The following is a 60,948-nucleotide window of genomic DNA, read 5'->3' on the forward strand; positions in this document are numbered from 1 at the left end:
TCTGTGTTGCTGTTAATAATCAATTAATAACACACATACAATATATAACTAGGGCTGCAACTAACAATTATGTGGACAGTCAGTTAATCTGTAGATTGTTTTCTTGATTAGCAGCTTGGTCCCAAAAAGCCCAAGATGACGCCCTCGAATGTCTCGTTTTGTCCACAACCCAAAGACATTCAGTTTAAGGTCAGAGAGGAGAGGAGAAACCAGAAAATATCCACATTTAACAAACTGAATCTGAGAATTTGCACTTTTTTTCTTATTAAATGACCCCAACAATCAAACGATTGTCATTAAAGTTGGCGATTAATCTAGCAGTTTACAACGAATCGATTAATCGTTGCAGCTCTAGATGTATAACGTTAGCACTGGAACAAACCTTTGCCTCATAGAGCAATGGCCCATGGAAGCACAGGACTCTTTCACCTGCGAAGAGAAGAGCAAACGTGAGGACTGAGAGGACAAAATACACAAAATGACCACATTATATTTTAAGGTAATAACCCATTAAGACTGATGTGAAGGTCCTTTGCTAGATTCTGAACTAAGAGAATTTGGACTGACAGTTTCAGCGACTCTTTTGTGTGTCTGTGACTGGCTAACAGAGCTTTAGCTCATACATAGCATAAATAACAAGCTAGCTAGCTGTTAGCCCAGCGCTAACGTTTGTTTTGCGCCTTTAGCTTAATTTAAGGTCTTGAAATGCAATAAACGTTAGATGTGGGTATGTTTAAAATTTATTCTCCAAATATTTGGACAGTAATAAAGGCTCTGTATAACCCCCTGGAGACCACTATTGTCGAGCTAGAGCAGCAGCATCAACAACAACAAACCCGCCCCCTTCCACACCGGATTCATCGGTGCTATTTTTCTGTACCGACCTTCTTGAAATTTAGGTTTAGGGTCCTGTTTTGGCGCCATTCACAGACTCAGCTGGTCGGATCTCTGAATGATCAAATTCGTGCATTGCCAGAGTCCATTTCTTCCAGGCACAAACACCTCCGACATTGGAGCCAAAGCGAAGGAGAAGCCGAGAATGGCCCGCCTGCTGCTGGGTCACCTGACCGCCGCTCAGAGCCGTGGTGCGTTGACGTACTACCCCTGAAACTCGTAAAAAGCCAGCACAGTCTGGTCGGACTTAGCCGGGAGTATTCCCAGCACACTTTGTTTTGTAGCATTCAGGGACGATTTGCAAGACGTATCGTTATTTGGCAAAAAAAATAAATAAACATAAAAAATAAAAAAATGAAAAAAATTTATTTTATTCCGAGTGCAATTTGAACTTTAAATTAGATTGTAACTTACCGTTATTTAAATAAATTAGATTTACTCTGTTGTATGTTATTTTTGCTTGCCTATACTGTTTTTTTTTTTGTAGAGAGGACCCCATGGTTTGCATATCAGCAACACTTGTATGTTATTGTATGATGCTGCTTCTAATGTTCTTGGCCTACTTATATGTCTTAATGTTATATGTATGTATGCATGCTGTAAGAAACCCATTACAACTTTACAGTCATCCAGCCTTGACATTTTATCACTTTTGAAAGTTGTTTAGTGGTGCAATTGTAAGAATTGGACACCTTGGACTTAGTCACTATTGAGTTACTATTGTCTGTTGAAGTGTAAAGTGGTATTATGAGACACGACGAGTTAACTGATAGCAAGCTAACTTCAGTAGATATCTCTGCAACACAATACACGTCTTTGACATAATGTCAAAACAGTTACTTCTTCACATTCTATTGATAAATATAGTTATTTTTTAAATGTTTTGAACTAAAACTCTTACATTTTGCTCCGAAACCATGCTCTCCATGATTTAGTTAATACCACAGCACACAAATCCACTGATTTTGACAATTCCACTGAGAAAAATTCAGGTGTAATGTGCCAAAAAGTTGGGTGAGCATTCCTATGGAGGCCCAGTTCTCATGTTAAATCAAGCTCTTAGTAAAAGCAATGAATTAGCAACACCACTGGTATGAGAAACCTTTCCATGCATGAATCATAACCCTTAATACGTCTTGGCAAAAAGAAAAGTGGTTTCAATATGAAGTTGAGCGTGAGCGTCAGATCACCTTCTTCCAAAGGTTTCTAAAGTTCACAATAACATTTTATCTTGAGTAAACTTAGCTATGTTGCTGGGCCGCGGACTGGAAAAAGATGACATATTTGTGGAATCACTACAGTGTTTCTCAGCCTTTTCTGGCCTGTGACCATGATTTTTTTAGTCCTTAAATTTCTCACGAACTCTGAACTTAGCGAGTTGCCACATTGTCATGTGAATTTGATCATAACATTCTTTTGTGTCAATCATAATCATTTTTCAGTTTTTCTGATAAGCTCATCTGCAGGTCAGCAAAGCAGACACCACATGTTGTCTCAAGCTGGTGCTTGACAATCTATAGAATAAGATCCAAGTGCTCATGTCATTTCTCTTGTTTCCCATGTTTTGCCATTTTTAGACAAAGGAGTAAAGACAAGCAGGGATGACTCGGAGTACAAAGATGTGTAATCAGAGTGAAGACCACTGCATTAAAGGGCTCAGTCTCCTGTGATGGGCTGTCTTTGTGCAAGACACTGAAAACCTCATTAAGTCCCTGCACGCTGCAACTGTCCACTAACGTCCCCACAGTCAGCGTCATAATGAATTACCCTTTCAAGACCACAAAACATCTTTTCAACCCTTGTTCCTGCAGAGGTCGAGTTAAAATGGGAAATACACAGTTCATGGAATTACCCCACATTATCCAGAATTATCCGGATTATTGATGAGGGACTGCATGAGAAAGGGAGAAAGTATCTCTAAACAATGTCAAAAAGGCTCAAGCGAAGCAGGAGGAATATCTTCAGGACACTTCATGAACTGGCACAGCTGTCAAATAAAGCATCTGAGAAAGCCGTGACCCTTTGTTGTTGACATGAAAAGTGTTTTCCTGCATCTCCATTAGTTATGGCTTAAGTCTGTTTTTGACAATGCTGTAGATAACGTAGTCTACAGATTCAGTTCAATTTTTGCACTGTTCCAACATTTTACCGCAGCTTGATGAGCCACATACTCACTCATTCATTGTGACAGAGATGGAGAGTGTGAAGATGTTTCGGGGATGAGACAGCTCTCCTGAATAAGCAGAATTCCTGCTTAACAGAACAGACTGAAGTTTCACACACATGCCACACAATAACAGAAAGGAACACATTCGTCAGAGCCTGGTGCTGCAAGCACAGCACTGTTAATACTGAAAGCTATTTTAAATGCAGGACTTTTACTTGTAATGCAGTAATGGCTATACAATATGCAGCATAATCATGGGTCTCAGAGGCTGTGAGTTTTTTTGTCATTTATTGTCCAGTTAACTAATGTCAGTGCATTCCTATCTCAACAATAACAAATAAATGGTGGCGAACAAGACTAAGTTGTCGTAAATGAAAACAGGAACAAACAGGAAGTGTTTTAACACTGTTGGCATGTCTGAGAGTTCTTGTTTTTGTCTTTAGTCACGTTGCTTGTCTTTTTTTTTTGTGGCTCAGGTTTATTACAGCAATAACAGTGCAGTTCAATTGGAGAGCAAAATGGAAATAAACAATCATGATGTGCCATGCAAGAGCAGTTCTATTTACACGAGCGTATAACTGGTGGGAATGACTGGGGTTGATTATTATGATTATGATTGCAGTAATGGTCTCAATCCTTGCTTTCTCCTCTCTTTTATTTTCTCTGTGCGAAGCAGAGACTGGTTGTCCTGAGAGGAGACCTGATTCAGGCTTTTTGCAACCTTTCACCATGTCAAGGTGTTGACAACAGCCTAAGCTGCGCATTGTCCAGCCCTGCAACCAGTGGTGGATGAGGTAAGATCCTTTACTTTAGTAAATGTATCAAGACAACAATCTTAAAATACTCCAGTATCAGTAAAGGTACCCATTTGCTAGAGAAATAGCTCCTCTGACAGATATATTGTAAAACATGACATTATCGTATTGTTTATTTTGGTGCATTAATGTGTAAGTAGTGTTTTACCGCTGTAGCTGGTTGAGGTGGAGCTATTTTTTCCCCATATACGTAACTAAAGTCACAGTTTAAAAAAAAAAAAAAAAAATCCTCCACGTCTGTCCTAACCTCACCTGAAGAAGAGCAAGTCATAACACAAGTGAAGAGCTGATCCTGGCTCAGTGGTAGAAAATGCACATTTATCATCAACAGCAACTTTTTTGACTTTTCTCTCATCTTTGATTTGTGATTGTTAGATAATTTTACCTTGTTGGGCCACAAACAGTTATAATAAATAAATAAATAAATAACACCTGAAAGGTTTATCTTTGTTTGAACTGCTAACAACTCACAGACATCTGAAACACGGGCCCCATTCTGCTTTTAAAGGTGCTACAAGCAAAAGAGTTGGCATTTGTATCTTCTTTTATTATATTGTATGTGTCAAATCGTATTTTGAAAAGTAATTAGCTGCAAGATAAATAAATATAAGGGAGTAAAAGCACATTTTCCTCTGAACTGTTGGCAGTTTAAGGATGAAGTAGCAGAAAACGGAAATTCTCGAGTACCCCAAAATTTGCTTTCCATCAAAAGTAGGTGTAATTAAAAGCAGTTAATCATAAGCTTTTTTATAAGTAAAATCTGAAAAGTAAGTAACTATAGCTGTCAAAGAAGGTGGCAAAGTAAGCTGCACATTTTCCCTGTGAGTGTATGTATGCGAAGTATAAATTCGCAGAAAATGATATTACTAAAATACGTGTCGTCGTTAAAGTAACTCAGATAAAGTACAGGTACCTCAAAATTGTACTGACGTGAATACTATACATTTCACTACTGTCTGCTTATATGAGACCAGTGAAGGTAAACAGGTTCTTTCATGATGGTACAACTAATGCTGGTCCACAGTTCAGTCTTTCATGCACACAGCTGCCCACTACACTATGGTGTGTGTGTGTGTGTGTGTGTGTGTGTGTGGTGAGGCCCCAGATTTCAGCTCACATGAGTGCTCCACTTCGTGCCTTGAATCTTAAAACCCTAAATCAAATCAGTGCAGTCTTCGCTAGAAATAACTGTAAGTACAACCAAACTGATCGATGGTTCTTTTAAACGCTTCTGGAAATAAACTCGGTCTCATTCCGTTCAATCCAATCCACCACTGCGCCCAGTGCCCATCCTGTAACACAAAAACAGAGCCTAGTTTCTGATATGAATGTGTTCACACGACCCCCAGGTGTGTGTGTGCGCGCCGCAGCTCGCACACTTTTCAGTGAGGCTTTTGCGCACGTGGATGTAAAAGCGCAGTGCTCGTGCCTGAAGTCAGTTTCCTCTGATGAGTGATGCTGCGCAGCACACGGTGCTGAATATGAAAATCCATTTTAAAGTCGATGTCATCCGCGTGCTGGTGACGGTGTGCACGTTAGCCTCCGCGCGCAGGTCAGTGACACCTGCAGCAGACAGATACCTCTGTTCCAGCCTTCACTGCTCAACCTCCGATCACCTGCTCAGCAGTTTGACTCAAATCAGGTATTAATTATGAGGAAAAATAACTCATGTGACAACTTGAGTACATTTTTATTAGCACACTTAATGATTACAGTTTTTTTTAATACATCAATCATATTTCACACATTTTGTTGTGTTTTGTGTCCAGACTCCTGATGTCGGCACGCTGTAGTCAATAACAATAATAACTCATATTCAGGACCTGAGGTCTTGTTGATTGTCTTATGAACACACTTATCATACACTGTTTACATTGTTAGCTAAGACATTCACAGAAGCGCTCTGCTCCACCTGTCCGGCTGTGACACGGGCACACTAATGGGTGGTTAATTGGCATGCGCTTTTACGCACGCAGTCACTTAGACTGTAACCTAGAGATGAGTCACTAATGATTACTTAACATGCAAAGCCACGATGGTCACAAGCGTGATAACTTTGCACAAAATGAGCAATTTCTGTGCGTCTACTAGCCGAGCTACAGCGGTTTCTCTATAGAAATGAGCCACTTTACGCCAGCGTTTAAAGACAAGACGCGCGAATGAAAGTCACATTTTCCATAAGCAGAGTCCAGTAATAGTCTAGACATATCCTGCACGTCCTCGTTGCTTTCTGGCAGGTCTCCCCTCTCACTGCATGCCCGCTTTGCCGTGCGCACTCGGCGCGTCTTGGTTACCGCTTGTCGACACGTTTCGCGCTCGGTCACATCGTCCCCAAAGCTCCAAGACCACTATCCTCTGCGTATCAGATCTCGTAGTTTGTTTCTGAACTCCTTCCTCATGAGGCAGTAGATAATCGGGTTCAGGCAGCTGTTGGTGTGCGCCAGACAGACGGTCAGTGGGAACACGTACGTGTGCACGATGTAGTACGATTTGTCCCAGTTCGCAGCGTTCAGTTTGACCAGTACACTCCACAGGGTGATGGCGTGGTTTGGCATCCAGCACAGAAAGAAGGACAACACGACGATGGTGACTGATTTTGTAACCTGGGATCTTCGTTTGGGGTTGCTTGTTTTCATACTCCGAATGCGGATGAAACGCAGCAGCATGATGTAGCTGATGGACACGATGGACATAGGCAGTACGAAACCTACGAGTATTTTCTGTATGTGATAAACTGCCAACCAGTACTGTCCACCGGGAAACTTCAGCAAACACAGTTTTTCTCCGGTTACATTGCTCACAGTTGAGAAAATCGACGTCGGCGCAGTCGCCAGAGTCGCCAGTGTCCAAATAACTACGCAGATCAGTTTGGTGGAGCAGGACTTGTGCGCGGTTCTGTTCTTCAGAGCCGAGGCCACTGACCAGTAGCGGGTCACACTCATGGCGGTGAGGAAAAAGACGCTGGCGTACATGTTCATCACGGTGACCGAGAGGATGATTTTGCACATGGCGTCTCCAAACGGCCAGCTGAAGTCCAGCGCGGTGTCCACGGCCCAGAAGGGCAGCGTGAGCACGAACTGAAGGTCCGTCACTGCCAAGTTGAGCACGAAGAAGTTCACTCTGGACTTCTTCCTCTCATGCTTGACCCTGATGAAGAAGAGGACCAGCAGGTTGCCCACCAGACCCGCAGCGCAGACCACAGAATAAACGAGGCAGATGAGGAATCTCAGAACCGGGCTCCCGTCAGCTGTCACGTCGATGTCTTCCAGGTTGCTGAAACTGTCCATGTCCGTCAGGGACCTGTTCAAACAAACGCTTTCATTTTCTTCATTCATAATTTCAGCAGCTTCAAGATGAACGGTCTATATCTGAGCTGGATAACATGTCCAAATAGAGTTGGATCGTGGAGTGCCACACTGGTGATAAGGGCATGATAAACCCCAACTCCTCCGTCTGAATCCACCCCACCCTCCTGCCATGTCCCCTCCTCTCTCCTCCGAGACGCATAAACACCCATTACCACTGCTCAAACAGCACGAGAGGAAGCGAAGCCGAGGTGCTTGTTGGCCAATTTTAGCTTTGAAGGGTCCATCAGTCTTGTGCGTAAAGGAGGCTCCTCGGACCGCGAGGCTTCCTCATCACATTTAATAGAAGGGATAAACAATTAATTAATTATTTTAGATGAAAATGCTAAGTAAAGCTTGTGTCACAGCCAGGAAGGTACCGGAATTGACAAAGCGTGCGTAATTGGTTTTGTGCCATCACAGCGACGGATGAGTGGCCCAAAACGTCTCTCTCTGCTGCCACCCAGTGTTCATTGTCAGTGTAACAGGCTGGTTAAATGTCCCTCCACAATAAATCCTCTATAATAAGTGAAAACACACACAGATAACAGAATGCATTTTATTACATCTAAACTTTTCTACATAAACAGGTAACATTCAATAAGTAAACAATTTCTTCCAATGCAGGTAATAAATATTTTTTTCCCCCACTTAGTATATTTGTACAAACTGACAAGGGTCTACTGTACACGGTCTTCTCCTTGCCCTCCTTGAAAAGCCTTTTTATGATTTTTCTCGGATTGTGAAACAGAACCTGTGAATGTTTTAAGGCAGTGAGTGCAGATGTCGACTCGAGTCTGACTTTGAGATTATTTCAGTTGTGTAAGACTCTTTATTGGCCACAGTCCTTTTTTTAACAATAGTACAGCTTTCATTTTCTAAAAAATATATAAATTAATTTATTCTCTTGCTCTGAACTGACACACAAAAAGCATACAAACGGACATCAAACACCCACGTTTGGATCTGAACTTTCAGTTGTCAGGTTTCCATACAGACATAATATACACATTGTTGACTTTTCCCTTTTGTCTAAGGTTGAGACATCATGACAACCAAAGAACTGAGCTGCGTTGTCAAGGTTGCCTGTGGAGATTTTGAAATTTAGGGTAACTATTGATGATATTGGCCTTATTCCATTCATCTTATTCTGTGCGGATGCCGGTTCTGGCTGAGCTTCCACACAGAGTTCAAACCAGCAAACACATAAGTTGCTGCAAAAATGCTTTAAATACACTACACACCTGTTCACACCTGTGTGACTGAAACTGGAGGGGGATTGAGATGGAAACAGTCCTGTGCTTCTCCACCTCTGCATGCAATCTGACGTTTTCTAAGCCAATTTGCTGGAGTGAAAAAGAAAACAGCCGAACAATAACTGCTTCTCCCTCAGGGAATTTACAGCTGTGAACCACAGGGTGGAGCTGTGGACGCTTAACAATATGAAACAAGCTGGGGGCGAGGGGGGTCTGGCTTTTCCGTGATCCCATCCAGACCCCCCAGTATGTAGAGCACTTCAACAGAAACACATTCAACGCGGTCTGCTCTCTCACTTCACGTGTGTGACCGTAATCTGCTGCACCGTCTCATGACAAGCGAGGAAAGAAGAAGTCGTTCAAATAAATTAAATTGTGATCAAACGCATCCATTAACTGTGACCTCCTAATCAAGTATCCAAATACTGGTGATTAATATTCAAACTAACATGACGGAAACCAAAGGATCAACATCTCCATCAGCACAGACAGTCAGTGTAACACTTTATATTAGAGGCACGAACACACATGCTGAAGCCGTGTTTAACTAATACATGAGCCATGAAGTGTCACCAGTTGCTGTTTGTTGCTCAGTTGATAAATGATCACGTAACTGTGGGTTTATATAATCGGTCAACATTACAGTTCATCACATACTTTGTGCATTAATTCATGTCACACCAGATTAGCTGGATTCCAGCTACATATCATCACTGTTCTGCGAAAATCATACATCTCCAAAACGTCTGCCTTTCACCAGCCAAGAAAAACACCCTTGTGACCAAGTATTTTTAGCTAATCCAGTGGCTTTTTTAAGTGGTTTATTTAGTTTAAGAAGTAGGATATTTTTCTGCACTCACAAAGGTATCCAGAAAATTCTAAATCACCAAATGTGGATACGTGTTTTTCTTTGGACAGAGATAACAGAAGAGGCATGTTATCAGCCCATGAAGCTGTTCTTATGGAACTCATAGGCATGTTGCTGTGCGGCACAGTGGTCCTCGTGTCACATTTACAAACTGGCAAAGTCTTTTGGACTCAGATCAGTTATTAGGCATATTTTTGTTGCTGTTCAGAGAAGCTGAGTGTAGCAGCAGTGAGAATGGTGCACTCAAACTAAAATCACAGGTGCTAGGTGGCAAAACGGGGTGAATGTTTGTATGTGTCGACCGTTTACGCTGTAATGAAGTGAGAAAAAACACAGCAGCCATGCTCACGGCTCTGTGAGGCCGTACTTTGACTCAAACGTTGAGCTGAACGCTAACGTCAGGGTGCTAACATGCAGGTGTTAAAACAGGTATGGTTTAGCACATCAGCATGCTAATATGTAATTTTTTAGTTGAAGCTGATGGGAATGTGATTACTTTTGCAGATATTAAGCCTTAAGTACTGGACAACTGAAATTCTCACCTGATGGTGACGCTAGAGGGAAAGTCGGAGGATCACCAACGTCAGCAGGATTCATCCTCTGGATGTCATGAATGTCTGTACAAAATTTCATGGTAATCCCTCTGATAGTTGTTGAGTTATTCTGGTCTGGAGCAACCGACCGTGCTGCTAACATGGCTAAAAACTGAGCATGCTAAGTCAGGAATCTTTACCTGAAGTTATTTCTGTTGACTGTTGGGTTGTGCAGCAACACATCAATGTTTCCATCCGACCACCAGTTCGATTAGGTTTCATACTTCTACAAAAATTCTTTTCTATTTTACATTTTTCTATGCAACTGGATTCCAGCTAATTTGGTGGCACACAAATTCACGTATAAAGTAACTGAGATTATCAGTAATTGATGATCCATTAAACGTTAACCAAGCATCATCATCATCAGGAATTCATTATACATACTGAATGAACTCATACATTAAATCATCATGAGTCATGCATTAATTAAGCATGTGTTTTATGCCCTTATTAAAAGTGTATGTCAGCTCCCAAGAAAATACACGTAGGTATTTCCATGGCGAATAACTAAATGGTACCGTTTCGAGAAATAATAGAATAGAAAGTATAATAAAATGCATATTAAATAAAATCACAACAGCTCCTGAGTGACAGTGACTCTCAGACACGCACCCATGGAAATCAAACAATTTGTAAAAATATAATATATAGAAATAAGAATACAAAATAAATAAAATACTGCACAACACAGGAAATACACAAGACTTGTTCCGGCGGTCAGATTGAGAGCCTGGGTTGGTTCCCATGAGAAGAATAGGGAATAAAGTTAAAGATGCCAAGAGAGAGCAAGGGTGGGGAGGAGGGGCGGGGGTCATTTTGGGTTGTCTACGTCTTCCAGTTAGTTGCTGAAGGACAGGACAGGGGACGTCAGGTGATGGGGTTTGCTGTCAGAAGTCATTATCTCATCGTGGTGGGGATAATGAGGCTTTGAAGTGAGCGGACATCTGGAAGTGGAACATTGAGGGGAGACTGATAAGAGGCGAGTCTGGGAAAGTTTCAAGGGCACTCATGCTGTAGGAGGGGTGGGCAGACTGGGCGGGAGGGGTCTACTGTGTGTCACTGGTAATGTGACCGGATGCAAGCAAAGACCAAGAGCGTGTCCACTCTGTTAATTGTACAATACATTCATGAGCAAACTCAGCTGAATGGCGACAACACCGAGGTATTCCGAAACCTCCGCCTCGTGACACTTCCACATCGTACACCGACCGGCTCGTAGGGTTTTTAAGTTACAGACAGGTCATGTATTTTTAAACCTGGCTTTGTGCCCAGTCTAAGTTGGCATGTTGAGACCTCCCTCTTTCACTGTGGCACTAAACTGTCTGCTTTCACTCTTCTATGCTTCTCCACAAGCAGTCTTCCAAAGATAACTCCCTCGATAATCCCTGGACCATCAAGGATATCAGTCGCAGGTCAAGTCTTCCGCAGAGACGGGACAGAGGTTGATGTGCGACCACTGAAGACATTCTTTTGAGTTTGAAAACTCCACCCCAAACACGCTGCGAAGCATGCACGCAAACAGGCACTAATTTGGTCACGTGTCGCGAACGCCTGTCTCTTTAAAAGGATCGACGCTGCTGCAACAGCTTGACTTTCATGGTTATATCTTTTCAAACGGTCGAGCACAAAACGATGAAACCGAGAAGACGAGAGACAAAAGGACAGAGTTTGAGTGTCTGACTAACCGCCAGCTGAAACCGAATAAGTGGACACTTGACTGAAACACTGTGGCACACAGATTCAACTGCACTCTGATTATTGTGATAATTTTCATAGGTACCATGTTATTTTTGGCATTGCGCAAAAATGAAAACAAAAGAAACTATTCCAGCTTAAAACTCTAAATTGGCAAATATAAATAGTCTAAAAGTCTCCATTTTTAAATGCTGTGTGCCAGCAAGGAGTTACAAATCAAGAAGTAAAAATGAAAAACCAGAAATGGCTAATTTCCACCTACACACAGCATTAACCTGAAGGTCAAAGGGAATGCATATATATATATATATATATATGCACATATATATATATATTTCTAACTGTTTAAATATCATACATAACTTAAAAGCGTAATAAAATTATTAGTACATGAATTAACTGTAAATTCAGTGTCTGTCTGAAAAGTTCATTGTTGTCATTGGACAGAGAAATAACATACCGTGAATTTAAAAATGAGCTCGAGCAAGAGAGAGAGAGATAAAAAGGGATTGAAGCTTATATTGAAGAAATGCAAATGGAAAAATTTAAGCAGGATAGAGCTAAAAGAGAAGAAAAAGATAACCACATAGCAACAGGCATATGTATAAGCTTTTGTGAGAAAAAAAAAAAACCCTCAAAAGAACCTCCAGTCGTCCAATTAAAAACAGCGATTGAAGCAGCTCACTAGACTGAAAATGTCCCGATTTAACATACAAAAGTAAAAGAGGAAAATAGATTTTGTTCTCTGTACACGGTGCCACTCCTTGTTTTTGTAAAAAAGAGCCTTCCTCCTTTGTGTTTTTGCTCAGGTAGCGTCTTTACTGTTTGTGCCGGGTTGGTACCAGTATAGTAGTAACGTGGGTTCACATGCTGGACAGGTTTCTTATCTGAAGTCAGTATACCAACACAATGTCCACAGCTGACCCCCTTTAAGTGATGACTCAGTACTGTTCTCAGGTCAGTCTAGTGAAGGGAATTGTCATACTATTAGTGCTCTTCTTGAGGCAGTCCTGTCTTTATGACTCCACAACCGTTCTGAGTTTGATGACTTGGGGCCAATCTAGTTTCTGGAACAAGACTTAAAACCCTGCAGTCAAAGAGTTTGTTACTGGATCGCAGCTGGACCCAAAGTGTAGTCTCGACTCTTCTTGAGTCAGTCCAACGATATAACGTCAGGTATCCCGCCGTAAATAGCTGCCACTGCTGCTTCAGTGCTGCTCCGGCTGGCCACCACCCCGGGGTGCGCGAGAGAGGAGTGTGAGCCCGAGTGTGACGACGAGTGTGTGGAGTGAGTGTCACGGAGGCTGCCGGACGAGACCAGGCTGCTGGTGCTGCCCGAGTTGCTCGCCCCGTTGGTCGGCACGGTCAGCGAAGTGGCCGAGGAGGCTCCGGATTGGTCGAGGAACAGCTGGGAGGAAGAGGAGGAGGAGGTGCTGTAGGGCAGGAAGCGGTTGAGGAGCAGCTCGTGGTCGTCTGAGGCTGAAGCGGCGGCCGCTGCTGCCATTACCATGTTGTAATGCTGAACCGTGGGAAGAATACAAGAGAACAGGAAGTGTTAGCAGGCGTGAGGTCACCTGTGGTCGTATTCACAAAACATCCTGACACCAGAAGTAGCTCCTGACTGGCCGAGTTGAGAGAAACTCCTGAAATCAAGGGTTTTAAGCATAGTTCACAAAGACTTTTAGCACTTAGTAACTCCTAAGTCTGTGAGAAGTAAGCAGGACTCTTACATCAGTCACACTGTGCAGGTAACGAGCCTAACTGTGCCAGAGTTTTGTTAAAAAAAAATACAACATTAATGAACTTTTAAAAGCTTATTATGATAGTGGCAGAGTTAATAACAATCTCCTCAGCTCACTAACAAACTGACACAATCTGCTGTCCCCAGACATAATGGCTGGACATGAAAAGTGTCAGAATGACTCATCAAACCAAACCCAGTGCGATAATTAAATAAATAAATCTGATCTCACGGCTGAGTTACTGGGTAAAACTGAGGCTACATGAGGAATTACTCCATCAAAGCTGGAAAAAATCATTAGCGTCAGCACGAGGACGGTGCTTAACAAGTCAGTATTTTACTTTGTCACATGAACACATTTCTTGATGTTTTTAGAGCCTGTTGTGAGCAGTTTCACGTAGAAACTATATAATTTCTACCAAACTACACCCAACAACTGTATCACTGCGCAGAAGTGTGCATCTACTGACATTGCTAGCTTGCGGAGATGAATTTAAAGCTAAGCTATGCTGCTAGCTAATGTTTCAGCTCAGGCAAGGAGGACGCCATTAATGTTTACATCCCGTGCTGCCTCTCGTGTATGAGTACGTGCATGCTTCCTCCAGCGCGGTGATGCGGTTGTCGGGTGTGGTTTGGTAGAAAGAAAGTAGTTCCTACATGAAACTGCTCACAAGGTCTGTGGATGATCTTGATTTCTGGACCCAGACACTGCCGTTTTTCAAAAAAGTTTTTCTTTTGCACACTGAGCGACACAGGCTGATTAGCATCTAGCTGCATTGTATTCAAGAGAGAGCAGACAGCTCACACCAAAACAGTCTAGATGGATAAAAAGCGCTGTGTATTAATGAATATCTTGTTTCACATTCACTGACACAGACAGGTCATCTGTTGACCAGTCACTGTGGACATACTGTGGAGTCATGTCATTCCACATCAATGGGATCAAACCCAAAAATATACACTTGCTAATCTCTAGTGGTATCCTGCTGTGCTGTTGGTTTTTGTTTGATCTGCTTTGATTTCTGCCTCCGCTCTTTTCCGCTGCTCTGCTTTCGGCATTAGAAAAATGACATCTAAAAAATTCAACAGCGGCATCTTTCCAGAAATCCCGGTTAATGCAGAGAAAACACTGCCTTCAGTCTTCATAGAGGCTCTTCCTGCAGGAGAAAGTAGGTCCAATGAAAACTGTCCACAGCGAGGCCTGTGAACTTAACGAGCGCCGGGGGTGTTGATTCTGGAAATGCAGTTGCTGTTGAATTTTTTAAATGCAATTTTTCAAAACTGTGTCAACCACATATGAAATTCCATTCACCCTCAGCAGAAATCTCCAAACCAAAACTATCTGAGCAGCTACAATTCTGCAACATTCAAGGTAAGTGAGAGTTTTTATTTTCTTTGTTTAAACCATTTAAAATGTTAGTCGAAACAAACGGAGCAGAATGGAGGATGAGGATATCGGAAATCAAGAGATGTCTGTATTCATGTTTGACTACCTCCCAGAATTCAATCCACCAGTGACTGTGGGGCGACAACCACCATTTGACAAATGTCTCGCTCTCGTGTCTCCTTTAAATAGCTCGTAAAGGCAGAAACAGACAGGAAGGATGACCTTTAGCGCTCGCTAGCAGACACTGAAACAGGTACACTGTGTACAAGCAGCTTGTGTGACATTTTACGGGCAATTCCACCACATATCAGGTTTCAAATGTGCTTTTTAAATTCTGAAGTGTCTGGTGGAGCTTTCATCACTGTTCTGGTTACTGTGGAGAGGACGTTTGTAAGCACATATGGAGTCAGAGCCCTTGTATATCTTAAGATGAACTACGGCCACAGGCTCTGAGAGGTGCTTCAGCTGGTACGTTCAGCATCTCCATATAATGAGACACACTGTTGCACATACCTGATGATTGTCGCCTTGAAATAAAGAGAAGAAGTTCAACTCTGGAAAACAAGCACAGGCAAAGTCAATTATCAGCAAAGATCTAAATCCCCGACACAAATACATGTGCATATTATACTGCTACAAAAGTCTAATGGTTTCCTCGACCAGATACATTTCAGAATAAAAAACAGAATTAGATCTTTTTAGAGAAAAACTAAATGAGATTGAGAGTTTTGCCATTAAAGGTGCAGTAAGTGATTCTGGAGAAACACTGTTGATTGCTGACTCTCGTTTCAGGTCATCACATAGCGGCGCTTTGGGCCGATGTTCAGGTCGAGCCACCAGCCTAAAGCGTCGGCGTTTAAAGACCCGGAATGAGACTCAACAATCAACCATCTTTGTCCAGAATTGCTTACTGTACCTTTAAACTTTCCCTGGAGACCTTTTCCACACTGTACACACAATTTATTTATCTGCTTTATGGTGCCATTGTAATGTTTTTTTATGGCTATACAATTAGAGTGAGTTTAAAGTAAATGTAATTACGTTTAAATACATGCATTATTTGCTTACATGTCATGTCACATCAAAGTTTTTGTTTTTAGCAAAGTATTCGCTCCCATCAATGTTCCCAAGCCATCTTGAGTCACGTGCGTGTCATTACCTGACAGGTCGCTGGGGGTGTGGTAGTAGGGTCTATAGTCCTGGATGAGTGGGGGGACAGGAGGGATGTAGCTGGTGTCCACGGCTGGCATGCTGGGAGTACGGCTCACAGGAGAGGCCTGGTGGTGCAGGTTCAACACTCTGAAGGCAGATACAGAGGAAGAGGTTGAGGGATGAAGAAGTAAAAGAGGACAGTGAATTTATTATTAGGCTCTGATTTCATGTCATATTCATCGGGTACGTCACAGGGTGTGCCGTCTCCTCCGCTGACCTCGAAACACAAACCTCTGAACGGTAACAGTCGTAGGATTCATTAAAGTCAAATAACACAGCAGCAGTTTCACATTTTAATTTGACAGAACATGTAGCTGTTAAAGTTTCAGAGAGCTTGGATTCAAATCTTGGGTAGAGTTTCCAAGTGGCAGAGGCTGTTTCTCTCCACTCTGCGTTCCCGTTTCAGCTTGTATTTCAACAATATCCACTGTGCTGTTTAAGGCAGAAATACAGAACCCTCCAGGATAATGTCACAATCATACAGGTTCACGTTAGAACCACCAGTTTGAAATATCTGTCATTTTGGCATGAACGATGGCTATAATACTACAAAACCCATGAGCCTCAGCAGCCGTTGCCATGGAGAAGAATCCAATCAGAGGCACGAATCAGAAAGGTGGCAAATTCAAAAAGCTTCATTGTTGTTCACAAAATGTGTCATAATAGTCGCGGAATTCAACCAAAGTTGACCCCAACATGAAAAGTAAACTAATCTGAGATGCAGATTATAACATCGGTTTCTCTGCAGCACAATTTGTAGCTTGTGACCGCCGTTAGCGGTGTACATGACAGGTGATCGGATGTTTCTGGCTGAAATGCGCTTTGTAGTTACCTTCTCCCACAAAAGTGCACAAGCTTGCACCTTCTGCTTTTTAAAAAAATCACTGAAGCAGATATTTTCTAAGCCTTTAATCTTCTGTTCATGATGCTTATGTGCAGAAAAAAACAGATTCAGTGTTTTTATGTTAGAAATTCACTTATTTCTAGATCTATACTTCCCACTGAACTTTTAAAAAGGACACAAAGCTTTCTCGGTCAGGACTCTTGGCTACCTACTGTGGATGCTGCTGATGTGAAATGTTAAAAGATACTTGTGAGTTCAAGTGCAAAAACTCATGAATCATTTAACATGGAGATACATAACTACCCATGTGAGCAGCTAAAATGAGCCCCGTTTCCACATTTAATGAAAAGCAAACTGTGTGCGGAGATGAATTCACAGTGTTCAAAGTGCGTCTGACCCTTTGTTGATGACGGGCGGCGAGGTCGGGGACATAGAGGGACACGCTCTTTTGGGTGGAGGAGGCAGTGGCGGTGCCGGCGGAGGCGGCGAGTCCTGTCCTTCGTCGTCTGAGGAGCTGTCCAGCGTCAAGTCGATCACCTCCACTTTCTTGCTGTTGCTGCTGTCGCTGCCGCCGTGGCTGGATGACGAGGAGCTCCGCTGGTCTGAGCCTGCAGACGTCCGACATGAACCTGGAGAGCAGCGGTGAAATATTAGTCTGTGTGCTCATGTTTTACAGCACTACAGAATACTGTTAGCATGCTAAAACGCACACATGCACATTTCCTCTGCCCTTGTGTGAGATACACAGTTTGTTACTATGGAGACGGGCAGTTTACTCAGTGCCACTGTGATTGATGCCTTACCAAATTAGAACTGACAATGCATAAACAAAGAGGGGAGAGGATGCATGCACCCGCTCTTCTTACCACGTCTCTTTAATCCTAATTTAATTACTTCCAGTCTTCCCTTACTGCCTTCATGCAGAAGCAACCTTTCTATTTCTAACCTCACCCCATCCCCTATTCAGCCCTCATGACATGTCTCACCATCCAGCCCGTTGTTATAGGAAGCAGAGGAGACCTCCTGCACTTCCTTCTTAGACCTCATCGGGGCCCAGCTGCCATCCTCCTTGAACTGGATCTCATCGCAGTCCATGCAGCTGTTGAGGATCTCCACGAAAAGCCTGAGAACAAACATACACGTCATATGCAAACCCAAAATGTACACAAACCACAGAGAAAATTGTATTTTCTAAACGAAGGTTGATTGGAAAAGACCCTCCACTTTAAAGGAACTCTAAAATAGAAGAAATCTTCACTAAACAGCTAACATCAACACCAGAATGTAAAGGTCTCTCTACATAAAACACTTCTGTGAGTTCAAGACCAACAGTTTCTGCTGTCCTCCCCAAGGAAGCAAGCTACAAACTTTTCAGGAAGTAGATTTTCAATCCTTCAAAAGGCTGGACATGATGAGATTTAAACAGGTTGTGTCAGCGCTTCTGTGAAGGTCTAGATTTTCAGATGAGTGTAGATAAATCAGAGTGTATCAGTTACAGACAGGTGCAGTATTTCCTTTCAGAACACAGTCTGAACTCTGTGGAGACACTCAGGAGTAAATGTGCATTTGCTGCGATGTGTCATTATGTGAAAAAGCTTTTAAAATATTTCCTTAATCAGTGCTAAAAGCGAAAAGCTGCGTTTCCATTACAGTTGTTCGTAAAATAAAAGCGATATTTCTGAAATTTCTGCAAAGTTCGAATGCGACTTGCAGGTGTTTCCATTGAACAGTGTTTTGCGAACCTGAAATTCTCGTAAGTTCTCGGATGTCCCGCGAGATGTGTGTGCGTGCTGTGCGTCGGTAAAACATAACACAAAGCCTTATAATTAAAAAGCACATGCTGAAGGTGAAATAAAGAAATGATCTGTTGACTTAGAGTGATCACTGATTTTAATGGCCTATTATTGATCACTTTGTTACTACGCGAGGCTCGCTCTGACAGCGTCAGCTCGCTCTGACAGCGTCAGCTCACGCCGGCGGAGCAGCAGCAGAATACAGGACTGTAAATTACTTAAGTGTCCTTTGAACATATTTTCTATCAGCAATTATGTGTAAATATTAAAGTTAATGGCGTGCACGCGTGTCTCCCACATAGCTGAGGCACACCTGTCGGATTGTTTTTAACAGATCAGCCAGCATGGCGGCTGGAACAGCTTCAGTGTTTTTGTCTGCTACTTATTGAGATCCAGAAAACATACAAACACTACAAAATTGACAAGACGTTATATCTGACTGCATGCGGCCGTCCCGAAACGGGGAGTCCGCTGACCTCAGAGACGTGTAAATGCGAAAAAAGTGTTTCCATTACACTTTTGCAATACACCTAAATATCGACACGTCTGAAAAACCACCTCATGAGAGCGTAAAATTGTTTTTGCGATATTTGAGAGGATTTTCGAAATTTAGGTGTTTCCATTACCGTTTTTTTATTGCGATATTTAGGATTTGCGCATTTCTAGGGGCAATGGAAACGCAGCTAAAGACAGGCATCTGTTTAGCTCAGAAAGTACAACAGTTGAGTCTGACCAAAAACAACAACAAAAAAACCCTCAAAAAGTCAAGATCCTAATGGCTTTCAAGTGGACCTTGAATTTAGATTTTTGTTAAACTTTTACACTGAACAGCAAATTTCCCTGATTTGCTCCTCCTTAATCTGACCTGGCTAAACAAAGTTAAAGGAATAGTTTGATATTTTGGCAAATAAGTTACTTTTCTTTCTCAGAGTTAGATGATAAGACTGAAACGGCCCCCATGTCTGTGAATATGAAGCCACAGCCAGCAGCTGGTTATCTTAGCTTAGCATAGAGACTGGAACAGGGGGAAACAGCTAGCCTGGCTCTGTCCAAAGGTAACAAAACCCATCTACCAGCTAGTTTGAAGCTCACTTATTAACACATTATAAATGTTTTTTTAAGTGTAAAAACAACAAATCCTTTGCACAGGATGGGGAGATGGGGGACGGACGACTTACCCGTCAATGATGAGGTGTTCATAGGGGGCCTTCTTGTCACAGACAGGACACACCCAGGTGGGCTTCTTCTCGTTCATCTGGATGTAGAGTGTGGCGTCAAAGCACTGCAGGTGGGAGCATGTCAGCGCCCGGCATGGGATCATCAGCCGCATCTTCCCCAGCTGCACATACGTCGGCAGAGCATGAAGAGGACAGACCCAGCAGGGACAGAAGGTATACGGGATGCATAAATATCACAAATATACCAAACCCACATGGAAAAGGTAAGATAGGGGTTGAGAACACAATTTGAAAGGTGGATCATGTACACAACTTGAAGTTAAAGGCATAAAGGCATGTTCAGACACATACAAAGACAAGAAAGAGGATCAGGAAGAGAATGGACACGTCTTTGCATGACTGATTCTCTAAACACTGCCTTTAATTTATGAGGAGCAGGGAGTGTGCTTACCGGGCAGAGCAGCGACACTCGAAGGCTGGTTGTGGCTATTTCACTGTCCGGGTCTGCTGTTAGCTTCTCTTTGACTGCAGATGACGTAAGTAAAACACACACAGAGGGGTGAGTTAGAACCGAACAGAGGGACTTCTTCTTCAGTTTCTAATTTCAGACTGCAACTCCTTTACTACTTGTTACTTCATTACATGTCAGGAATGAAGCAGCATTCTCCAAACGTATTCAAGAGCTCCTCGAGCTGTGTGGGGCTGATCGAGCGACTCTTCTTATATCACTTCCCGTACAGAATAAAAATATATGCAGGCAGATATATAACATTTTGTGACTCACAAAACAGTGCCTCCTCTCATCTGGAATGGGAAACATTTTGGCCCTCTCATGGGGTGAAAAGTTTTATCCAGAAAGAACAATGGATGTGTGTCAAGCAACTAAAGCAGGCCCCCCCCAGCTTATAACAGACTTTCTGTGCTGCACACGAGATCACCAGAAAGTATTAGTTATTTCTACCTATGATATGAAACTTGGCAGCAAAGAACTCTTGTAAACTCTTTTCACCACCGGCTTCAATTTCAATTTTGCGTCCAACAAATCACACTCAGTAACACGCACATTGTGCAACACTGTCCTCATAAAATCATATCTTGGCCAGCTAATATCGGAGTTGGATTTATGAGGACATAAACATACAGATAAGTTATCTTCATGGTTGTAAAGATACCTCAGCTCGGGGCGTCTACTGATACCGACTCCTGATCCAAAACTGGAGCTCTCTTTTTCCCATATTTAAAATCTGCAAACCTCAGTTTAAAGCATGTGAAAATCATTGATTGGATCATTTCTTGTAGGATAACATGAAGCCAGAGATTGTTTGTGGTGCTACGGATGAAAAAAAGTTGGTGGCCCATTGTGAAGTCAAAGTGGAAACATGGAATTTTTTAATGAAACTGTATTGAATGTGGATCAATCATCAGCGTAATAGGTCAATATCAGCACTGATATCAATCCAACATATCTGATCTCTCAAAAAAAGAGTCTGACAGCCCTTACTGAGTGCTCTGGAGTGGTCTGGGTTTCTGATGCCTTTTGCCCGTAGTCTCTGTAACAGCACTGTGGATGACTGCTGCTTCACCAAGTACACGGCCATGGAGTAACTCTGTGGACACATGGATGCATAGAATGATGTAATAATGTGCAAAGCGATCTAAAGAGTTCTGGGCCAGTTACAGGAAACGTGCTTCGATGGTTAAACTCAAGGTCGATCCTACTGCTCTGAGATAAATGTTCAGTCAGAAGGAACTTGTGCGCTGTCCGCTGACATTTGAGGCCAGTATGTTTTCTGTTGTGAGATGGCTCCTTTACCGTCCTCTATTGCCTGTCTGCTGAAAATCAAGCTCAACTCAATACAAGTCAGCATATGAGATGCTGACTTGTTGTTGATTAGAATATGGATTAGGTGTGTGCAGCTTTACAGCAACTTCCTTTAAACCACTGGCCAACTCCTCCTTCTCTTTTATACATCTGTTATTTGTTGTTGTAAGACAGCTATGTACACCCATCAATAAAGTACACCCTACTGTTACAACTGCTGCATTCCTTGTCTTAATGGTTAATCATAGTGGCACGTTAGAGTCTTCTGGTGGCACAAGCTCCAATACCCTCCTCCCTTCTGGACTGTGGATTAGTATTATTTCCCATCACTAAACTCTATGTGTTAGTCCAGTGACGTCTGGGTTTGGCCATGTGTTCATTAAAGGTGATTTCGTCAATAACTGTGCCATTAGCCTTCATTCTCTGTGCATATTGACCACACACACTCAGATGGGGTGGGCTTTCCTTAAAGTTCATCCTCTCTTACTCTACTTAAAGCTACTGAAAATAATGGAAGTCTATATTCATTAAAAACCAGACTGTCTTCAGTTCTGTCACACATTTGTAGAACATTTTTTGGTTGTGGTCTCGTCTGTGTGTGCGTCTCATCCCCGCGTACACAATAACTAAAGAACATGTGATGATTCTCCATACACAGCACCCCATCCAATATGATTTTGCAGCAACTTGTTGCATACATTGGCAGATTAATCAGGATTAGCAAGAATTTCCATGAATTCTCCAAAGAACTTCTTGAAGATTAAGAATTCACATCAATATTACCCATGGATTATATAAAGATGAGCAAAACTCTGAACAAACGATATTCAGTCTAGAAGGATAAAAAACAGTAAAAGGCAAAAAAATCTTTAGATTTGAGAAGCTTTTTTCAGCAAATGTTATAATAGTGTAGTAATTTTCCTTCATAAATGACTTTATCGTTCATGAAATCTGCCCTGTTAGAAACTGTGACACTTTGGTCCTTACCCTTCCAATCTCTGCGGTCCACGACACCACGATGGTATTGGGGACTGTGGTGGACAATCTGACCAGTGAGGTAATGTTGATGGGCCGGCTGGGCCGCTTGGGCTCTACGCCGTTTTTGGTTGGAGGAAGATAACCCTAGATGACAGATATGAATATTAGAAGGAAAAAGAGAAAATTAGCCTTTTTGTTGGGATAGTCATCAAATGAAAAGCCTGTGACTCCTCAGCTTGCAGTGGCAGAAAAAAGATGCCATGTTTGGCTGGTTGTTCATGTGGTCACGGCAGAGCTCCTCACCGGCAGGTTGCATGGCTTCCCGTTGACTTTCACACACAGATTGGGTGGGAAATGGTCTTCCTGAGGACAGCTCGTCTCCGACAGGCAAAACCGCAACTGAACTTGAACTGAGAAGTCACATTTGGTCCCCGAGATGTCCCTTTGGGCACAGAAACAAATTTATCAGCACACATCTGTGGAAAGCATGCACATTTATGAATGATTCATTAACGAGCCAGCGTCCTGCACCGGCAGATGTGCTCATCTTACATTGAACTGCTGATCTGCTGGACTTGCTGCGGCGTTAATGCAAAGGCGAAACACGTCTCCTGAAATCGCTGGCTGTTGTCTGATGCTGCAGAGAGAGGACAGAGGAGGGAGAAGGAGAGACATTTTTCATGACCACGTAAACTACATACATACACCAAGTTTTTAACAGTGAAAAATTTTAGCCAACTATTAAAAGAAATCTGTTAACACCAAGACAGTGAGATATGCAAGACCAAACTTCTGCAATTAAGACAGATAACCACTGTTTTCATCTGCAGACAAGCTAAAATAAAGAAAAAGGTGAAGAAGTGTGTGCACAGCACCACATCAGTGGGTGTCTCCTGCATAAAGAGCATTATGGTTAGACCATGCAGGCATGAAATTAGCTGAAGCTAAAGAGCACCTGGACGTCAAAACCAGATCACCTCACACAGAGGTGAAGAAGAAGAAGAAAATGTGTGTGCGTGCTCTATTTATAGGCCCACCGAGAGGTGCTGGAAATAACTGGTGCCACTAACCCAGCCTTCATTAAAGAGACAGAAGGTTTGCAAAGGCAAGAAAAGTTGGTGTGTGCATGTTAGAAGGAGGTTGGAAGGCAGAGCTTTGAGGGCTCTAACTGAACTGTGCTTTGTTTTGTACCTACAGGAATAGTGTTTTTGGAAATATGTTTATTCAATATTTTTCTGACAGTCACATGAAAAGATCGATACCCCTCTCTGTTTATGTTGAGTATGAAGCTATAGGTGGGAGGTGGTTAGCTTAGCATCAAGACTGGAATCAAAGGGAAAAAATTAGCCTGGCTCTGTCCAAAGGTAACAAAATATACATACCGGCATGGCAATAAGTCACTTATTAGTATGTCATTTGTTTAATCACCACACAGACATAAATGTAAAACAAAACAAATGACAGTTTGTTGTTTTGGTGTGCGTTACAAGCTGAAACAATTAAATCTATCTGAACCGTCCCTGTCCCTCAACAGTTACATACAGTAATGAATAATAACAAGCCTCTCCTTTGATCTTTTTTAGTTGAGTTTTTCCTCATTTTGGCAGGATAAATTAAATAGGAGTGACAAGACTGTGCTCTGATGTATATGTAAGTAGGTGTAATGAAAATTAAGATTAATATTGTACTGATCTGTCATTTAACATTTTAAAATACAAAATAGCTTTTACTAACAACAATGTGTAGGACAATCAGCTCAATAAAATGACTAAACTCACACAGTTTCAAAAGTGAAACCAACTAAAATCTTCACCACAAGAGTGCTCCGTACACCAGTGAGTGAGCATTACAGACCAGTGTAACCATTGTGAAAATACTGGAGTATTCTCTTCATGTGTGCAGGCCATATTTTGTGAAACAGTAATTGCTGATTCTCAGCGGGAACCTTCTGGCCTGAGGGCTGTGTAACTGAGGGGGAAGATGAGTTACAGAATTACCTATCATGAATCCTGATTGTTGCTTTAATTACTTAAAATAATGTTGAACTGTCAGTGAGTGACAGCTTCAAACACATTGAGGGAATGTGTGCGCATGAACGATCATGCACTTAAAACACACGTGTACACGTACACACGTACACACACACACACACACACACACACACACACACACACACACACACACAAACACACACAGCGGGGTGAAGTACAAAGAGGTAATTTCCTTCCATGTAGGGCGTTGAGGGGGACGAAGTCTACAGCTCCTGCGATCATTACTGGACCAATCATGTTCCTCCTCTCATCAGCCTTTCAAACAGCCATTAATTTTCCCAGTAATGAACCGTCTTACCACCCACATGGCATTTAATCTATATGGCCATGTATTTACTGCATGTTTCCATTCTTGCATCTTCTGAGCCGCAGCCTGTGTACTGCAGAACAAAATCATACGGACAAAGTGTGCTTTCGAACAACAGTCTTCCTCCTCTCCGGGCACACAGGCTATAAATAGAAAGTGCTCTCTCACTCTGTCCTCTCTCACTCCCCCCCCACCCCCCCACCCTCATCTCTCCATCGCTCTATAACTCACTCTCTCTCTGGCAGTGGATTTGTTTCTGGTGTTTCAATGTGTGTGGTTAGGAGAGATATGAGAAGGGTTGAAATGAGCTTTGATTGATGTCTTCCTCTCTCACACTAACACACACACACACACACACACTCACACACGCACACACATTAACTTACTTTTACCCCAACGCACACACAGCTCCCATCGCAGCTTCTGTAACTCTAATGGTTTAAGATGCAAACACAGTGTTGGACCTCAACTTTATAATGTTTTTATTTGTCTGACACATTCTGTTTTATTTATCCCCAAATTCTGTGTTTCATGATTGAAGCACGTTTTATCATCAGAAAGAATGTCTCATCGTCTGGCAGATGAATACAATTTCAACAACGCAATAAGAAAATATTCCAAATTTATTTTGAATTTGATGTATTAAGTACTAGTACTAGTATTATTGTACTAGCCTGGCTCTGTCCAAAGGTAACAAAATCTGCCTACCAGCTCCTCTCAGCTTCCGAATTAACACATAAGATCTTGTTTGTTTGAGCCACACAAAAACTGAAGTTTGAAAGCAATTTATGTCAGAATATTTCTGTTGTTCTGAGTTGTTTCTCCATTGAAAGTCTAAGATAAGCTAACCAGTTGCTGGCTTCAGGTTCGTATTTAGCACAGAGACATAAGACAAGCATCAACATTATCATCTAACTTGCAGCAAGAAAGCAAACACAGATATTTCTGAATCGAAAGTATTAGTTAAACATGTTGACATCAATGTGTCAAGTATCTTAAACAGCATAATTAAGGTATCGGTGAAAAAACAATGTCAGTAGAGAAACATATTAAACCATACCCAGCCTTAGTCGAACTAAAAATAATGTCGTACATCCCCTGCCTAATCTGAGTGATGAATGCACAGTATATTGGTGAAAATACAAACCAACCACGGCAAGTATACGTGTGAACCTCATGTATGACTTTTGGACATGCAGGATGCTTAATTTGACTTTATCACATGTAGCTCAGACAGAACCTCACAAGTTGACGAATTAAGTCATTATAAAGAATGAAGATGACTACATCACATACAGAATGCAATTTCAATGAATGAAGTCTCTATTTAACTTCACTGAAAGCAGATGCAAAATTAATGATGCTATGACAGAATTGTAATTACTGTTATTAAGCACATTTCTGCCACTGCATGTAATCTTACTTCTGCTTAGTGGTGCTTATTAGAATATGAACATTAAGAAACAAATGGGACATTCATTTTAAGACTCCAGCATAATTACAATAAACAAATAAGAGCTTTTATCAGTGCAAATCTCCAACCATGCGTCATGGAGTACATGCATAAACAGCACAGCTGATAAGACCTCGCTCTCTGTTTTAAGGTGCAGTCATCAGAGCAGAGGAGGAAAGTTCAGGAGACGTTTTGTGAAACAGTAAAGTGGATATCACAGAGATAATGGGAAAAACTTCTTTCCAAGTTGTCCTGAAGAGAAGTTTCTTCTTCTCTGCAGTTCGTGTTGGACCTTGTGAATGATGTCAAGCTTTAAAATCAATACAACGGTTCTGAAATGATGCTCTAACTGTCAGGAATTTGCATACTGAGAAAGAGCCCTGGTGGAGTGACTGCATGGCATGAAAACCTGCAGACTCTCAGCCCTTGAACATGTTTTGAGACCTCTGCCGTACCAGCTGTCATGATGCATTTGACATTGTTTTATAATGTAAAATGTATGTGTTGGAAAGACAGATGGTGGAAGAGTGACAGATGGGAAAATGACCTCCAGTGGGTTGCTGTTTACAGTGACGAGAAAATAAACCAAGAAGGGCCAAAAGCATACAGTCAACTGCCATTTTATTACGTATGGTATATACAACTATACTGAGAGGAATTTCTAATATTTTGTCCACCCCAGTTAGAGACAATAATCATCAAGTTAATCAATATTCAAAATAACCACTAGTTGCAGCCCGAGTTGTTAGTGCTGTTGAATTGCATTGAGTTATACTGAGAAGTATTTCTATTATGTATTCTGACCCTAATTGAAAAAATGCAATTTAATAGCACCACTAACTAGCATCGAAAACTATCATGAACTTGAATAAACACCTCTCTGACATAGACTTAACATTACAACCTTCATAAAGGTGAGATTTCTTGCAGTAGATTGCATTAGTTTTCGCTAAACTTGCAACTGAGTGTACATGTGAAATCGAGGCACATTTGCCTCAACAAACTTAACTGAACTAACATTTCACAAACTTAAGAAAAGGCCTGTTGACTGCAAGCATACTGTTTTGAAGCTCTATAACTTAACCAATCTCAGCGGACATAAGGGAAAACATGGGAACAAATTCAATGACAGTCACGCAATAAATGAAGGCGACCAAAGACTACCATTACTGGTCACAGTGGGAGGAGGTGACTAACTGCTTGTTATTTACACTTTTGAAGTCTAACAAAAATTCCCTATAGAGTAAAAACCCTGATATAAAACAGAGCCTTTGTACCTGGAACATTTACGTTTGAACCAGATTTACGTTCCAGTTTGGTCACATCTGGCACTTGTTACCTTACAGTATAATATTTCTACATTTTGTCCTCCAGCTAAACTGAAACCCAGCTGTACAAATTGTATTATAGTAGTCTATAGTGAACATATGGGGGAATCTATCAAGAAGCTCGCTTGTGGCTAGCGATGCCTACTAGTATGCAAAGTAAGATTACTCTTCCAATGCTGATTTTGACCATACAGTCAGTAAAAAACCTGGTTCTGGGTCTAGTTTCTCTGGTTTGAGCAGAAGATGTGTGAGCTAAGCTTCAGAGAATGTGCTCGACTCTATAGCCTGTCTTCAGCACAACAAAGCCCAGCTGGAGTTTATTAACTTGTTAGTGGCTCTGCTACTTTTTCTGTTTGGTGCAGCAGGCGTGTGCACACACACGCGCGCGCGCGCGCACACACACACACACACACACACACCAAGCCAGCCACGCATACATGCACAAAACCAACACACAGCAACATTCACAGGCAGAACAAAGACAAAAATCCTTTCAGCGTCACTCAAATTCAAACCTAAAGTGCCAGAAGGATCCGCAGCAAAAGGTCAGATCTGGATGTTACACCCACACACACACATACACACACGTGCACAGACAATTGAAAACTTTCCAGAAGAGTTACCTCCTCTCCCCCTAACAGCAGTGATTATCTTTTATTATCTGCATAAGGGTGTTGCACAGTTATATATTGACAGGGCTCATTAAGGCATTCCAGTGTGCTTACAGGACTGCTAATGCTGGCATTACATTTTCTCAGTCTGGCATCTGGTCCTGCTATCCCCGTCAATGTATATGCTGTTGCGGGCAGTTCACAATGTCTTTAGAGCTTGGCCTCATATACGGCAAGCCAGTATATCATGAAACGCACAAAGAGCTACAGTGGAAGGAACGGCTGTGCTTATGTTTGAGCTTAGCTAAAAGAATAACCTGTTCTGCGTTACAATCAGGGTTTGAGTCCGTCTAATCAGACTCAATCTACTCTTGGGGATGATGATGCACCAGCTCAGGCTTAGAACAAAATAATGGTAGTTTTATGGGCTCTGAGAGAGAGGAGCCATTTCGTGCAGCGTGTTTATAGCTCAGAGCAGCCAGGGCTCCTTTGTTGATGTTCATTTGTTGTGAGAAGGCTGAGCTGTTTACAGTGAGATAAAGAATTTTGCTCGGGATCGTGCAGGGGAGTATGAGCGGGTAAATCTCAGGTCGTGTTTTGATGTTGAGTGAGGAGGCGCTTTATAGGTTTCTGTGCTGTAGATGTTTGGGAACATTTCCACCGCGACCGGTTGTATATAGCTGATAATGTATGTGATTTACTATATTTACTGATTCCTTGAGGAGACGTGTCTCTGCTTGCCAATCGACGGGCAAAACAAGATGAACAGAACAACTTATTTGTACTGATTAGGTGTGCTAGATCAAGGAATCTCCATATAACAGGATAACTGCTGTCACGAAGACTTGAGCCCGGGACTTCTGGATGACGTGACGGTATCAAAACCAAAAAACAAACAAACAAAAAAAATCTCCACCCTGATATGCAATTTCTGTCATCCTGCTAGTGTTAGTCTTGCAATGAGTGCCACACTACATGACAGTTATTTAGGAGGGAGGAGGAGGACACGTGCTAAACTGTACTGAAAACAGTCTAAGTCAACATACATTTACACTATACCATCAGCTGCTTGTTTGTTATGAAACAGGTGCTTTGTAACTTTGTTTCCTGTGTGTTGTTGGTGTGATTGCCCAAAACCTGATCATGTAACTTAACCTTCACCTTTTAAAGTGAACGTATGCTTGGTCACACTTAACATTAAGGTGCACATTCACCATTAACTACTGGCTTATTAGCATGCATATTATACTTATACTACTCAAGCAGCATATTGGCTGCTTCTTAGTAATTATAAAGCACTTATTAATACTTTATTCTGGGGGTCACGATTATTAAGGGTTAGGATGAGGTTATCAAGATCATAATTGAAGTACAACAGCTTCCTTCCTTACTATCAACAAGCAGTGATTAGGAGGTTATTGAGGGATTATAATGACCAAGTAGTTGTAAAATATGGTCATGCAGAATAAGGCATTAAAAATGTCTTTATAATGATGAGCCAATATGGTACCAATATCGATGTTAATAAGCAACTAGTTAATAGTGAATATGTGTACCTTTATATGAAGTGTAACTGTAAGCGCATAAATTTGGACACATCTGTCTCACTCACATGTCAATTACCACCAATCACAAACCGAATGCTCATAAAAATAGCCAACAGTGTCCAACCTGCATGTTAAAAAAGTAGCTTGCAGGCAAGATGAACACAGGCACAAATAAACACACGAGGGATCACTTCTAAACACAGTTTAAGGATGAGCTCAGTTTCTGGAGTTGATAAAAACACTGAATATCCAATTAATTCATAATCAGTTCCTTCAGTCATCATGTGGCTGCTGAAGAGGAACCTGAGCTGCCTAATGTCCAACTATAATCAACATGATGTATGCAACATCGCAAGTTATGCAAATAACACCATTAATTTCACATCATTTTCTATAACTAGAAATATTCTACAGGAAATAATCAGTATTTTACATTTGCATAACATGTAGGTGGTATTAATGTGAACTTTATATCTAAGAATTGTGTTACAGAATCTTTAAAAAGAAATGTCACTTACATATTAATTGTATGAATGAGGGACCCAACAACTAGTCCACTGATCGAATACTTGATAACTTAATCTGCAGCAATTTTGATAATCTATAACCCATTTCAGTCATATTTCAAGTGAAAATGCTAAATATTCTCAATTTCAGCCTCTAAAATTATGAGGATTTGTATTTTTCTTTGTCATATATGATAGTAAACTGAGTATCTTTTGGTTTTAGACGATAAATTTGATAAAACAAGCAAAGTGAAAGCAAAATTATTAATCTATTAATAAGGAAATAATCTGCAGATTAATCGATACTGAAAATATTCGTTAATACAATCAAATCATCAACTGTAAAGAGGCAGCCTGCTTCAAAGTATAAAGTTTGCATGAGATTATCTTTATTTAATAAGTGACGATGTTCACAGTGTAACTGACAGGCAGACGTGCTGACATGATTCATGTCCTGACACCAAAGCAAACTGTATTGTAGAGCTGAAGACAGTTTTTTTTTTTTTTTTTTTTCACTTGGCCTTTAAAAATATGAATGCGCCCTACTGGCCTAAATAGGCAGTATAACAATGAAACTCAGACGTCTAGTTTTCAAAGAGGTCTCCAACATTCAGTCTACAAAACTAAAATCATGGACTAACTCATCTTTGATGGGAGCGATGTTCCAAGCGCCTGATTAGACTGACATTTTTTACCACATGATTTTCCTCCATTGTATGAATATCACAGCAATCTTTCCATGTAACAAGCCATTATGCACGAAATGCTCATCAAACGCGAAATGGGCTTGCATCCTTTTCCAGAAGATATGGTGATTAAATCATGTATAATGCATGTGCACCACAATGATATCCATAATGAGTACAGAGGCATAGTTCTCTTTGGAGGACGGATAATGATGGAGATGAGACCGGAGTTCAACCAGTGAGGTCGCCATGGTAATAATGGAGTAGCTGATGCAGCCCAGACTGTTGACCAGTCTGGACTGGCAGGGCTAAACTGTGGGCTGACTAACCTTTATCCTACACACTGATAAGACTCAGCAGAGAGCACAAGGCTGCACTGGAGGGAGGGTGGGAGGGAGGCTGAGATAATGACAGAGAGAGAGAGACAGAGGGGGAGGGAGGGAGGACGGTATGAGAGAGATAATAACTACGTTTACATGCACACAAGAAACCAGGTTAGTATGAGAAATCAGGTTAAGACAGGAAATCTGAAACACGTTTACATGCATTGCAATTCCTCAGATCCTGAAAACCTGAATGTAATACCTGGTCCACAGGTACACGGGCATTTGTCAAAAAGCAGCTTTTTCCATGCGTTTTGGCCTTTTGTCCACACAAACACAGTTTTAGGTCACTGAAAACGGAGCTTTTGGAAAACATCTTTCATGGTGAGGATATTCAGAAGCTCTGTTTGCAGTGTTGACATGTAAACGGGGAAAACAGAGCTTGTGACGACAGATTGCGCACTGTTATCTCCTTTACACAAGGAGTGCTGATGTTAACCTTGCTAACAGGAGTTTTTACATGTTTACACATAAATGTACAGTTTTAGGATCACTCTGTCACTGCTACATAATCCAACACTGCCACCACACAGACCAGCTGCGAAATTATGAATTCCACTATGGCGAAGGCGGCCGCCATAGTAGGACCTCTAGTGGTCTACTGGAAATAGATTTTATTCAGGCTTTTGATTGGCCAGCACGGCTTTAAGGCTAGGTTATATTGCTCTCTGTTGGTTTGGCATGCTCTCGACAGTGCTTCATATGTGTTATGTGTTACTATTTTCATGTTTTTTTTTTAAACAGTGCTTGTGTGTGCAGGATATTTTTTTAAGAGCAAAATAGGAAAAAACCCGTCTTAGGAAATACCCGTGTACATCTGGACTACGGCTAAATGCAGCTGGCCAGAAACCACACTTCTTTTCAACCCCTCTACCATATTTGTGAAGCAAAGCTGTCATATTTTAAGTGTATGATGGTGATTTGTATATGCTGCTGCGGCTTGAAGAGTGCTTAGCATTTGGACTGATGTCGCAGTGGGAGGACTGGCTCTGTAGTTAGAGAGTACATTTTTCTTCTTGCTGTGCATATGTGCAATAACTATATAAGGTTCTCTTAAATCAAACTACATTATACACCTTACATTGTTCTCTTACAGTATACTTCCATACACTACTCACTGTGTTAGGAAGTGCATATAAAACAAATATGAAAAAGAGAGCCAAGAGAATTGCAGACATAGCTGCTTATTAAAAACCAACAAACCCCATGCTTATTTAATTAAATGCTCTAAAATTCAGAGAAGTCTTACAATAGCACACATCATGTATAAATTCAAAAAGAAATTACTGAAAGCAACCAAAACATGTTTAAAATGAGACGAACAATAGAGGAAAATGCATGAGGAAACCTTTGTGGAAATCTTTGTGTTGCAGTTGTCGGGTTGAATTTATGGCACGGGTGTGGTGAGGTACTGAAAATGTGCAGCACACTTTGTCAAAACAATCTTTTAAAATAACTTAAAGAACACGCACAAATGATCATGATGATCAGAATGTTTGGGGTGATTAGGAGAGTGTAAAGTTTTGTCTCATGTTACTTTTGGACATCAAATGGGTTTTGTTTTTTTGTTTTTTTTTCCAGGCTGTTTTTTGTCCTTTTTTTTGAAAAGCGACAGCCAGGAAATGAGGGAGAGAGGTGAGACATGCAGCAAAGGTGAGGACTCAGCCTTAGTACATGGTGCACGCTCTGCCAGCTGAACTGCAGGGGCACCCCAAGGCTCTGTCTAAAAATGGTGCAATAAGTTGTAGCTTCAGCTCACACATTTTCGATCTATAGAATATCTTTAAGCTGCCAGTATGCTTCAACATTTCTTTTCTTTATTTTTCTTTCATGACTAATTATTTGGGTAAATAGTTACGGACCAAGACAAATTCTGAATTGAAAGAAAGTCTGAATTTTACAAACAACCTGCAGTTCAGCTTTGGAAACAGACTTACTCAGACCTATTTATTCCAATCTTACATGCAAGGATGCACCAAACAAGTAATAATCTTTCCCTTCACTGCACTGTTTTAAGTCTGTAATGCACATGTGCGCAACACTGTCAGAGTCCTGGTTAAGCACAGACATGGGCGACAAATCAGTATTCTCCAGCCAGAAAAAGAAAAAAAAAATGAGCAAAACTGGAGAGCGAGCAAGCAAGTGGGGGAAGGGAGTCAGGAAAAATGAGAGTGAGGGAGAGAAAAATGGGAGGCAAGGCAGAAGAGGCAACAACAATGGGGAGAGAGAGGGAGAGAGTGGTAGTGAGATGATCAGAGAGAAGTAAACAAAAAGAGAAAAGAGAATATGTGAAAGAGTGTGATCAGGGAGTGAGGAGACTACAGCTGTTTTAAAAGAAGAGAAAAAAATCTTCCAGTCTGCCCATGAGAGGGGAATTAAAATTAATCAAGTGGTTTCATTACTGCCCTCTATTATTATTACAATAAAGAGGGTCATCACCTCCAAGCTGCAGCAGAGTTTGATTTTTGAAGCGAACTCGAATTTTCAGCTTTGTGAAACGACGTGCAGCATCTTCCTCTGGGCTTTTCCTCCTCTCAGTCATCCTCTCATTCTCTCTGCTTCTCTGAGAACAATACGATCAACATGCATTATTTATTGGAAAGTACGTTCGTGTTTTGAAAGAACTGTAAGCGCAGATGTGTGTGAATGCACGCGTACCACTGTGTGTGCGTGTGTGTGTGTGTGTGTGAGAATGATGTGAATGTGCGATTCAGATTCAAATGAGGGGAGAACGTGTTCTGCGGGCACAGGTGTATGCCTGTGTGATTTCATCACTTTGCATGCAAATTTTAGCCAAGGATGGCCACAGAGACAGAGTGAGGATGGAAGACGGAGGGGGGGGAGCGAGAGGAGGCTGAGAGGGATGGAACATGTGCAGGAAATGGATAGAGTGAGAAAGGGAGAGGGAAGAGGAGAAAGATGGTGTGATGACAGAGCTGCAGGCGCTGTGTTTGTACATGCATCTGCAGGCAAATTAATCACGAGATGGTCCCTTACTCCATTAAAATGCTAATGTAGGAAAATCTAGACATTTCCATATATTTGCAATATATCCCAGAGCCCAAGAGTGTTATTACGCTAAATGCAGGCTGGCTTTTGGATGCACACCTCAAATAATGACAAACCGGACCAAGATAAAGCCAAGATTAAAAGTCTCTTAAGTTGTGAATTAAAGGGTAGACTGGATACAAGACCTGGTACCTAAATGCCGGACATTTGTGAAATTAAACATTCTGGATATTTGAACTTATTAAATGTCCCAGAAAAACTATTTCCCCATTCAGCTTCTTTACGTTATTTCACAGGAAAGATTTGTGTATTTGTTTTTTTTTTCCCACAGGTTTGCAGTAGGGGGGCACAGCTGGAAGTTCACTCGTGCACCAAACTGGATTTTGCAATATCTGATTCAAAATTTGATGACAGTTGGTGAGCTGTTTGTTTATGGTGTCACTGTCAATAAAATCTGATCAAACCACACCCATGCTGGTGGAACAGAAAAGCAGAGTTTTTGACTCTTAATAAATAATACCTTAGGATATTTAATGGAACAGAGAAAAAAAAAGCTGTAACTGGCTGGTACAAAATAAACAAGTTGCTATCAGTTTTTATGTATGAATATACACCATTACTATAAAATGTTTATGGGTATAAACGTTTGGGATCAGGAGCTGGGTGAAATGAGAGAGATAAAATCCAATTGAAAAAATTCAATTTGAAGCTTGCTTACAGATGAAGGATCTTGTCTTCTTTTAGACTCACTACAGCGGCTGTATGTGTCGTGTAGTTAAGACATGAAGGTGTTACGCAGAGCCAGTGCAGAACCATTTTCTCAGCAGTGCTGCAGAGTGATGGCTCAACTACTGTACTCATAAATGTCTCAGCTCTCATTGCTAACTTACTGTAGTATCCAAGGAGACGCATGACTTTGTGCAGATAAATGCAGTACTGTTGACGTACAGTATGTTGTTGATGGTCTATGTGCAGCGATTTATTTATATTCAGCCACAATGATGTAAATTGGTGTCACAGCTAGAAATATATTGGTACAATGAAAACACAATGACAATTCATCATGTTGCAGCATTGCTCGGCTGATCCAAAACAAATTCCAGCATAGCAGCCCATTTGCAACGATATAAATACCCAAATAAGAGCCATTATTCACCTATAATACACATAATACATTTATCCAGTGGCTGAATGTCTCAAAATTACCTTCAGATCAACAAAAATGAAAACTATTCATATGAGTCAACTTTATCCGGCTCTCTTGCTCATTAATGGAAATAAACACCTGAGCAAGCACTGCCACCATTAAATAAGCTCTTTGAAAGGAGTACAAGAGAATCTGAGAAGGCAAATTTTTCAGCATTTTTTTTTTTTTTTGGATGAATGATGGATAAGGCACCCAATTAATATTTTCACTGACACCTCTTGGGAATCAACTGTGGCCTATTCTGAACTCTCGTGGGAAATCTGAAAATTATATTTGTGCAGTAGCATTTCTGTGCCCTGTCAACACATTAGCAGGCAGCACAACACCAGCACTGGCAGGGAGCCTCTCCACAAAAGAGAGAAACACAAATGTCAATGTTTTCTGTGACTGCTGCCATGATTATTACGGGAATAATATACTGATATAAATATCCACAACCTTGCAGATTATTTTTTCTGCATTTTTACATTTACTGGATAGTTCGACCGTAAAGATACAGACAGGAAACAAATGGAGAGAGAGAGGGATGATGTGCACTGGTTCCCTGGTCAGTTGCAGTTACTGTGTATGGTATGTGTCTTAATCACTCGGCCAACTGGATGTTTCACAACCTTCCATTTATAGTGTATATTTCTGGACACTGAATTTCATATATTAAGCAAAAAACAAACATATCTAAGTCACAAGCTTTTTTTAAACACCAAACCTTAAATAAAGACATGGTGCAATTCTGTTGAAAACTGAAACCAGGCTTGATAAAATGCATTCACCTTTCACCACTACCCTTAAATCCAACTCTCACACAGAACACACTCACACCTGCTCTCACCTAGACTGGTTGGCTTGATGAGCTCGTCCAACATGTCGTAGAAGGGCAGCCTCTGGAGCTTGACATCTGGGTGGACCGGGTGCAGCGTGGCCGAGGTGGATAGGTGGTGCGTCAGCCCGGTCAACTCGTGTTTCCCAGGGCCGAGCAGCGAGAGGGGCAGTAAGGCAGCGGGCGATGGGGCTCCACCGTGTCCAGCATGACCCTCATACGCCAGCTGCGTCAGGCCAGCGGGCAGTGCAGCGCCCCCTCCTCCAACCATTCCAGCTGTGGCTGGGTGGTGTGGCCCAGGCATGGCCAGCTCTGAGTGGGATACCATTTTGGCAGGGAAGCGTCGTCGGTAGAGCTCTTTGATCTTCATGTGCACGGCAGGGCTGCAGCCGGCCTTCAGCAGATGCAACGCCTTGGTCAGCAGCTCGTGCTTGCGTCCGTGCTTGTTGCGCCCAGCGTAGCCCAGCAACACCTGCAGCTCCGACACCCGAAGGCTCATCACCATTTGCTGTGATGGGGGAGGGAATGAGAGAGAGCATGAGAAATCAGCTCCGGTACCAAATTCTCATTACTGTACTGAAGTGCCAGTGAGTGTCAGTGAAGGAAATAATTTCTTACAGTGTAGGTCATTTACAACAGTACTGATTTAAAGACAGAGCAGCTGCCTTGAGTGGGGTTCCGGTGTTTTGGGGGTCAAAAATTCTTAATAATATCGGACCATTGTGCAGTGTTTTGGCCTCTGAATAGCCTTCAAACCGAAACAGTTACTCAAACTGGATTTGACAGATCAAGTTTCATTGTTTCACTGGTACCTGAGGTAACACACCCTTCAAGACAGCCCTTAACATTTTTTCAATGCAGTGCTCTAATCTTAAAAAAGTAATGTTTTCAGGTTGACGGTCAGTCTTCACTTCACTCTGGACGGTTACTAAAAAGTGAGACTGTATGAAAGTGGTAGAAAGGCGCAACTATGAGATAGAATGAAGAATGCAGCAACTCAGGAGGACATCTGAATCAAGCCTCGGCCAGTTGATGAATTAATAAAGATGTGTTGTGGTGGTGTTGTTCCAGGTGAGGTCGATTGTGTAGAGACCCCAGGGTAAGATACAAAGGTAGGTTTACCACTCACACAAACAAACTCAAAAGCTGGGGACTTGAATGGGACCTGGTGTTGCGGCCCGGCGCCACCAGCTGAGCGACAGAGATTTTTAAGGAGCCCAGAGGCACTACAGGTGAAAGCTGAGAAAGGCTCTCCTTTATACAAACGTCCTCTGACACAATGCGAGTGACAACCAGGCGAGACCAAATCACGCTTGCTCTGATTCCCACACAGAGTTGTCCACTGCTCTGCTCCGTTAGTAGAGTGGAGGATCGCTTCGAGAGCAGATACAGGACTGCAACGTCTGGCAAACTGTGGTGAAAAAACCCCTCCACCAGAAGAACTACTCTGTACTAGAAACTGTGCAGCAGAAAATTAATAACTTCCTTGTGCAGAGTATGGCTGCTACGTCAGAAACCAACTGTCCATGTAAATGCTCAAAGAAACACACACACACAGAGTTACAGATTAATGAGGGTTAAGGAGGGGGAAGTTACTCTGGAAGAGGACTTTTGCCAGCTCTGCTAAACCTTCTGCCACTGCCAACATGACCAGGTGTAAAAATAAATGGCCGGATTGAATTTTAAATGCATAAATGCAATAATAAAGGATGTGCTGAGTGTCTTCCGACATTGAGATACCTTAGCTTGGCACATCTGGTCTCACAGATGCTTTTAAAACACGCACGCACATGCACACACGCACGCAAACACACACAGTAGTGTGGTTGGTTTTTCCTCCTAGCAGAAAAGCATTTCATTGCACTGTAGTGCATACCATAAAAGCCTCAGTATTAGAGAGTGCGCGGGGGGGAGTGGTGCGAGGTGCTACAGGCTGAAGCCGTTGGTTGCCTCTATGGTTTGGGTTGGTAAGGTTTAGACATGAATGAGACTGGTTAGGGTAAAGCTAAGAACATGAGGGAAAGCGGAAGCAGAGAAGAGCAGTTCATGTCTTCACTATTCTGGCAGAAAAATTCATGTATATGCAAACTTCAGAAGACGTCTCTTTTCATCTTCAGAACATGACAGGTGGCAATAATGATAATAATAATAATACTAAACTTAATTTTTATAGCACCTTTCACACAAGAAATGCAGCTCAAAGTGCTTTACAACACAGAAACTACATGCACCAAGTGCCTCACATAAAAAAGTTCTGAAATGAACATAAAAACAGGGATAGAATATTAATGTGCAATAAGAAGGAGGATAAAGTCTACTTGATAATAATAGTAAAAATAAGGATGACAATATAATAAAGAGAATGCATAACATAAGATGGAAAATAAAACCGACTGCATAAACTTAAAAACAGAGTACATAATATGTATAAAATCAAGTAAAATACAACATAGCTAGTTAAAGGCTTAAGTGAGTAAAGATGAGTCTTATTTTCTTAAAACATTCAGCGAGCTGCTTTCTTGATATCTATAGGTAGAATGTTCCAGAGCTTTAGGGCGTAACTGACATGGGCTGCATGCTGGGAACCTGCAATAAACCAGCAGCAGGTGATCAGAGTTTTTGAAGGCAAATAGTGAAAAAGGGATTTAGCGGTGTAGCTTGGTCCCAGCCCATTAAGGGCTTTGCATACAAGGAGCAGGACCTTAAAATGAATCTTAAATGTTACAGGACGCCAAAGCAGAGCAGCTAAAACTGGACTACTGTGATCTCTCCTCTCAGTTCTGGTTAATAGCCGAGCTGCAGAGTTTTGAATGAGCTGAAGTCTCTCTGTGCATTTCAGAGGCAAGTAAATTGTACAACGGTGGAATAAAAGCATGAATCAATTTTTCAGCATGTTTTTGATTTAAAAATGGTCGTACTTAAGCCGTTTCTAAGATGGAAAAATTATGTTTTCACCCCGTTGATGTCGGACTTGAAGCTTAGATCTGAGTCTAGGCTACACCAATACTTCTCCAGATTGCTAAACAGCATTTCTTTTTGTTGTAATGCATTCAATATTCAACACGTTTGTGAGATACGTTATCTTTTTCGTGATCTACTTGAAGACTGCATGTGTGAAAGGGGCTTTGTGAAAACCTCCTCCCTTTAAATCCTTTAGGGACAGAGCAGGAATTAAAAACACATGCACACAAAGAATTGTCGTTTAAATGACAAAACACACAGGACTGTTAGTGCCCATTATGCCGTATTCTAATCAATGATATACACACAGTTATTATTGTTATGTGTACACAATATGTGTGCCGCAGTGTCCGTACAAAGGATTAAACCTTTAAGCCTTCAAGATTTTATTTTTGTTTCTTCTAATGAGGCACATTCCTCTTGGATAACACGGCGGTTCTGCATTCAATTGACATTTAAAATGACATATATGACTGCTGTGGGCTGTGTTTTGTGACCTAACCATAGCAGCGACATTTTAGGCTTGAAAAACAAAAACACTAAAATGCACCAGTCCCACTTTCCCAATGCTGGAACAGATTTCATAAAAACTATTCCTTCATTTAACAGTGATCCCATACAGGCTAATTTGTCTCTCTCTTCATCTGCAGGAATACATTTAAATAATAAAGTTGATAAGAAAATCATATCTGCTTTAGCATACCTCATTTTGGAAGGAAATAACCCTTACCTCACTCGTTAGCTTCTGTTTGACTTTCTCCAATGATCATGATCTTTTTAATACATGAATACAGCCACGTCACTATGCCACTTGACTACTCCGTACCTACTAAGAGGAGAGAACTGAGGCTTATTCTACTGCTGTCCTACTTTACTACGACTATCATCTGAATGTAACAAACGCCCAAAACATCTCACAGTACCAAAACTGCTTTCATTTTCAATATGAGTGGCCAAGGTGTGAGGGAAACCTCTCACTCTGGGTCCAACCACAAAACTGCACTGTGTCATTAATACTGATGTATTACTGGTAGCTTTGAAAGGAACTGAAACCCCCAGTTTACTGTAAAACCTGTTCCACTTTTTCATGTCGTGGTCAGTGTTTGCAAGTGCAGCGAACCAGTATGTGCTTCATTAAAACACTTTAAACATCTGAAGCCACCATAAACATTTAGTGGTAAAATGCCAGGAATGGTGACATTAGAGGACCATAAATAGTTTCTGAATGACAGGAGAGATGAATTTCCAATAGACATGATCAGATAAAGAGAAATCATATCGAGTGAGAAAGTATTAAACACTTAATCAGCCATATGTCTTCAGCTTCGAAAAATAACACATGCATATTTCAGCCAGAAGATGCTGCTCAGCGATGATAAACGGTAGCACAGAAAAGTCTTGTGAGTCCTTAACAAAAGGTGATGTCACAGATTGTGCTGTTCTGTCTGCCCTTCTCCACCCACTTTGGGGACAAGTTCCTGTAACTAAATTTTGGCACAGCTCGGGGGTCACACTGCACACAATGCAAGTTCCAGGTACTTTCAGGGGTTGGTGGCAGTGCTGTCAATCATGATTGGTCAAGCAGATGTGATGTCAGATCACAACAGGGCCAACTACAACCAAAAACCAGCGATGAATATCAGCACAGATTCTTATGCCAATTCTGAACGTTCGATGCACTCCCAAGAGTCGTGCCCATGCCAGTTAAAAAGGAGGTCTGCTTCTCTAACAATCAAGTTTATAGTTAAAGTTAGGAGGAACCAGCATTACATTAGCAGAACAGAGACAGCACGCTTTCGACAGAGCAGCAGTTATCTTCAGTTAATGTATTAATAATGCCGCAGTATACCCCACAACCTTATCATGCTCCTAATTTACAAATAAAGCTGTCTTATATAAAGTTTACTTTCATTCAAATATAAGGTATCTCAGGTACAAGATGACATTACCTTGAATTCATGCATGGAGCCTCCATGCAAAGCAGTGATGTGCCGCGCAGCCATTGGCCACTGGCCACTGTCTGAGCCAGCTTTCACCAATAACTATTTGTCAAACATCCCATCAGTGGCGACTAATCGGGCAAACCAAATAATTGGTCAACGTCTAGTTTCAGCTCTAGTCACAGGGAGGACTTAGGTAACATGGCTGTTAACTTCCTGCAAGGAGACACACTTCAGAGAACCTGGGCTGCAACCACGCTCCACACTGCTCAAAGTAACAGACCGGGCTGCTGTTTACAGACCAAACACAGCATCTTGTGTACTGCCACCACATATGCAGAGCCAGGTACACATTCACAGACACTAGCAAAGTGTCTGATGTATACAACATCCAGACACAATTACCAGCCAGGACATAGACCCGTCCTTGTCCTTTGTCACTGCAGACACACAGTAAAGGCAAAGAAAAATCTCAGGAGGCAGATTGTGAATGTAATTCTGATGCCTTTCGGTGTGAACCACAGTGCAGTTATGAAAACGCGAACACAGCCGGCTCTTACAGCAGGACGAGGAAGCTCAATCGCAGGTGCAGCATTGCAGGCAGCAGCTGACTCGCCTCTGACTCTTCCACATTTAGAGATATTTTTCTAACAGAACAATAATTTTGAATAATTCAATGATATTCTGTTCAGAAGCCGTACAGCACACAGAGATGCACGTGCGGGCACACACACAGAGACACACACACACGCACAGCATATTGGTTCGGCCAAGAAACTCTCCTGCTGGCGACATAAATGACCAGTTCCATGAAATATGCATGTGGTAGAGAAGAGGGCTGTGTGAAAAAAATGAAGACACTGGCTGGCCACCATTTCCCTCTCTGTCTCCATCTCTCTCACACACACATACACACACCTTAACACAGACACACACGCCAAGCACCCCCCCACCCACTCGCTCTACAAAGCAAACACACACAAAAGAGAGGCAGATACACACAAGCACACTGGCTCACATAAAACACACACACACTCTTCCACCACACTGCGGATGTGTAACATTCCTATGCCTTCTAAAAAAAAAAAGAGGGAAAACAAATAGAGGAGAGAAAACAGTGGAGTGGGTGGTGTCGGAGGAGAGATGGATGAACAGCTCTCCTCTTTGCTTTCTTTCCTGTCCTCCCCTCCATCACTCAATCATTCTCCTTCCCAGGACAGGTGGCCCCTAAACTCCTCCATCTTCCCAGTCAACACAGGGGAGGGGGTTTCTGATGCTAGTATACTCGCAGCTTAACAGTTCAAAACCAACAGATGTTCAGTTTACTATCATATAAGATGCAGAAAAGCTGCAAATCCTCACATTTAAGAAGATGGAATCAGCAAATGTTTAACACTTTTGCTTGAAAATGACTCAAGTGATTAATCAATTATCATTATTTGCTTATAAATTTGGGTAAAATATGTAGTTGAGCTACTGCAGCTACTAACCCCCCCTGCACTTCAGAGGCAGTGGCTTTATGAAACATCTAACCTGTGCCTGAATCAGTGGCTGATTTAGTCATGACACTGATCAAAGACACTGAAAAACAATGAGGTACTTTAAATATCAAAGCGGCATTTTGACATTATAGCGTCACATCGTTAAAAGCCAATGAGACAGATGCTGCTGACTGATCTGAAGACATTTAAGTGAAACTCAGTTTAACTTAATTACTTAAAAGTTTCTCTTGAAACACCAAAACCAGCATCACACATCGCTGGTTGGACTGCTGCGAAAAAGCCAGGTTTGAACAAAGCCTGTTTGTGTGAGAGTGTGCTCTGCTCTATTGTTTTACTGAAACAACTTGACATGTAGGTGCAAAGGGAAGCTGCAACAAAGGAAGGAGGGCGAAAGAGGCAGAGGATACAACACAAACAGAGTAGCTGGTGGCAACAAGGGAGTCCTCACACACGCAAACAGGCACAGCATGCAGACCAGTGCGGTCATTTTAAAGAGGAACACTTTGACTTAAATTCACCAGCCGGTGACATTTTGTGCCTATAAACATTATATTTAAATGTGACAATTTTGGTGGAAAAGAGGAGATTCACTGTGTCCACCAGAGTGATTCTCATCAGGTCCCTAACACAACATTCTGACCAACACATTACACTAAAACTAAAACCCACAAAAACCCAGAATGATGAAATTTCCTCAGGCAAGTAAACAACTGCACCAAAATTCATTTAGAAAAAAAAACCCACTATCAGAGCAGTGCGAAGAAAGACAGTTTCACTGCAGAGTTACAGACTGTTGTCATAAAGAGACAGAAAGAGAGCAACTATTGTAACTCTATGTCACCTCTTCAACTTTCAGTGTTGGCCCCTTTCAATGCAGGAACTCTTCCAGTAACCTTTTAAGGAACTCAGGAATTTTATCTGCTTGTGCACCGCAGGAACCAGGTTTCAGCTTTGGTTTCTGCACAGTATTACTTGTCCCCTAAAAAAGTCCCTCCCAAGAATTTACTTTCTGTTGGCTCAGGCACCATCCAGGTGCTTGACCAGTTGCTGACAGGTATATTACAAGCCTCATGACTGCTACAAGCTCTGTGCAGCAGTCGAACAGACTGCAAGCTAATACTTGTCATCACTATTATGAATATTAGGACTGCATCAAAGGTCCCCGGCTGGATTCAAACAGGGGACGTTGAGGTCCATGGTCAGATCTTAACCCGTTAGTCACAAAGATGAACTTTCAGTGGAGTCTGCTTATTGTGACTTCTCACACAAACTACTTTGATGGACGTGATGATGAATTCAACAGGATTCAGATTTAATAAAATGCTCTTAAACCCCAAACCCTGCACTACCAGGTAGTACAGCTGGACAGATAAATTGATCAGGCTGTTATGTTGGCCGATATTATCTTATTACAGATATAGGTAATGGTGTACATGTCGAATCTAAAGGGTCCAATTCAAAATAGTGTATGTAATATGTTCAATGGAAAAATTACTATCTGCTGATATCCTGTTTTCTTTTACATCCAAATATGGACATCAGTATTAGCCTAAAAAAAGCATCCAGGCTATGGACTACAGGCCCTGAGACCTATCTTTAATCCACTTTTTTGGCATTTTGACATATTATTTACTTTTTTTTCTCAAAATTACTTTATTCCTCAATTTTAGTTTTGGTGAAATGTGTTTTTCTATCTTGCATTTTTCTACCTTTCTCTGAATTTCTCAAACTGTCTCGCCATGAGTATGAATAACAAAGGTGTTATTAATTTTACCAACCATGCAGAAGAAATGCCATGGCACTCAATGAGGCAGGTGCCTCCACCAACGCTATGCAGCTGTGAAGGTATGACAGCTCCAAATGTTGGATTTCCACCAAAAGTCAACACAACTAACCTTTCCAAAAAGTTCTGACAAAATCCTGTTAACAGACAGAGGGATGAACAGATGGAAAAGGATGGAAGTAAACCGACGTTCGACTCCGCTGGCAGAGCAGTAAACAGAAAAACATGCGGTGGTCTTTGCAAAGCATCATCTCTCACAAAGACGAACTTTGAAAAGAAATTGACTGGACAGAAACTTTGCATCTTTGTACCTTGTGTGCTGACCTACAGCTGCCAGAGCAGTCATTCATAAAACTCCAATGTCCGCTCTAGTGTAGCTGCTCAAAGCTTTTTAGATGCAGTGCTGCTTGTGTCTCATGCTGCTTCTCTCTTGTGCTTGCTGAGACACGTTGCTTCATTTTTCCAAAACATCTGTAGCTGACTCAGTGTCCAAACTGGCCCAAAATTTAGAGAAAACAGATAGATTTTCATCTCTGTTGATCCTTCACAGAAAATTCCTCATTACAACGATAATGCTTTTATAAGAAACAGCTAGTGGCTACTATGGGGTGGACCTGAAACACCGGGATATCAGTTTTCTGACTGGTCTAATCTTATTCTTTTTGGAAAAATTGGATATCCATATTTTCACGACTACACCCATGTGAAGATGCGTTTCTTTCCTCACAGTTGTTGCCTTCCTACCTACTTAGTCTGCGTTTCTGACATCCCAAAAGTGAGCTTTTTTTTAAAAAACCCTCTCCAGAATAACTAAAACCAAACAAGCCTTGCGTGTCAGTGTGAACAAAGAAGCAGAGCTTTTCCAAAAACGTGACGTGCTGTAAGCCTGCTCGGATGGGGTCAGGCCTGTATGGCACTAAAGTTAGGAAGCCGCTCAGTCACCACTCATTTTAAATGTCAATACACGAGCTGTGATCAAATCACTGTTTTATACTCGTGCAGTTGTCCAACAGTATAAGATCAACAAAACTGGGTTCGGCTGTATTGAAAAGCAGTACAGGTGATCCCAGTGAGTAGGCGGGGAGAGAATGGAGGTTTTAATAAGCTAAGACTCAGCAGACTAACCGGGCTGTGTCTCCTCATCAGATGTGGTCTAGGATGCGCAGTTTTGCTGTTTGCTGACCAACGGAGAAGGAAGGAGGAGATATTTAGCCGTATTTCAGCGAGGGCAAAGATAAAAAATGACATGAAAATGGTTGTGTTTAGGCACCATTGAGCAGCTTTTTTATAATTTACAGTGGACATTGTGTTAGCTTTCACTTTGAGCTCGACATGAATGATGGTAACGACAGCCTCATCTCTCTCAGTATGTTTAGTAGATTCTTGTCAGACCGGAGAGCGGGGTGTGGGGTAATAATTTGCTGTGTCCAGAGCTGGTGAGAATGACTGATGGAGGGATAAAGGGAAGGGGGATGGGAGAGAGGGAGTGAGTGCAGCTGAGCCTCCAGACCAAATGAAATTCTCCACAGCTTGCAGTGAAAACACAAGAGGGAGGGGTTGTAATAGTTTTCAGCACTTTAAATTCCCATTACAGTTTACTTTTAACAATCTAATATAATGTTCATCAAAACTGAAACACAAGAGTCTCCTGGTTTATTAAGCTGTATTATGTCTTTAAGTTATGGGCATCAGTTTAAAGTCCAAAAGAAATGCAGTTTTTACCATCAGTTCAGTAAGACTGGTGAGATTACTGTGAATAAAATGGCCATGAACCAGTCAGAGGCACAAACTGTAGCTGAAGCATATTCAAAATGCTTTGTCACTGTAGTTAAACTTAAAATGTAAGAAAACAGTGAAAAATGTGCAACGTCTTCAAACACCTTGTCCTGTCAGATCCAAACCCAAAGATTTTTGATTTAAAATGATACCAACAGAAAAAACAGCAAATCCAAAGGGAATGCTTTTATTTTTCAGTCAGTCTTAATTAATCAATCGACTAACCTTAAGCTTCCACCTGCCGTTAGCAGCACATGCAACAACATTTTTAAGCTTGGTAGTTGAATTTTCCTTGACAAAATGCACCTCAGGAGCAGTAGTTAACTTCTCTCCTTAAGCTCCTCTGCACACAGGCTCGTAGCTTTTACTTCGTACATTAGGAACAAGATAAACTCGAACACAATTGCTCGTATTTTGTACTGATGATCCAACTGGGAGAGTTTCATGGCCGTCCAAGCCTTGGAAATGCACCAAAAGTCAGTCATCTAACACTGTCTTACAGAAATTAATGGGATTTATACTACCATGATGTCTGAAATAAAGCCTCCTACTTCTCAACTCCATTATCGTAACATTGTCAAACACAGAGCACTAAACTGAAGATAGCTTGTTTCCATGTGTTATCAGAGAGACAGAGATAGAGAGAGGTTCAGAGTGACACTGCTGCATCTGCCAGAGGCTTAGACATTATTAAAACACCCGTATACACACAGCTTAGTGAAACATGCACATCGACTCTTGCATGCAGCTCGTGCCGATTGGCGATCAGATCGACCCTCAGCTATAATGACTGGAGAGATGACTGCTGATTGTTTTGTTCTCGGCCGATATTGGGGAATCGAATTGTGACAGAGAATCCGAAATCTGCTCGCTCCTGCGCATTTACAGATGTTTCTGCTGGAGTAGCATGTCAGGCATGGTGATAATCACTGTTAATCAGCACAAGTGACTAAAGCAGCCAATCATTTTCCATCTGTTAACCCTGTGATCACATATACCGTGTATTAATGCAGACAAAGTCACAATGTTGTTTTTTTTTAACTTCAAACTTTTTCTACTGTTTCCATAGTCGAAGGTTGCAAAATTGATCACAGCTCATAAATACTACCTTAACCTGCAGTCATTACCAAGCTATTGTGCTGCTGATACAATCATTATTTCATCACTACATTGTCTGACAAAATGAACAGAAACACAGGTTAATGGCAGCAGCTGTGCTGTGAGAAATGAGGGATCACAGAGAAAGTTAGATTTAATGAAGGGAAACAGGCAGCGCAAACGCCTGTTTGATGAAGACAGGTTGGAACTGGCCAGTGGCCGAGTCACCCTGAATGGGCTGTTTTATCTGTCAGGAGAAACACTGGCGCCCAAAACCGCAGACAGGCTGGTTATGAGCTCTGGTTTCTGAGAAAGTTCTGATCAGTATTCATCTTTTATGTCCCCTGTTATTTTAGGGACTGTAGCCATGTTCCTCTATGTCTCTGCTGTCATCTACTTCTGTTTTCTTTGCTGCAGGTGTGTCTTTGCTTGTCATCTTGTTGTCAATTACTGGATAGAGAGCAAACAATACACTGGCTAATAATCCATCATTATTTTCCGTAAAATGTCACAAAATAATAAAAATGTACAACATAATTTCCCAAAGACGTGTTCAAATGTCTCATTTTGGGCAACCAATTGTCCAGAAAACTAAACTATATAAAGGTTACTATCACAGAAAACACCATCAACACTAAGAAACCTTTATTATATACAGTATATTAACATTTGAAAAGCTGGAACCAAGGAATGTGGCATTTTTTCTTAAATAATGACTCAAAATGAATCAACTGATTGTAAAACTGTTAACAAAATTAATTTTGTTTCTCAACTAATCGATATACTGGCTAATAATTGCAGTTCTGATCAGTACTGGCCTGTGTGACCACATTGAAAAGGCATCGTGATTAGAGTTTAATCCAGTGCATTAACACTTGCATTAAGTACTGGCTCAGGACAGTTTATTATAATTCTGACTTTTTTAAGTTTTAATGGCTGCATTTTGAATATTTGAGTCCTATTTTTCTCAAAAACTTTTATATATCTTTGTTGTATATGTGCTGTTGTTTATGGTTGTTTTTAAGCATAAGTTGTTTTCCAGTGAAGTTTAGTGTTTAAATGTACTGTAACATTTACAGGTTTAGTTTTAGATGCCCAATAATAATCACACTAAGTGTTAAAATGTCATCATGGAGTTAATTTTATTTTTTACACCTCTGCTTTTCCTACTGTTTCATGTCAAAATGTACCCAGTGAAAAGTGTCAATTCTTAATTTTTTTAAATCAGTGTTTTATCTTAAATCACACACAATCAGCAAACACACAAACAAACTTTAAAAGGAGAAATGACCACAAATAAGTGCAAACAAATGCATAACGCGCACACACAAGCACACTAAACATTTCATGGTTATCATGAGAGGTGCTTCGGTTCAACTGAACTCACACGTAGAGTGCAGTCACAAAGACTGCGCATGCATGCCACAGATCTGGCACACACAGACTTAGCATGCGAGGGGGAACATGTTCTCACACACACACATACACACACACAAAGCATCAGGACCCACACACCACACGAGAGATCATTAAGCTTGCAGTGATCATATGTGCTGGCCAAATGGCTGATGCGTGTGCAAAACCTCAAATGCACGGCTCAGTCACATGACCATCATATGAGATGCACACAATGACACTTTCAAAAGCCAACAAGCTCGAAACCTTCCTTTCACAGGGCTGACACAGGCACAAGATAAAAAGGGTTTTGACAATGACAATGAACTCCACTTGCTTAGGAAAAATCCTTGGTTGCAAGATTAAAATGGCCTGGTAGAAATTCAGCCTGCACAGGAAGACACATTTAGGCATTTTTTTTCCCATTGCCCGAGGCGACACAGTGCAACATAAATATTATCTCCCCTCATGACGACACTCAGAAGTAATGCGGTGAAACAGGAGCCTCTAGACCACACCTTGATTCTGACTCTCACTTGCAACCTCAAGCAATCTCAAGATTTTACGCTTAAAACCTTCAAAAAGTAGTCAGAAAATATTGGCAGTCATCTTTAGGTGCACTGAAACTTCATGTTTCTATCACTGTGTTGCCTGTATTTACTGACTGAGGATGCTGATGTTTTTCAGGGCTCAAACTGCAATCAATCTAATATAACTGTGTGACAAAACACAACTTCTGATGACAGTGCTAGCACAGGTTCCTACTCTAAGAATGCAAGTGGATCATTCGAGAAAGCTGTTTGTTATTTGACCATGAAATATGTTGGCACAGTATCTATATGGTGTAGGTTCTTAAATTTTCTGATACTAGTGCAGATGTGATACCTGTGTTAAGGAACCAATACCAAAACAGTGTGCAGTACCTTCATTGGTGGAAATGTAAACATGCTTATACAAAAACCCTTTCTTAATTTAAAAAAAGGAATCAACTTCTCAAATGCTAAGGAAGTCATCAAGCGTGACCCAAGAAGCGGACTGACCCAAGGAAAAACCCTATTAGAAACAGGTAACTTCACCATGGATGCGTATGAGAAACAATGTCAACAATGAAGTGCAAGTTGTAGTGCTCGCATATGTCCCGTTTCTCTCTTGCCCTTTCCTCAGTATGAATTTGATTATATGACGTTTTAAACGGCACTATTATGCGGTTAAATTTCTCTCCCCAAAGGAAGAGCAGAAGAACAGAAGTTCTGACCCATTCAGATAAACTGCTAAAGTGGGATTTACACTGAAGGGGGGACAGTAAAAGTCTAAAAGCTTGGCTGGCGTCCCCTAGAGGCAGCGCCGGTCGTTACACCTAACCAGACAAAAGTAGCAGCTTTAAGAAACCTGACATCATTTCCCTTTGAGTCCCGCGTTTGTTAGCAGAGCTAAAAAAAATCTGCTGCACTTTACTTGGTTTTGAGGAGGTGAACAGTAATGCAGTTCTTTGGAGTCCCAGGAGACTGGGAGATGGTGAGGCTAATAATGTTGTGCCAAGCAGTTTCTGCAAAGGTTCTGCAGGATGTGTGTGTTTGTGCGTGGGTGTGTGGAGGTTGTGTAGGCGGATGGAGGGGGAGCTTGCACACTACCTGGCCATTATATAAAGCTCCCACTCTCGGCTAGAGGTCTCTGTACTGAGTGCCAGCTCCCTCCCGATCCTCCTCCCCTCTCTGTCCTCCCATCCCCCCACCTCTTAGCCTTCCAGCTACTCTGACTCAGGCTTAACTCTCCGCCTGTTGTTTTCTCTCCCTCCTGTGTCTGTATCAAAATCATAGTGCACATTGTGGATCAAACAGAAGACGGAGTTTGGGACGCCATTGCTTCCCCAAGCAGAAACCGTTCATGCAACCCAGCTGGACTGAGTGCAGAATGATTTCTCTTTTAATCATTAGTACGTTAAATGCTGTGCCACCACACCTGAGGCTATAGAGGTCTAGTCCCAGCTTGCCAAAGGCAGATAGTGAATCTGAAACCCGTCCCCTTCAATGCTGAACCAGACAAAGCTGTGATGACAAGAGGGTTTGAAATCCAGTGCCAAAACAGTGCAGGTACATGCTGCTGGTAGCAACCAAACAGCACAGTTTTGCTGCCATACATGTGGACAAAGATGGTTGGCAGGAAAAACTAGGAGGGAAAAACGTGATGGCAAAGTGAGCAGGGGCAAAACACCTGTTTGATTGTCACTGACCTCACCCCTGTTTAGAAGAAAGAAGGAAGGAACAGAAGCTGAAAGGCTGAAAACAAGACATTAGACACCATCATCCCATTGCACTGGTTTGGCGAGGAAATGACAAAGAGTAGGACGACCAATGAGTTTCACTCGCCCTCTGCAACCTTTTAATCCTGCAGAGTTAGTGGAGATCTGCAGACATCGAGATGAAGGGGAATTGCATAGAGAGAAGCCTGAGACTGCAAGCTGTGCAACAAACATGCTGCTGGTAGAGAAGAGAGCACAGATGCCTTTTTATCATTAGTGTCCTATCTGATGTTGGGCTCAGGGCCACCTGGGAATTGCAATTGCATTATCGTGGTCTAGTCCTGAGCTTCATTCAGAGAAAGAAGGCAGCTTAGGTGGGGATACCAAGCTGAATGAATTCTCCCAATTGAATTTCTACTCTGCCTCAAGTCTCACTACAGTTTCATGGTGGGAAAAAACGTTAGGACGCTGTGTAAAATGTTGATAAAAACAGGATGCAACTGTGTTCAGAACGGTTTTACAAAATATTTATACAATCATGTGTTCACAAAGTGGTGAACCTCCCTCCATCCTCGCTTGTGAACCACTGAGTCTTTCCAGGATGCTCCTTCAATACCCAATCATGATACTATCACCTGTTACCACTCAACCTGTTTACCTGTGGAATGTTCCAAACAGGTGTTTTTGGAGCGTTCCACATCTTTCCCAGTCTTTTGTTGCTCCTGTCCCAACTTGTTTGAAACATGCTGCTGCATCAAATTCAGAATAAGCAGATATTTATAAAAATCAATGAAGTCACTGAGGTCAAACATTAAACATATTGTCTTTGTATTGTTTTTGATTGAGCAGATGATCAAAACTGGTTTGCAAATTATCACATGCTGTTTTATCTTATGTTTTACACAATGTCCAAACTTTTTTGGAATCAGGGTTGTAGAAAAAGCCTAAAATTGAAGTGACATATTTTCAACATTATGACACTGATCTTATTAGTAACAAACTGTGTGGCAGATGACAGGCTGCTGCAGAGCCTGCAATAGCTTTGCCAGCACTACTGAAAACTGCAAAAGTCATTTCTGGAAACACTTTGCCTCTGAGGCAATGTTGACTGACAGGAATAGTCTTTCACCATGATGGCACATTTTGGATAATGGTAAGAAGAGCAAGGAAGGCCAAGGGATGGCGTTCGACAGCATTTCATCGAATCAGAATACTTTTGAATCCCTTATCAAATCTTTTTCCCCAGGGGACTGGGGACATCTTTTAGTTAAAAAAAAATGTACTGCTTAAATTTCACCCTGAGCAGCAACGAAACAAACTTCAACTGGAACAAAAGAATCTAGCTTCTTCATCAGTAATCGGTTACTGTAGTTCATTTGGGGACCAATTACCAGACAAGCCTCACACTGAAACTAAGAGACTAATAAACTACCACACTAACAGATATTCTACTCTGCTGAGAGGGTGACACCTCCGTGACATTCATTAACCGTGTCCTGACTCCTTTTTCTTCTTGTGGTGAGGTATATAGATATTGTATATATTATCAGTCTATTGTTTGTAAAAAGCCACCAGAAGAGGCAAATGCCACCAACTAAATAGATTATTAATTGTTAATGAAAGATTCAAGAAGGGATTCCTTGGTGGCTGAGCTTTACGAATTTGAGTATTTTACCACCTTTGAACCCGCTAACTCAACCCACCCCTACATCTGGCAACAGTCAACACCAGAGGCACTGCATAATAAGTAGCTCCATAAGGGCTGCAGTGTGTGTCATACATGTTTTTAATGATAATGTGTACGGCTATACAGAATAGTTCAAAACTTCATTGGTAACACTGACACTGGAATTCTAAATCAACAGTGGACAGACAGTGATCGATCCCACAGAGTGGTGACTACAGATAGAGGCGGCTGCATCAGACCTCTAAATACACATACAAGTATATACATTTGTATTTATGTTGCTAAAACTGACAACTGACAAGTTATACCATTTAAGAAAGTTGATTTAATGAAAAAAGACTACCTCATTTAATCCGATGAATGACTTTATTCAAACTGAGCATTTTGTTTGAGGATTTTTTTTTTTTTTTGGAGCGACAATGTCATAAAATTATGACGACAGGGATTCAAAACTTCATTCGAAAACATCAAATAAAAGCTTCGAGTGTAACGAAAATGACATTTGTTACAGCTCTAATAATTTCCCGCTGAACGAATCGATCAATCAAAGATCAGTAAGTAAAATGACAACTTTAGGAAATCAATTAAATATAAATTCAGGTATTTCTGTGGAAAAAAAACAAGCACTGGCTGTAAGAGACAACCAGATTCATTATGATGGGCATTTTTAGTTTGGCGCCCTACAGAAGCATGCTGGTATCACACAGAGCTGATTACTTTCCAGAAATGTGTTTATTGCACAATAAACACTCAAACATACTGAATGCATAATCAATCACCAAGGCCGTCATTCCACAGGTAACTGGATCATCATTTTCAATTAATTTTATCCTTCAAGCAAAGCAAACAAAGCTGTTTTCTTTAAAATGCAGAGGGATCTTCTGCTCACAGCAGGCTACTTCCTAAAGAACGGGAGTGTTTGCAGAATCAGTGTCTTAAGCTGCGGTCCCTTGGGTTACAGGTCACTGGAGGGGCTACAGTGTGTGCTCACTTCTATTATTAGCTATTAACCCTTCAAGTTGACTATTCAGGAAACATCTTTACCAGTTCCAGAGATTCACCATCACTTCGTCACATGAGACAAAAAGCTGTGGAGTCAACATCTAAAGGTGGGACATGAACTTTTTTTTGTGTTTTTCAGAATGATTTCCATTTAATCCTTATTGTTTCCTTGAGCCTTTTAACTCCAGGCAGACAAACAGCCCTGAACACACACGTAATACAAAATCTTAAATCACTGTCATACTTTATAATTTAAACTAGAGCCACCTGAGTAGACTAATGTCCAGACTAGGGTTGCAACAGTATGAGATTTTCATGGTATGACAACATCTCAGAAAATATCACACTTTCACAGTATTAAACAACTATTATTATTATTATAATGATTTAATTATTATAAGCAAATTACTCTTGAAGGAGTGCAAACAGAACATTTTTTTTCAGACATCAAACTTGAGAAAGACTTGAATTATCTTTTTAATGCCACTTGTATGATATAATTCAGTACTGCAGATAAGCAAATGAATATGGTACGATAACCATCTATGTTCATACCATGGTATACCGTGAAACCAGTAAACCGCTGCAGTCCTTGTCCAGTCACATCAACCATGACAATGAAGTCTGTATGGGAAAGCAGGTGCTTCAAGAAGAAACTTCCTCCTAATTAACTTGCAAATGTATGAAACAAGGCGTCCAAAATTCTTTTCAGATTGCTGTTTCTGTTTGGGTAACCTGTATGGTGTCTTAGCAACGAAGTTAGCAGGACATGAAACTCGAGATTTATTGGAGAACGGCAGCTAATCTTGATGCATGTCTTACGCAAAAACGTGTGACACATTGCTGCAAATCATAAATGAATTATGAGTCACAAATTACAAAAGTGACAGTAAAACTAAACTCTGCATGCAAGTTGCACAAAGCTGCGTGCCTCGGGTGGAGAGATTTATGAGCGACCAGGCGAGGGTCTGAGAAAACACACCAGACTGCTAAAGCCTGCAGCAGGATAAAGAAATATTCTATGATGACAGGCTTTTCAGGCTCTTTTTAAAATTAATTTATCCCTTTTGCATCAAACCAAAATCTCTCTGATATTCCAAATATCTAAAAACCTAAAACAAATGTACCAGGAGGGTGGCCAGTGAAATGCCTGTCTTTCCCTTCCAGTTGGAAACTCATAATTTAGCTCCAAACTGCTACCAACTCATGTCTATCTCAAATGTGACATGTTTCCACGGCAACAAGACTGCGTAACAAAATCACCACAGGAGTTAAGAAACACTCCATCTCAACGAAGCCAAACAGAAGTCAATGGCTGCTCTCACGGGGCAAAATCTTGGCCAATAACAGATCTTAAATGCTGGTTTGACGGGGCTGAACATACAGCACATGTGTCATGCAGTCTCAAGTGAGAAAGCATGTTTGTTATCTTTATCTGGCAGTCTATCTGATATACTTGACTAAATGCAGAGAACAAGGAAAAAGGCAATAAACTCTCTACAACAGTCTGTTCCAGCTGGTGCAACACTAAACACCTCTGACATTTCTGCAACAGACGAGACATGCAACATCTGTTTAGTGTTTCACACTGTGAGCTTTATACATTCAGCTGTTCACTGCTGTACATCTTTAATCCACCTATCCCAATTCTTAATTTCTTGGACTTTTGTGTCTGAGATGATGCTGTGAAAGGCCACAAAATCTAACTCTTTATCACCTGGCATGAGCTGGAAACACACGCCAACACCTGCACATGCGTGTAAGCTTTAAATACACCAACAGATGAGAACAGTTATCATTCACTCTGGTGATTTCCATGTGACCGTCTAATTCTCTTTAAACTGATAATTAACTGCAGCGATAATGACACTGACAATAAGAGAAATAGGCAGGTGTTGAAAGGATGTAGGGGAGCAGAGAAGAGGACCTGTATCATTAGGGATTAACCTAGCCACAGGCTCTACAAATAGACTGTCTCCACCTATAAGCCGCCAGCGCACAGACCGTTATTTGTATTGCCAGGTTGCTGCTGCAGCAGCTCCAGAGGAGAGAGAAGACAGTTCAAAGAAGCTGAGGCAGCTCAGGACTCCTGTGAAACAAAATGCGATGCAACAGGACACATTTGGGGGCCTGGCAACATCAGAGGCTTTCACAAGCACAGATTTTGTCTGAGAAGACTGCAACACAGATTTATGCATGAATTCACTGTATAAAATATAATCTTATACAGCCTAAGGCAACTACGAAAAAAAAACGTGCAGCAGTGCAAACCAGCATATATCAAAGCTGAAATATTTAGTCCAATGATTGATTACTTAAGCGACACAAAATGAATCAACTCCTTTGATAATCAATGAATTGCTTTAAATCTTCAAGTTTTCAAGCAAACGTTCCGACGTTGTAGCCTTCTAGTAGTAAACTGACTATCTCTGGGTTTTGAACTGTTTATCGGATGAAACAAGCAATGTGAAGACTTCAGGAAAGTGTGACAGTATTTTTCACCATTTTCTGAAATTTCATAGACCAAATAATTATCATCAGATTAACAATTTTAATAATAAAAACAATCATTAGCTCTGCAAAGCTGGAATAAAACAAAGTCACAGGTGCTTTTGGAATGCATGTTAAACAGCCAATCTGAACATATTTCACTGAAATCAAAACAATAAAGCAGGTAGGATCATATTACTAGAGCTGAACTGATTAGTTGATTAACAGAAAATTAATTAGCAACTATTCAGTAATTTTCACAAAAAATAATTTTCTGGTTTCAGCTTCTCATATGTGAGAATTTGCTGCTTTCGGATGCTTTTCATATTCATTTGGTAAATCTCTTTGGGTTTCAGGTGTCGGCTTAGACAATACAAGCAATAGCAAGGAGACATGTGACGGGCCTGTTTCTCAATATCGAGACAATTTCTAGAAAAAAAATGCATCTATTAAGATAGAACGTAAACAGCAGATTAGTCAATGGAGCAAATAATAATCTGTCACATTGCTATATGTTACAGAGCAAACACAGGTTATGTTTAAATACAGTAAAGAGCACTGTAATGTTATTTTGTCTGCATCCATAGCTTCTGAGTTCTCTCTTTCTGGTGGGCTGAGGACTCCTGCCACACACAAGGCCAGGCCAGTGCACAACATCACAGCCAGTTCAGTGCTCTCCACTCCTATGGTGGCTGACAAAAACACCACATGCTGCAGTCATTAAAATAACACACATTTTTCAACTCAGGTGCGAAAGGGTTGTAAAATGCCACGATGTGCCAGAGTTAGTGGGGCTCATCTTTGATTATTTAATATTTTCACATCCTAATGAGTATATTCACATGACAACGGAGACAGGACAGGGGATAGATCATTAAGATTACCGTAACATTACAACATTACAACACGAACATGTCTGTTTTATGAGCAGTAATTCCTTGTTGTTGCATCAGTATTACTGCTGTTACTATGTATGATGGCGCAATGGAATGTACTACAAAATCCAACAGTGTGAATCACAGAGGTGAAAGACGCATTTGAACTAAACCTGATCAGTTCTGACTGCAATTTTTTTTTTTGCTTACAATAAATGCAACAAAAAGTAATTAAACTCGATCCGTCAACACTGTCAACTGTCAGAGGTCTTGACTGCTGCCTGAAAAAGGTGACAAGCTCATTGTCTTAAAAAATGTCCTTGCCCTACTCTAAAAATCTAAAAATACTTTGTGTGAAGGTTTAAATTCGGGGTTTGTGGCAACCTGGATTCAACCAGACATCCAGACATTTGCTCTTTCACTGACAAAATTCTCATTTAGATGTTATATATCCTTCAGTTTAGTTTTATGTCATTAAAGATCTGCTTGGAGAAAAAAAGCAGTTATTCTTTTAAAAGAAATTGAGTTTTGACATATTTCACTAAAATTCATGAGATTATTTTCAAAGTGTGAACTTGAATACAATGTTCTTACACATGTTCACCTAAAGGGGAAAAAATAATGTTGTAATCTGCTGTAACATGTCTATATCATGTCTTAAAGTGTGTGCACTATTTCATCAGCAGGATGGCCACTGTGCTCAGTCACTGTGAGATGTCCTACAACATTAATACTTAAAACATCATTAAATGTGCTCATAGCCAGGATGGACACCAAGGAGTTAGACAAGTGGTTTGAGGGGTAATACTGGTGCATTATTTGACTGGACAACTGGAAAATACCATCACTAAAGAGTCTCTGCTGTTTAACAAAAAGTGGCATATATGGCAAATAGAAATGTAAAATAATAATGAGATAATCTACCATCCTCATGGTGGTATATACAAACTAATGGCAACCAAAGAAGTGTCCATCACCTCGTCTGGTCACAACTGACTGACCAAAACGCAAATAATTTTCCAAGTCATTTAATCAAAAACACTGTGTGAAAAACATGTCCACAGGCTTGTTATGTTTCTTAACAGATAAACTATTACATATTGTAATTGCTCAGGCTGGAGGACTTTAGGGGTCTCATCTCTGCATTTTGGTTGAACATTTTTGGTTGACATTATTTTAACAGACGAGGTTGAGCAGCTTCACTTGACATGCTCAGATTTATTTGTTTTCAGAGCGTAACTCTTCTGAAATCCTGAGGAGGTACGCTGAGCTCAGGTTGGAGATATTTCCACCTAGAGCTAAGAAAATGGTCATTTCAGAGATGTTGCTGCTGACTTCAGTTAATTCCTATGAGAAGAAAAGTGGAAAAGAAAAGGTCTGCCGTCTTCATGCAGATCTCACAGAGGAGGTTAACAAAAACACTCATTTGGGACGGAAAGCAAGAGTGCATTTCAAGAACTAACGTTCAAGGAGTTATGTAAGAATTAGGAACTCATAAGTGCTTCAACTCAGGTTAGCAAGAGCCGAATCAATCACCAGTCAGTCACTGATAAACCAAATCTCACTTGGTTGGATTCTAAACAAAGTCCTCAGGCCAGTTTGTCAGATCCTGCTCCAGCACCTTCTACAGCAGTTGGATGACGAGATCAGTATAATTTTGGAAATAAACTATGCATGTGCAAAAGCTTCCTCAAAGTGGGAGTATGTGAAGTATCATCAGTGGTTCATCGTTACCGTGGAGTCAACAACAGGGCGTGAGGTTAACACTCAGGCACGCAGCCTAAAAGCACACCAGCTTAATGACTTCCTTTATGTTTGCATAGGCAAGAAACCGCCATCGTTCTTTCATTTTAACAAGAGCTGCATCCCACAAAAAACACATCTATCCTCACTCAGCTGCTGATTATTATTTTTCATTGTTCATCTATTAACCTATAAAAAACTAACTAAAGACACGTGCTTGTCACACCTTTCCAGAGCTCAAAGAATATTGTACAGTCCAAAAAGTAACAAGTAGACATTAAACTATTTGTCGATCAATCAACTGACAGACAATCTACTGGCAACTATTTAGGTCATCAATCAATTGTTTAAACCAAGCAAAAATGCGAGTGAAAGAGCTCCAGCTTCTCAACTGCGAGGATTTGCTGCTTTTCTTAAACTTCTGTGATTGTAAACAAAATATCTTTTTGGGTTTCTGACTGTTGCTCAAAACAACGTGGAGACAGCAGTTTTTCTCATTATCCTCTGACATTTTATAGATACAGAAAGTAATTCGCTCATTATCTGACGATGAAAACAATCATCAGCTGGAGCCCGACCCCCCAAGTGTTCGACTTGCATTATGAAAATGAGAAAAAGCAAGCAAAGGTTGGAGTTTTAGTAGCTGTAACCGGATCATTATTATAATCATCATTAATAAGGGAAAAGCTATAATATACAGGCACTGGTAAGCTATATAATGAGACCACATCTGGCTTTTTAGAAGAAGCAGAGGGTGCAGCTAAAAACCTGTTAATTAAAGTGTGTTGAGCAGCATCTGGCACAAAGGAGCATGTATGGATCCACAGATCCCGGGTAGGCAGTGGACGCACACTGGGGGGGGAGTCTAAAAATAGCCCAAGACTCATCGATCAATAACTGCTACATATGCCCCAACGCTGCTGCAAAAAGTCAAATTAAAACAGTGTTTCAGTGCAGGTGCCAAAGAAAACAGTCATTTAAAGGCAAGGTGCATTAACGACGAATGTCTGGGGACTGACCACCGGGACACTTTGCTGATGAAACGGTTAAACAGCCGCCAGTGAGCCGAGACATGAAGCAATGTGTGTTTATTACGCGCGTATCAACAGGTAAAGCGAGTCACATGTATTAATGACCACGCCACGTAACGTTACTTCAGCTGCAGACGTGCGAGGTATCGACAGCAACTTTATAATCATTCATATTTGCAGGACAATCCGTCCATGCGTTGTGCTTTCAAACACGAACCAACCCGCATGATGCCGCCGCTGTCACATTCAAACCGACTGACAGTCTGGAGGCTGTCGGAGCGACAAACGCTCGCGAGCGAACGCTATTTTTTCAAATCTTCCAACAAACCGCACAGCGACAGTTACCGTGTCATGAACGGCTGCCTTCGCGTTAAAACAACACACAGAGGATGGTTGGAAAGTCAGTGCCGCCCTGCCAGGAGCTGGTGTACTGAGGAAAACGGTCCGTTCAGCCAAACCAGCGCGTCTCAATATCAACATAAACATGCTCGCGCAAGCTGTGGCGCTCGCGGATTCAATAAAGTTCCTGCTGTGTTTGAGCGATAAACATCAAATCTGACAACAACTCAGCCCCCGGAGGCTTAAATCACTGACGCACTGTGTGACTTTACACTCAAACGCTCGGTAACCGAGTAAATTTAAAACGATTTCAGGCTGCGCCTTACCTTCAGTTCCGCACTCTCCGCCATCTTGTATTTGTTTGCGCAGGCGTGGTGAGGTGTTGTCACATGACTGGGACGCGCAGAGCGCTGCGGGAACGCGCACACAGCGACGGGGTGCGTTCAGGAACACAAGTGATGAGGGGAAAAACGGCCATAGAATGTTGTAGAATATTACCGAACGAAAGAATAGAAAAGAAAAACAACAAAATTTTAATCTTAACTCACTGTTTGTGTGTTCTTTCAATCAATATACTGAGCCAATTCCACCC

At 41.3% G+C, this 60,948-nt stretch overlaps 3 protein-coding genes across 4 annotated transcripts in view; all 3 read right to left on the bottom strand.

Annotated features, from left to right (window-relative positions):
* LOC121606961 (mortality factor 4-like protein 1) overlaps positions 1-1,037 on the bottom strand; it is a 9,054-nt gene extending 8,017 nt beyond the window's left edge. The window contains exons 1-2 of the mRNA XM_041937593.1: positions 885-1,037; positions 383-429 (exon numbers count right to left, since the gene is read on the bottom strand). Coding sequence (XP_041793527.1) covers positions 383-429; positions 885-924 — 87 coding nt within the window. The 5' untranslated portion in view covers positions 925-1,037. The remainder of the gene's footprint in view (positions 1-382; positions 430-884) is intronic.
* Positions 1,038-5,647: 4,610 nt separating this feature from the next.
* LOC121606951 (relaxin-3 receptor 1) lies at positions 5,648-7,266 on the bottom strand. Its single transcript, XM_041937582.1, has one exon. The coding sequence runs from the start codon at positions 7,209-7,211 to the stop codon at positions 6,225-6,227; it is 987 nt and encodes a 328-aa protein (XP_041793516.1). The 5' UTR covers positions 7,212-7,266; the 3' UTR covers positions 5,648-6,224.
* Positions 7,267-12,247: 4,981 nt separating this feature from the next.
* LOC121606874 (E3 SUMO-protein ligase PIAS1-like) lies at positions 12,248-60,700 on the bottom strand. 2 transcript variants are annotated; one of them, XM_041937471.1, is made up of 13 exons: positions 60,683-60,700; positions 36,508-37,003; positions 23,143-23,227; positions 22,894-23,032; positions 22,600-22,734; positions 21,292-21,397; positions 20,242-20,315; positions 19,791-19,951; positions 17,806-17,942; positions 17,217-17,448; positions 15,923-16,062; positions 15,277-15,317; positions 12,248-13,154 (listed from the first exon to the last, which is right to left on the bottom strand). In XM_041937471.1, the coding sequence occupies exons 2-13, from the start codon at positions 36,998-37,000 to the stop codon at positions 12,789-12,791; spliced, it is 2,109 nt and encodes a 702-aa protein (XP_041793405.1). In that variant the 5' UTR covers positions 37,001-37,003; positions 60,683-60,700; the 3' UTR covers positions 12,248-12,788. The 2 variants fall into 2 exon arrangements, with proteins under 2 accessions (XP_041793405.1, XP_041793414.1); XM_041937480.1 differs by lacking the exon at positions 60,683-60,700 and adding an exon at positions 40,187-40,309.
* Positions 60,701-60,948: the final 248 nt, after the last annotated feature.

The sequence above is a fragment of the Chelmon rostratus genome, chromosome 1 (assembly GCF_017976325.1).
Source record: "Chelmon rostratus isolate fCheRos1 chromosome 1, fCheRos1.pri, whole genome shotgun sequence".
Classification (NCBI taxonomy): Eukaryota; Metazoa; Chordata; class Actinopteri; order Chaetodontiformes; family Chaetodontidae; genus Chelmon; species Chelmon rostratus.

Bases quoted from the DNA above. Each gene is read 5' to 3' on its own strand.
- LOC121606874 (XM_041937471.1), bottom strand. From the start codon at position 37,000: ATGGTGATGAGCCTTCGGGTGTCGGAGCTGCAGGTGTTGCTGGGCTAC. The intron at 23,033-23,142 runs GTAAGATGAGCA...CTGTGCCCAAAG, and splicing joins CAGCAGATCAGCAGTTCAAT to GGACATCTCGGGGACCAAAT. The intron at 17,943-19,790 runs GTAAGTCGTCCG...GTTTGTTCTCAG, and splicing joins GAACACCTCATCATTGACGG to GCTTTTCGTGGAGATCCTCA.
- LOC121606951 (XM_041937582.1), bottom strand. From the start codon at position 7,211: ATGAATGAAGAAAATGAAAGCGTTTGTTTGAACAGGTCCCTGACGGAC.